General features: G+C 36.8%; 5 protein-coding genes across 10 annotated transcripts in view; 1 reads left to right on the top strand and 4 right to left on the bottom strand.

Annotated features, from left to right (window-relative positions):
* The window catches only part of LOC110463773, a 2,693-nt gene extending 10 nt beyond the window's left edge, over positions 1-2,683 (bottom strand). The window contains exons 1-2 of the mRNA XM_021518625.1: positions 2,582-2,683; positions 1-2,097 (exon numbers count right to left, since the gene is read on the bottom strand). The exon at positions 1-2,097 is cut by the window's left edge and continues 10 nt beyond it. Coding sequence (XP_021374300.1) covers positions 104-1,702 — 1,599 coding nt within the window. The 5' untranslated portion in view covers positions 1,703-2,097; positions 2,582-2,683 and the 3' untranslated portion in view covers positions 1-103. The remainder of the gene's footprint in view (positions 2,098-2,581) is intronic.
* Positions 2,684-13,516: 10,833 nt separating this feature from the next.
* On the bottom strand, positions 13,517-16,101 carry LOC110463775. Of its 2 annotated transcripts, none has more exons than XM_021518629.1 (2): positions 16,020-16,101; positions 13,517-15,493 (listed from the first exon to the last, which is right to left on the bottom strand). In XM_021518629.1, exon 2 carries the CDS (start codon positions 15,211-15,213, stop codon positions 13,615-13,617), a length of 1,599 nt encoding a protein of 532 aa, XP_021374304.1. In that variant the 5' UTR covers positions 15,214-15,493; positions 16,020-16,101; the 3' UTR covers positions 13,517-13,614. The 2 variants fall into 2 exon arrangements, with proteins under 2 accessions (XP_021374304.1, XP_021374303.1); XM_021518628.1 differs by having other exon boundaries at positions 13,517-15,536; positions 16,020-16,097.
* Positions 16,102-23,175: 7,074 nt separating this feature from the next.
* LOC110463766 (ragulator complex protein LAMTOR4-like) lies at positions 23,176-28,045 on the bottom strand. Of its 3 annotated transcripts, none has more exons than XM_021518615.1 (4): positions 27,969-28,045; positions 26,284-26,399; positions 24,613-24,730; positions 23,176-24,040 (listed from the first exon to the last, which is right to left on the bottom strand). In XM_021518615.1, exons 2-4 carry the CDS (start codon positions 26,362-26,364, stop codon positions 23,943-23,945), a joined length of 297 nt encoding a protein of 98 aa, XP_021374290.1. In that variant the 5' UTR covers positions 26,365-26,399; positions 27,969-28,045; the 3' UTR covers positions 23,176-23,942. The 3 variants fall into 3 exon arrangements, with proteins under 3 accessions (XP_021374290.1, XP_021374291.1, XP_021374289.1); XM_021518616.1 differs by having other exon boundaries at positions 27,932-28,004; XM_021518614.1 differs by having other exon boundaries at positions 27,938-28,004.
* Positions 28,046-28,131: 86 nt separating this feature from the next.
* On the top strand, positions 28,132-51,301 carry LOC110463764 (UV radiation resistance associated protein-like). The gene is made up of 16 exons (XM_021518613.1): positions 28,132-28,390; positions 31,040-31,160; positions 32,965-32,999; positions 34,013-34,076; positions 34,551-34,648; positions 36,070-36,162; positions 36,438-36,511; positions 38,528-38,633; positions 39,338-39,464; positions 40,274-40,358; positions 41,566-41,656; positions 42,425-42,497; positions 43,861-44,026; positions 44,631-44,709; positions 46,091-46,182; positions 47,246-51,301. Exons 1-16 carry the CDS (start codon positions 28,334-28,336, stop codon positions 48,339-48,341), a joined length of 2,457 nt encoding a protein of 818 aa, XP_021374288.1. The 5' UTR covers positions 28,132-28,333; the 3' UTR covers positions 48,342-51,301.
* Positions 51,302-60,502: 9,201 nt separating this feature from the next.
* Positions 60,503-72,089, bottom strand: part of LOC110463767 — a 72,641-nt gene continuing 61,054 nt past the window's right edge. For all 3 annotated transcript variants that reach the window (XM_021518618.1, XM_021518619.1, XM_021518617.1), the window contains exons 3-6: positions 67,874-68,085; positions 65,159-65,258; positions 64,232-64,359; positions 60,503-60,732 (exon numbers count right to left, since the gene is read on the bottom strand). In XM_021518618.1, coding sequence (XP_021374293.1) covers positions 64,246-64,359; positions 65,159-65,258; positions 67,874-68,085 — 426 coding nt within the window. In that variant the 3' untranslated portion in view covers positions 60,503-60,732; positions 64,232-64,245. The remainder of the gene's footprint in view (positions 60,733-64,231; positions 64,360-65,158; positions 65,259-67,873; positions 68,086-72,089) is intronic.

Raw genomic sequence — 72,089 nt, 5'->3', positions numbered from 1 at the left:
ATTTTGTTTGAGAACAACTGGAAAACATGAGTTATGTCCGTTGTGTCCAGCAATAATATGCGATACACTTGATTACTTGATGTGTCAAAACACTCTCGTTAGTCTATTTCCTGATGTACTGTATTCGTTTGATGAATTTAGCCCTGAACACCGCCCAGAGAATTCCGCCTCTGTCCACGCCCACGGCCAGCGCCCTGTCAGTGTCTGTATGGAGAACTCGGAGGTATTGTCCAGCGCCACTCAGCAAATGAAGGCAGCAATTGTCAATGTCAGCGACGATAAGGTTACCGAAAGCGTCATATGTGACGTCATAGGGGTCATTTCGACCTTTGAATTCCAATCGGGATAAGTTTTGTAGATTTCTGTCCATCATTAAGACATGGGGTCTACCACTACCGCCCTCTACCGTCAAATCTCTGTCGATCACAACAATATTCGCACTGACCGGGCACTGCGAGATTTTCCGCGGGGAACATACCAATTGTATCCCAGGTGGTGATTTGCTGGTGACCATCGGCTTTCCTGCCTGTGTGAACTCGGTGATTTTATTTTTCATGCCCACTAAAACATTACCATTTTTAGTAACATATATGCATTTTGGCGGAGTGTCCGTCTTGAACCTGGTGATCATTGTTCCCGACACCAGTTCCATGACGCTGTTGTCTTTGTTTGAGCATGCCCAAACGCTGTGTATGGTATGACAGATATCTGTCACCTTTGTATGGCTTTGTATTTCCTGAAGAACCACTCCTTCGCGGGTCATATGCGTGACAGTGTCACTGACAAAGTTGCACGTCCAAGCTCTGTCTATGACGGTCGGACAAATGGACGTGATGCGACACGGCGACTCCCACTCATACAGGACCTTCGTTTCCGGTAGAAATTCACACTTTGATGATACTGGTATACTGGGTGGCGCTTTCACTTTCTGTCTTGGCTCATTCTCGGTAGGCAAAGAATCGGGTCGAGCTGATGATCTGGCAGAAACTACACCATCATCATGTCCCTGCGCATGACCTTGGCGGAAGTGACGTTGTATCTGATCACACGAGATGATGGACCCTGATCCGAAGGCTTGCTTCAAGATCTCTTCGGGATTCTGATTTGGATTGAAACTTGCAGTGCCAAGATCTTGAAGTGTGGGTAATGTGATTTGAGGAGGGATCCTGGTGATGGTATCACACACTTGCAGATCTGTTCCAATCTGAAGAGCTTCCTTACACTTTTTCAGTCGCTCTTGCAGTTCTTTCAGCTTTTCTTCCATTTGTGACTTGTAGTTCTGTAAAACTTTAGAATGTTCTTCTTGTAACTGTTTCAAATGCGAAATAGTTTGATTCATCAAAACATTAATTTCTTCTTTAAGTTTTTCTCCTTGAGCTTTCACTACTTCTGCCAATTTCTCAAAATGAACCAAATTTTTCTGCAATTTGTCTGCTGAAGAAGCAATTTCCTTAGGAATCTGATTGAGTTCATTTTTCTCGGCTTTTTCTATGAAGTTTCTTATCTTTCGTTTGTTGTCGGGTGTAAGTAGACTAAGCTGGATTATGTCATGCCCCTTGTGTGTAGAAGACACGCATGTCGCGCATATGAGATCACTACAAGTTTCACAAAACCAGTCTAGTGTGTTCCCCTTGTGATATACACAAGTTGTCTGCCCTTGTGCGCGGACGACGATCTGGCCTTTACGTAACGATGTTGCCATTTTCAGTAGATAATTCACCACTATACATGTATATTATTTTATATAATTATTCCCTTTTTCTTAGTTTTAGAATAAAGTTAAACACTCCTTCATATTCCTGTTAATGTCGGAGCGAAATCGACCCAATATGAAATTTTGAATATCTGAACTTTAACATAAATTAGCTCCTTACTTCACTGTTTCGTGACGTCACTGTAACCGTGATATCGCTGATCGGAGACTCTTCTTCTATATTACTCCAGCGTCCGGTTGACATGGGAAGCTTGAGAGCAGGAAGTTTTCTCCACTGCGCAACCGAAACCTTGGTAATCCTAGAAGACTCCGCCATCTACCGGCCGAGTGCGAAGACGTCTTCAGCCAACCAGCGAGAGGCTAACTGGATTGATGCTGCAATTCTATTTCAAAAATCAAGAAAAAACAAATAACATAAGCACTTGAATGTACCATATATGTGCCCCTGAAAGTTGTTATGATAAAATCGAAGGCACACGAGAAAGCTATTTGTTTAAGTTTACAGAACCGACCGTCAATCGTTTGGCTGTTCCTTGTCAATTGAAAAACAGGCCAACAGTGGAGCGACACTCGACTTTAAAGCCGGTTAGTTTTACCGTTACACTGCCGCGCGATTTCGTCGTCACCTACATAAAAAATCAAACCGGTCTACTTGCCATATCTTGCCATAGGATGTCGATCACATACATTCGATAATCCTCTTACTAACATGTTTATAATAGTATACAGGAATGTCTACTGTCATTGATATAAACGTATGATAACACATAGCCATGTCGATTCATAAGCGCCATTTTGATTTATATATATATATAAACGCATGAATATTACGTTTTTTGTTTGGAATAAAAGGTTCATAATACATACCTAGAGGTACACTTGACCAATCCTTGTCGTCTACTGGAGATCCAATGAATTTAAATTGATTAAGTTAGTTAGATTGACATACAGACTACCCTCTCGATCACCTTTATATTGCTGAATGCGCATGCGCAAACGTTCGTTCTCCTTTAAGTTGTCGACACGGCTCGATTGCAGATAAACACGTTTCGATCACATTTAAACATACCAATCTCAGTAGTAAAATCATGTGTTTGGTAAATTTGTAATTTGTAAAATTTCATCTTATTAATGGGTTAGCAGGTTAAGTGGCTAGTGAGATTAATCTGATTAGAAGGGTTAAACCCTTTTAAGGGAGGCTTCCCAAGTAGTTACATTACATTGTCACTGAGATACACTGATAAGAACTATTTTAAAAACGCAGTAAATGATACCACTGAAAAAGTATAAGATTAAGAAATATCGCATTTTTTTCTGGTCAAATATTGATTTAAAGCAAACAATCTCTTTTTAGTTCACTGAAGGGTCCCAGTACCTCTGCCAAAAACTGTAACTACTTATTTGAAACGGCTTTCTGTATTACTTCAGCTTTGATAAATTAATTTTGTAAAAAAAAATCATATCTTGAGGAACTTTTTAATGAAATATGGGACAAAGTCCTCAACTGAAAAACAACACGATATCAGTACATTTGACACCTCATCATACTTGCCTATTGATACAATACGCAGGCACATGCATACAAGGGGCATAACTCTTACAAAGTATTATTTACATTGTGTTGCAGTGCCACTAGATAACAGTACCAAATAAAAATGTTTGCATGATTCAATAAAAGCAAGTGTGTAGTAATATTAACAGTACTATATGTACCGTTGCATGACCTCTGACCCCCAACACACACAAACACAAACAAACCAAAAACAAAACAAGATTGTTTATCAACGGTTAAAATACATGTAAATTTATTTTAATAATCCTTTTTTTGATATTATCAACCAGAAATCACCCTGAAATTTAAGTCCGCTTATTCAGCGTATAGTATACGTCATGTGCTAACTCCAGCCACAGACATTTGTAACGAACCCCTGTTCTCCAGCCAATAGGCTATGTCTGACAGCAACGTCGTGGACGTGTCCTTAGAATATAGAATAACTGTGGTTTTGAATCAAGGCATATCATGTATATGGCGGGCCACCGAAGCGTGTCTGCTCTAAGATCCTATAACAGGTCCTTTTCAACAGAACAGAATAATTCACTGTCCTCTAGAATCTACACCAGCGTCCGATGCAAGTGGCGAAGCAGGTGAAATCGGCCAGTCCCCTCATCGACAGTAACACATGCCGAATGTTCAACGATGAGCTAGTCCTGTTGACACAGTCGATCGACACAAGAATTCAGCCAACAGCATCTTTTAAATTGTCTTCCGGTTTCTAAGGAAACTCCACATTTCACGGATGCACTTTCTATCTCGTTGAAAATCGAACCGCTTCGTTGCCTGATGAGCGTAGTCGATGCATCAGCGTTTTTTAAACGGTCAGCTTTCTCCGCGAACTTGGAATAAATTTCTGACTTTTTGCCACTAAAGTATTTCACATGGTATTTTCGTTTTAAATTTAGATCTACTGTCAATTTTTAAGATAATCAATGCTTGTTAAACATGCTGGTAATGTAAATTAAATTATTAAAATATATGCAAAGTGGAACTATTTGTTTATTGCTCAACTGTGTATTTCGTCACCGTTAACAACGCATCATCTTTCCCGCGAAAAAGGCAGTTCAATTAATGTTGTTTTCATGACGGTGTTTTGCTTTTTTCTTAATTTCAAATAATAAAAGTGGAAGTAATAGAATGTAAATATAAGGTTTGAAATGCATCTTTTTAACTTTTACTGCATTAACTTAACCCAAATACATATTATGCTCTTAAATTCATCAAATGTACAGATACAATTTCATCCAAGCTACAGATACGCAATATCAGTATTAAGAGTCCCACAAAAGACGTACAGAACGTCATACAGTAGATATATAGGAATGTACAGACATGTACACAAGAAAAGAAGAACCGACTTTATTGTAGAATTATAATTGGAGAAGGATACGGGTTATTGGGAGTGGTATATCATATTATTACGCTTTGGAAACTTCTTGGGTGTTGAGTATATAGAACGCAACGGTAAATCCATATTCTCCTCTTCACGTATGTCTTTTGATTTCAAGAGAGAAATTAAGACAAATTCAGAGGAAAAAGCCGAACGAGCTTACTTTGGTGGAAAACACGTATTGTATTATTGGTTAAATTTGAAAATTCAAACAAAAGGTTATTATTGTCTAAGCCTATTTGCTGATATCGAATGATGATTCTTTGACAGAAAATGAAGAGACTGCCCTACGGATTTTCCTTCAGCCACGCCTGTTATATAAATGGTTTTCGTGGTAGAAAGAGTGAACATTAATTTAAATGGAGATTTTCCATCGGTCACTGTCGCGCAAAATAAGTTATTGTGGTAAAAAAGAACAACAGAACGTAATTATATCCTCGCCAAACAACAGCTAGACATGATTTAAATGTTGGAGATGTCAATCTTAAGGTGTCAGTAAATTGAGGTATTTATTAGTACCATAACGGTTACTCAATCAAATATAATTACGGGTACCATGATCCATAGATGCTCTAAATTAGTCCTAAAAGAAATTCACATAGAAGTATTTGATTTCATTATTATGCAATAAGTTTGCTTTTTTTTAAATTTATTTTTGAGCGACTGTTGTTGTCAGAGGACATAACGAAACTCATCTCTGGACTGAAAAATCAGGAATACCAGAGTCATATAGACATGTATACAACAGATGTACAGACAAATATAATGCAGACACACAGACAAGAACGCAACAGACGTACAGACGGGCGCAACAGGCGTACAGACAGACGCACCAGACATACAGACGCAATAGAGATACAGAGAGTCATACTGTACAACAGACACACATGCATCAGGCTCGCAACAGACGTACATACAGACACGCAATAGGCGCACAGACATATACAACAGACGTACAGATAGACACGCACAGATAGACACGCAACAGACGTACATACAGACAAGCAATAGGCGCACAGACATATACAACAAACGTACAGATAGACACGCAACATACGTTCAGATAGACACGCAACAGACGTACAGATAGACACGCAACAGACGTACAGATAGACACGCAACAGGCGTACAGATAGACACGCAACAGACGAACATACAGACACGCAATAGGCGCACAGACATATACAACACACGAACAGATAGACACGCAACAGACGTACAAATAGACACGCAACAGACGTACATAGAGACAAGCAATAGGCGCACAGACATATACAACAAACGTACAGATATACACGCAACAGACGTACAGATAGACACGCAACAGTACATATAGACACGCAACAGGCGCACAAAGACATTCAACAGGCGCACAGACACACGTAACATACGTAAAGACAGACACACTGAACAGGCCGCTACAGAGAGACACGCAACCGACATACAGACAGACACGCAACAGACGTACAGATAGACACGCAACAGACGTACATACAGACAAGCAATAGGCGCACAGACATATACAACAGACGTACAGATAGACACGCACAGATAGACACGCAACAGACGTACATACAGACAAGCAATAGGCGCACAGACATATACAACAGACGTACAGATAGACACGCAACAGACTACATACAGACAAGCAATAGGCGCACAGACATATACAACAGAACGCAACAGACGAACAGTCATACGACGGGCGTGTATATAGGTGGAAATTAAATCATCAGAAAGGCTTACGTGATAAAAACATACAATGAATTTTAAAGTATGGAAATAAAAATGTGAAATTGTAAAAAATCTAGTTTCATTGATTATCTGCCCAATATGTGTGTTGAACAGTATGTTATTCCTTTAAAAGTTTAATTTCTAAGAAACGTTATGGAAATCTGTATTTCTCACTGACGCAGTCCACAAGTGTTGCAAATAATAATGTCGATAAAGGTTTACTACAAAGTGATGAGACAGTGTCATCAAAGTTGACATGTTCTAGCCATCCCTGGAATATTTAAAAACGTTTTGTTGACGTAAAAAGGATGGCAAACTATCATCTTGGCGTACACATGTAGTTATCAGCATCCCAGAATATTATCACGTGGTACGCAGATCTGGTTTATATATATTCCCTCGAAAATGTCAGGATTGAAATCGGCACCTAAAACCTTGGAATCGCTTAGCTGATGTTTGAGGAAGTACAGTAGTCTGTAGTCTGTTTATTTGTTTACGTGCAGTTTGTTTGTTTACTTGTTTGTTGAGTGTTAAAAGTCTTTAACTACCAATGATGAATTTTTTTTTAACGTATTTTATTTGCAAAAATACGAAAAGGATTAGACACAAGTTATAAAACTTAAAGTTCGCCTTAAGGTCATATGATGACTCCACGAATGTATAGTTCTACCCAAGGGTCACAATACTGAAAAGTTACAACTAAAACACGGCAGTGTATCGTCCCACACGGTCATATTAGAATAGAAAAAGGCTAACTTGAGGTACGTACACCGAAATAAATATCCGAACTGCGAATATATTGCAATTGATGCCGTCTATCCTTAACTGAAAGGGCCCCAAATCAATCACCTCTTAAGATCATGAAGGTTTGCATTATATATGTTATATATAATCAGTATACTGTAGGTTTCTTTTAATTTGTTTGTTCTTCGCTTTCGCGAATATTTAAGTATTACGCAAAAATATCCATACATATTATTGTACTTCGTCTATATAACAGCATATGTGATTGGATTAAATTGATCACATGACGGATAAATAACACGTAGTGTTTTCCTGAAGCGCACGATGATCCCCAGTCATAATTTTCTCGCACCTCAGACAGAGATACCCCACGTCATACCCCATGCTAGATTTGTCTATCAAGTCCGATCTGTCTTGTACCTTTACGTGACATTTGGCGATGTATTCATCCGCGCGTTTACTGCTTGAATTTGGCAATTTGCGTTATACATGTTCTGTTTTGTCGTTATTGCATAGTTTGGATGTTGTTAGATATTTGATGGTGTAGATAAAATATAATCTTTACTGTGAAATACGTTGTAATCTATGTAAGGACGGACTACGTTTTTACGCGAAAGCATTCAAATGTAGCTTAAGCAGTGAAGAGGTCATCATCATTTGAGGCTCAAGGCGGGATACTTGTAGTTTTTAGCAAAATTGGATAGTTTTTTCCATATAAAAGGTGCGAGAATAAAAACAATTACCTGTAAATGAGCAAGATCAGGTTGTCTCAGTATCGGGCTAACATTCTGTAACATCCAAACCTCGGCTTACGCCTCGGTTGGGATTTTGTTACAGAATCTTAACCCTCGACTGAGATAACCCGATCTATAACAGTTACAGGTTATGGATTGTATTATTCTCTCGTAAGGAGCCTGTCCAGAAAAATAAACAAGAGGTATCATGATCGGGTTAGGAGTGACAGAAGCAGACGAAAACAATCCTAGAAAAAATACAATAAGTCTCAATTGGCTTCTGGTTATAACAAGAAGCCAAATGGGCCTTAATGCTTACGAGATGGAATTTAAAAATGTCTCAGCCGGATACAGGCCACACTGGCCATCTTGGATTTTTGAATCGGTACGAAAAGTAACTTCATAAAGAAGATGTTTACCAAATTTGGAGTCAATGCTTGAGTGTTTGAATCGGTGCAGCTGTTTTGGGGAAGAACTCGAAATATCTCAGTAAATTCGAGGCCAGGGCAGCCATCTTGGAATTTTCGGATATGCACAAAAAGTATGAACACGTGTTGTGGACCTCATACAAAACATTTGTACCAAGTCGGGGGTGATGTAGCCCGCGTTTGCTCTGGCCCTGACACCAGACTTAGACATTGTGACAGATCCCCACACCAGACATCTATGTATCAAAATGTCCAAGTCTGGTGTAAGGGCCAGAGGAAACTCGGGCTAGGGGTGAGGGAGTTCGGTGGTTCTGAAGAGGAAGTTGCTAATGTAAATTGTTACCGAACGACGCACGACAACAGACAACCTGTGAGCTAATACAAACATTAAATGAATTTTTTGTTGAAGTCACGTGTATATATATATATTTATATGATATCTAAGTCCGTGTCCTTATTTATGATTCACTTGCAGATTGGTGTAAAACCATCACTATATATTTTAAAAAAGTGAGTGTTTCTCTTTGTCTCTTTGTTTCAGTGATCAAATAAAAACGTGCCCAATTCATTTCTTTGTATTGGTACTCAACTTCCTAGTTTGTTATCTATCTGGGACTTTTTCTGGCTCTTTAAATTTCTTATTATCGTTATTAATGCCTTCTTATCAGGATAGAATTTACGATAATAAAAATATACTCGACTAGTCTAGTCTGATGTTGACACCCGGATGTTCATATAAAACCTGTGGTGTGACATTTTTTCAATAACAAGTGGATTGTTTGCTTAGTGTCATTATTATCATTCCACGATTTACCTGTAACGGCCAATCACGTATTTGTTTACTAACATATCCTTCTCAACATGTAATACCTGTGGAGGTTTGGGGAATTTCAAGATAATTTTTTTTCTCAGACACAGGAAACATTCTAAATGACGTAATAAAATAACAGCAATGTGTTAGAAGAAGACTACACTATATTGAAGTATTGAAAATTACCACGGAAATCATGTTTTGGTTTTTAAAAATATGGTTTTCCCCATACATGGGCACGTGACTTATCAAAAACACTACAACAGGAACAATAGATATTTTATATATTGGGGTACGTTTGGTTTGGTCTGGTTTGGTTTAGTATTGTCTAACGTCCTATTAGGACGGCCTCCCCTGTGCGTGTGCGTGTGTGTTTTGGGGGGCTGCGATATGTTCGTGTTTGTCTCCTTGTGATAGCGCGGAACGGATAACAATAGCAACAATGAAATGGAATAATGCCTAGTAGTTAAAGCTCTAATGCGAAAAATTGGTTAGTGTTACAAATAAAATGTAAGGGTTTTCACCGCTTATCACTTCGCAACATAAATAACAAATTCGATCCTGGCCGAGGTTTCCACCAGCTCTAGTCCAGTTTCTTTTGGCAGACGATGTTCGTAACAGACAACTAATGAGTAATGGGTCCCAGAACATTCTCTTAGTTCTCCTCTTGGATATCATTGAAGAGACAAAAAGTTACCTAGTGCCCCAAATACAACATTTTGTAACATCATTTCCCCCGTAATACCCTTTTCTGTGTCTTGTGTTTACTTCTTGCCCCACGTATTTTTTACCTTTTTTATTCCGTGTAGCCAATTATGGTCATAAGGTGTCATTTGACCGTCAATCTATTTGTTTTTTTAGGATTTGGCCCCTCGCTACAGCCAAGGTCATATGGGACGAGTGACTAGGGAGACACAACAATCAATGTCATATGGGAACGAGTGCAAAGGGAGACACAACAGCCAAGGACATATAAGAACGGTTGCCCAGGGAGACACCGTCGGATACAGAAAGTAGGGAAGTGAGAAAAGAAAACGATACAGATCCCACGTGTTGCAATGTTTGGGTTCTCTCTATTTCTTTCTACTTCTAACTACCTTTTATTTCCTACCGCCTAGCATTCAATTCTATTCAATTCAACTCTGATTCCTTAAGTTTGACAACTTATTGGATAACTATAATTTACAATAAATTACAAATGATATATACATATATGTATTGCGCAATCACCACACATTATCACTCCCACATCATAATTGTGCATTCAACAACCATTAACGCTCTCACATCCTCCTCCTCCTCCTCCTCATCATCATCATCATCAACAACAATAACAACAACAGGTAAGTTACATAATCCATCATGATACAAACATATTCTAAATGCCAATAATACATACATAGACAAATTATTATATTGATATGCATGTTTTACGTCACGAAGATCGCTAATATTGTCAACACTTAGTAACTGTACAAGTGTATACATGGAAGGATTTCGCCAGTAATATAGTTTTATGTATTTTACTCTCAGAATATGATAATTTCTGCGTATCAAATTAAAATGATATTCGTCTTCTATATCTGAATTGCAGCTCATATAGTGTCTTTGTTCTGTCGTTGTGTTATTGTATCTACCAGTCTCAATAGCTAAATTATGTGCAGAAAGACGAAGTTTAGATAAACAGATCCGGTATTTCATAGGAATATACTTTGTCAAATAGTATTGAAGAATATGGTGATTTGCTAAGTGCTTATATAAAATACATTGAGGTGAGGCCTCTAATAGCCCTCTCAGATATTGTTGACTTTGATAAAATCTTCTTTGCTTTATCATATACAAAATACTTTTATGGTTATAGGAATAGTAATTTGTCCATAAATCTGCGAATCCCAGAGAAAAAAAGACAATATTTGACATAATTAACCCAGTTAAGGCAATTGCCTGAATTGCTACACCTTAAAAAGGAATACGCAGTTTGCAAAATACAATGTTTCGAATCCCTTAGTTTGAACCAATATTTTATCATTCTGAATTTTCTAATATGTTCCAAAGGATATCGACCTAATTCAAAATAAACCATTGCATTGCAAGTCGACTTCTTAACTTTCAAAATCTTCTAACAAAAGTGTAAGTGTATCCTCTCAAAATCAGTACCTTTTGTAGATCCCCAAACTTCACATGCATAATGCAATATACTGCAAACATAGAACAGCTTGAAAAAGAGCATACATGGCCCTTCGTCCTTGGTCAGATAACTGTTTCTGTATATGATTGAATCTATTATTGAAATTATTTTTTACTCCTAGGTAGCTGAAAACATCTACAACTTCCCCCTTCACACCATTATACGTCCATCTTTCTCTATCTCGTATACAACATCCATTTCTAAATACAACTATTTTGCTTTTCTCGGTGTTAACTGTTAATTTCCATTTAGTAGAATACTCATTCAGATTATCTAAAAGACTCTGTAAACCTCCAATAGTTTCGGAAAACATTACTAAGTCATCCGCATACATTAACAGAAACAAACTTAATTCACTTAAATGACAGTCTGTTGCACCATTTTTAATAAATGAGGTTTCAAAATCAATAAAAAAAATGAAAACAATAAAGGAGATAATATTTCCCCTTGCGTTAATCCAACATTGTACTCAATGTAATTAGAACATTTACCGTTAATACACAAGGTTTAACTGATTTGTAAAATGACTTAATGACGGATAACATTTTCCCTCGAATACCAAGCTTAGTCAGCTTACGCCATAAGCTTAATCTATCAACAAAATCAAACGCTTTGCGAAAGTCCACAAAGAAACAGTACAAACGTCTCTTCGAAGATAAAGTTTTCGTTATAATAGAATGTAATGCGAAAATTGCATCAATCGTACTAAGTTCTCGACGAAATCCGCATTGTGCATCAGTAAAAAGGTCATATTTTGTACACACATCTAAAATACGTTTATTTAGTACAGAGGTAAAACGTTTACAAAGACAGCTAATTAAACTAATACCTATAAAATTATTAGGGTCATTTAAAACACCTTTATTATAGACTGGAATAATCATGGCTGACGACCAATTAGAAGGAAAATAACCAGATTCTAGTATATAATTAAACAACGTAGATAAAGTTGGAAGAAGGAATTCCTCGTCAGCTTTTAAACATTCATTTAACAAACCATCAGGTCCATGTGATTTACCACATTTCAATTTCCTTTTTGACCTCTTTTAACGAAATAGGAGCATCCAATTCCTCAAAAACAGTGTCATTATCAGTAAGACTAAGGTCGTCATGATGGACTGGATCACTAGCTTGTTGTACAGAAGACAGGTTTTTGAAATGATTGTACAGTTGATTACCATTACACATTGGTGTTTTAGCTTTCTTCTTACCAAATTTATTATAAAAAGACCCGGGGTTATATGTTTCCTTATATACTCCAACATATCACCTTTTGTGCTCAAATATTGCCTCTTAAACTTACTTTCCAGGATTTTATACTCTTTTTTTCTTACGGATAAGAAAAGCATGTGTCCAGTAACATGTGTTAATGTTGAATTTCTTCAAAGCAACCAAATATTGTTTACGTAGAGCTCTAACACGATCGTTAAACCAGGACTAGAAAAGGTATGGGTGTCAACTTTAACAGGGGGCTGATCAGTGTTATTTTTGGGCGGTTTTCTTAGAAAAAATCGTTAGTCCAAAGTAAAACATCAATAAAATTACTTACGCAGGTATCAATAGAATCTTGATTTAATTCATCATTGATTAAAACTGATTTCTTTAATAAGTCTAAATTAACTTTTACAGATTCGAGAAACTGATGTTGGCACTCCTCCTTCCATTTATACACAGGTCTATCATTAAAGTTATTATCATCATCATCATCATCATCATCATCATCATCATCATTAATTCTTAGATCCGAGGATTAACATAGGTTTAATAATCTAGTACTAAATTCGTTGACTCCTGGATCAGCATGACAAAACCTCACTTTTAGCTTTAATGTTGAACGTGCGCCCAGGTGAGGAAGGCATTGGGTTCTGTCTCAAGGCCGGGACATACCAAAGTCCTTAAACTGATAGTTGTTTTTCCCTGTTTAACGTACAGCATTTGGGGTAAAGGCAAACAACTGATTCACCTGTTGTCAGTATAATGTGACCGGGCGGAATGTTGTGCTTGGGGCCTATGACATGGTATTTCAGTGAGATAGGACTATAACGTCGGGATCACATCCGCGCTATGTCAAGGAGGCAATTGCAAGTACACCAACATATATACCATGTTTCAAGCACACATGTCACATACACTACACACATGGAGGCATGTCCTTAAATGACCTTCGCTGTTAATAGGACGTTAAATAAAACCAAAACCAAACCAAGCGTGCTTCCTTTTTATTTTGCTTGCAAACAACTGGAAAACATGAGTTATGTCCAGCGAAAATATGCGATACACTTGATTACATGATGTGTCAAAACACTCTTGTTTAGTCTATTTCCTGATGTACTGTATTCGCTTGACGAGTTTGGCCCTGAACACCGCCCAGAGAATCCCACCTCTGTCCACGCCCACGGCCAGCGCCCTGTCAGTGTCTGTATGGAGAACCCGGAGGTAGTGTCCAGCGCCACTCAGCAAATGGAGGCAGCAGTTGTCACTGTCAGCGACGATCAGGTAACCAAAAGCGTCGTATGTGACGTCATAGGGGTCATGTTGATCTTTGAATTCTAATCGGGATAAGTTTTGTAGATTTCTGTCCATCATTAAGACATGTGGTCTACCACTACCGCCCTCTACCGTCAAATCTCTGTCGATCACAACAATATTCGCACTGACCGGGCACTGCGAGATTTTCCGCGGGGAACATATCAATTGTTTCCCAGGTGATGATTTGCTGGTGACCATCGGCTTTCCTGCCTGTGTGAACTGTGTGATTTTATTTTTCATGCCCACTAAAACATTACCATTTTTAGTAACATAAATGCATTTTGGCGGATTGTCCGTCTTGAACCTGGTGAGCATTGTTCCCGACACCAGTTCCATGACGCTGCTGTCTTTGTTTGAGCATGCCCAAACGCTGTGTATGGTAAGACAGATATCTTTCACCTTTGTATGGCTTTGTATTTGCTGAAGTACCACTCCCTCGCGGGTCATATGCGTGACAGTGTCACCGACAAAGTCGCACGTCCAAGCTCTGTCTATGACGGTCGGACAAATGGACGTGATGCGACACGGCGAATCCCACTCATACAGGACCTTAGACTCTGGTAGAAATTCACACTTTGGTGATACTGGTATACTGGGTGGCGTTTTCACTTTCTGTCTTGACTCATTCTCGGTAGGCAAAGAAACGGGTCGAGCTGATGGTACAGCAGGAACTACACCATCACCAAGGCCCTGCGCATGACCTTGGCGGAAGTGACGTTGTATCTGATCACACGAGATGATGGACCCTGATCCGAAAGCTTGCTTCAAGATCTCTTCGGGATTCCGATTTGGATTGAAACTTGCAGTACCAAGATCTTGTAGTGTGGGTAATGCGATTTGAGGAGGGATCCTGCTGATGGTATCAAACACTTGCAGATCTGTTCCAATCTGAAGAGCTTCCTTACACTTTTTCAGTTGCTCTTGCAGTTCTTTCAGCTTTTGTTCCATTTGTGACTTGTAGTTCTGTAAAACTTTAGAATGTTCTTCTTGTAGCTGTTTCAAATGCGAAATAGTTTGATTCATCAAAACATTGATTTCTTCTTTAAGTTTTTCTCCTTGAGCTTTCACTTCTTCTGCCAATTTCTCAAATTGAACCAAATGTTTCTGCAATTTGTCTGCTGAAGAAGCAATTTCCTTAGGAATCTGATTGAGTTCATTTTTCTCGGCTTTTTCTATGAAGTTTCTTATCTTTCGTTTGTTGTCGGGTGTAAGTAGACTAAGCTGGATTATGTCATGCCCCTTGTGTGTGGAAGACACGCATGTCGCGCATATGAGATCACTACAAGTTTCACAAAACCAGTCTAGTGTGTTCCCCTTGTGGTATACACAAGTTGTCTGCCCTTGTGCGCGGACGACGATCTGGCCTTTACGTAATGATGTGGCCATTGTCAGTCATGAAATCACCACTGTTTGTTGTTTTATATCATGATTCCTTTTGTTTTAGTCTTAAAATAAAGTTAAACACTCCTTCAGATTCGTGTTTACGTCGCCCTAATATATAAACTAGCCTCTTATTTCACTGTTTCTTGACGTCGCTGTAACCGTGATATCGCTGCTCGGAGACGCTTTAATCACTCCTTCTTCTAGTTGAGATAGGACTCGTGAGGGTAGTTCTCTCCACTGCGCAACCGGAACCTCGGTGATCCGCAGACGCAGACGTCTCCCGCTAACCAAAAGCATAAAATTTTATCTGGATTGATGTTGCAATTCTATTTTAAAATTCAACAAAAAAATGTTATTAGCCCTTGAATGTATCCTATCTGTTCCCCAGGAAATTGTCGTGACAAAATCGATGGCATGCGGGATAGCCATTCGATTGGTTTTAAGTAAAAGAACCGACCGATGGATGTTATGTGTCCTTTGAAGAAATCAGAGGAGCGGCAACCAACTTCAAAGCCGGTCAATTTTACCGTCACGCTGCAGCGCCATTCGTTTGATGTAAATAGAAAATCGAACCAGTTTACTTGTAATATCCATTCAACACAGTCTTCGAATTTGTCATGACATATTCCAGGAATTCCGTCAATAACCCCCTTTCTATCTTGATTATAAATAATATGTTACATTAACATAATGAAAGTTCAACAACGTTAAAGCATGACCAATTAACAGGCGCCATTTTATTTTCTATTTTATGAAAAAACATAAGTATTTACGCTGTTTGTTTGGAATCAAAAGTTCATAATACATACCTTGACCAATCCTCGACGGCTACATGCGATTCAATGTATAACAAGTACATCTCAAATATCGTGCTTCTCCTGTCATTCTTCAGATATAGGGGGTGAGTCAAAGCTCTTTATCACCTTGATATTGCTGAATGCGCATGTGCACTCGTTCGTTCTCCATTATGTTGCCGACACGGTTCGATTGCGCATAAGCACGTTTTAACATACCAATCTCAGTGATAAACTCATGTGATTAGGTATATTTCTAAACTCTTTTTAAACGACTTACATTATATTTCATCTTATTAATGCGTTAGCAGGTTAAGTGACTAGTGAGATTATTCTGATCGGATGGGTTAAACCCTTTAAAGGGAGGCTACCCAATAGTCACTGAGATGAAGGGGTATTTGACAAGATTTATTACTCTGATAAGAACTATAAAATGTATATTTTAACGCAATACATTATACCACTGAAAGAAGTATAGGATTAAGGAGTCCCACATTTGTTTCTGATCAAATATTGATTTAAAGCAAATAATCTCTTATCAGCTAACTTAAGGATCGCCAGTACCACTACCAAAAAACTGTAACTACGTATTGCAAACGGCTCTCCGCATGTCTTCAGCTTCGATAAATTGATTCTTTTGAAAAAAATAAAATCCTGAGGAATTTTAATGATTTTTTTTTTCTATTTCCTTGACAAAGTCCTCAACTGAAAAAGAACATGATAACAGTTACATTAAACATTGCAAGGCTACCTATTGATACATGTACCTATCCATGCAAAATGTATACCAGGGACATAACTCTTACAAAGTAATTCATCGCTTCACCCAAATACATATTATGATCTTAAATTTATCCTAGTAACAGACATACAGCAGTATTCAGAGCCCCACAACAGACATACAGAAAGTCCCACAACAGACATACAGAAAGTCCCATAACAGACGTACAGAAAGTCCCAAAACAGACATACAGAAGGCCCACAACAGACATACAGAAAGTCCCACAACAGACATACAGATAGTCCCACAACAGACATACAGAAAGTCATACAATAGGTATAAGAGAAAGTCATACAACAGACATACAGAAAGTCACACAACAGACATATAGAAAGCCCACAACAAACATACAAAAAGGCTCACAACAGACATACATAAAGTCCCACAACAAACAAACAGAAAGTCCCACAACAGATATACAGAAGGTCCCACAACAGACATACAGAAAGTCCCAAAACAGACATACAGAAGGCCATCAACAGACATACAGAAAGTCCCACAACAGGCATACAGAAAATCCCACAACAGACATACAGAAAGTCCCACAACAGACATACAGATAGTCCCACAACAGACATACAGAAAGTCATACAAAAGGTATAAGAGAAAGTCATACAACAGACATACAGAAAGTCACACAACAGACATACAGAAAGTCCTACAACAGAAAAACAGAAAGTCCCACAACAGACAAACAGAAAGTCATACAATAAACATACAGAAAGTCCCACAACAGACAAACAGAAAGTCATACAATAGGTATACAGAAAGTCCCACAATAGACATACAGAAAGTCCAACAAAAGACATACAGAAAGTCCCACAACAGACAAACAGAAAGTCATACAATAGACATACAGAAAGTCCCACAACAGAAAAACAAAAAGTCATAAAATAGGTATACAGAAAGTCCCACAATAGACATACAGAAAGTCAAACAACAGACATACAGAAGTCCCACAACAGACAAACAGAAAGCCATACAATAGACATACAGAAAGTCCCACAACAGACAAACAGAAAGTCATACAATAGGTATACAGAAAGTCCCACAACAGACGTACAGAAAGTTATACAAAAGGTATACAGAATGTCCCACAACAGACAAACAGAAAGTCCCACAACAGACATACAGAAAGTCATACAATAGGTATACAGAATGTCCAACAACAGACAAACAGAAAGTCCCACAACAGACATACAGAAAGTCCAAAAACAGACAAACAGAAAGTCATGCAATAGGTATACAGAATGTCCCACAACAGACAAACAGAAAGTCCCACAACAGACATATAGAAAGCCCCATAACAGACGTACAGAAAGTCCCAAAACAGACAAACAGAAAGTCATACAATAGGTATACATAAAGTCCCACAACAGACATACAGAAAGTCCCGCAACAGACATACAGAAAGTCATACAATAGGTATACAGAAAGTCATACAACAGACATACAGAAAGTCAAACAACAGACATACAGAAAGTCCAACGGCAGACATACAGAAAGTCCCAAAACAGACAAACAGAAGGCCCACAACAGACATAGAGTAAGTCCCACAACAGACATACAGACAGTCCCACAACAGACATACAGAAAGTCACACAACAGACATACAGAAAGTCCCACAACGGACATACAAGAAAGTCCCACAACAGACATACAAAAAGTCACACAACAGACATACAGAAGGTCCCACAACAGACATACAGAAAGTCCCACAACAGACATACAGAAAGTCACACAACAGACATACAGAAAGTCCCACAACAGACATACAAAAAGTCCCACAACAGACATACAGAAAGTCCCACAACAGACTTACAGAAAGTCCCACAACAGACATACAGAAAGTCCCACAACGGACATACAAGAAAGTCCCACAACAGACATAAGAAAGTCACACAACAGACATACAGAAGGCCCACACCAGACATACAGAAAATCACACAACAGACATACAGAAAGTCACACAACAGACATACAAATAGTCCCACAACAGAAATACAGAAAGTCCCAAAACAGACAAACAGAAAGTCATACAATAGGTATACAGAAAGTCATACAATAGGTATACAGAAAGTCATACAACAGACACACAGAAAGTCATACAACAGACATACAGAAAGTCCCACAACAGACATACAGAAAGTCCCACAACAGACATACAGAAAGTCCACCAACAGACATACAGAAAGTCCCACAACAGACATACAGAAAGTCACACAACAGACATACAGAAATTCACACAACAGACATACAGAAGGCCCACAACAGACATACAGAAAGTCCCACAACAGACATACAGAAAGTCCCACAACAGACAGAAATACAGAAACTCCCACAACAGACATACAGAAAGTCATACAATAGGTATACAGACACAGTCGAAACAGGGCATGTACTCAAGAAAAACCCGACTGCAGTATAAAAAGTATAGAAGGAGAGGGGCTAAGGGGAATGGTATCATAATCCCTTTTAGAAACTTCTTGGGTCTAAGATATACTTTTGAGTGTATATATAGCACAATGGTACATCCACCTTCTCTTCTTCTTTGTCTCCTCATCTCCAGAGAGAGGTTTGGACAAATTCATGCAAGAAACGTACATGCTCGCGACAGACGCATAGACAGACAGACACGCAATAAGCGCGGATACACGCAACATATGTACAGACAGAAACGTAACAGGCGTACAGACTCGAAGCAGACGTACAGACAGACTCGCAACATGTATACAGACTCCCAACAGACGTACAGACAGACACAAAAAGAACCATGCAACAGGCGCATAGAGACGTACAGAATTGCAGGAGACGTACAGACTCGCACGGGCGTACAGACTCGCAAAAGACGTACAAACTCGCAACAGACGTACAGACAGACAAAAAAAGAAACACATGCAACAGGCACACAGACTCGCATCACACGTACGTACACGTTACAGTCACATAACAGAAGTATAGTCATATGACGGACATGTATATAGACAGGTATTAGATATCGTAAATGTAATGCAGATATTCCATAATTAGAATTATATGTTTAATCACTATTAGTTTATGAGACATTTCCCACTAATAGGGTATATACATGTTAAATTGGCTTGCCATATCACACTGTCCTCTTACAAGTTAACCGAAAACCATGTGCATCAGTTTACACTGTAAACCCCAAACGCAATTTTGGTCAATCCTTATAATTTAATTTAAACTTTGAATACGGACAAACAGTCTTAATATGCAAAGTTAAGGCTTTTATTAATTCTATTTACGAACCATTTATATGTATACAAATGCCGTGAGTCCTGGTATATTAAGTCATCAATTTTTAATTCTTTTCATTTAGTTTTTGAATTAGTGTATAATTGCAGAACGTACACGTACGTAGGGTCCGTAGAATGCGTTAGAACACAGTTTACCTGCGTGAGGTGTAATGTAGAACCCCCAAGACGCAACCACCCCCATGCCGGCTCTCAGCGTCATGTTCTTCTTTAGAGTATATCGTTATCTGTTGGCAGAGAAACGGGCGTTGAAGAGTACAAATAGTGTACACGTTCTTTTCAAGTCTTATCTTGTCTCTCTATCTTACTTCCCAAAGACAGAACTTCCAAAATGTCAACTCGTCTTTTCAGAAAGTTTTTCATGTTAGGTTAGTTGTCTTCTTGTCAATTAACATTACATTTCATAACTTATTTTCAAACAAAACGTATCGCTAGCCATTTGCTATAGCCATTCATATACAAAAAAACACCTCTCGTTCGTTCGATGTTGGTATTGCTTTTTTAGATTTGTTTCCCTGCTAGTGTATTTTTTATTGTCTGTGTTCCATTTCTGGATACAGTATTTCGACCCTGGTATGTGTACTTTACAAAATTAAAGTACATCATCTGAAAAACTAACCATTCACTATTCAACACTTCATGATATACTGTGTCGATCTGTCTATGATATGATGTTTATGGATAATGCTGGTGCCTGTTTCTATCACATGCCGCAGATATACTGTATAAATATGGGATATGAAAAAAATACAAGAGTGCAAGCTGTGAATCGGAAATTTGATAGCAGTCATATTTGGATGCTATTATTGCCGATTCTTTTTTTTAGCATCATAAGATTTATTTTTCTTGTATTTCATAACTTTGTAAGTAAACGTTTGCTGGATAGCACAATGATTTGAGCAATCGTGAACGTCGGCACTTTCCGTAAACGAAAAAACGGAGAGTGACGACGATTCCCGAGTGCGATTTCAACAGACGCAACGGCATAAACGTTATAAAGAAATACCGATTGAACGGTATTTTTAAAATTGTTATGCCTGCATGAACTGCCATGACGTATACAGAGTCCACGTTACTTCCTTCACTCCAATATGACGTCATAGATATAAGTCAATCCCGCCTTGCTAGCCAAGAGCAAATGTATATAGCTGTGTATTATGTGCTGAACGAAAATAATAATTATAGTCACGTGCTATAATTATAAAATTATATTAAAAATGCTATTAAATTGACGGGAGACGTCATTCTCTAATTAATGTTAGTCGCCCCTAATGTGCTAATTGTAGCGTTTCCATGTAGAACATTATAGTGTTTAATTAGATAAAAAAAAAATGGTAATGTAGCAGTGCACGATTTTCGCTTCTGGCAAACTTCTTTAATTATCGGTGCCTGTGCCAGGTGTAAATTGAATATGAATTAAGGTGTATGTATACATGTATGTGCAAGAGAATGGAGTATCATATAGAGTAGATGAAGAGTACATTTTTTTACCGTAAAAGCTGGCATTACACAAAACATATGTTACTTAGTAGCAAGTAGTGTACATGTACATAGATGGATCGGAAGATGGCGCGGGGGTTGGGGTAGGGGTGCGGTCTTTTTCTTTACTTAAAAACCAAACTTCACTGCACAGTGGCGGGTTGAATCTAACATAATCTGATGCCATTTCCGTTTTTTGAAATTTTCAAATCCTTTCACATCCATTCAGATACAAATAAAATAAAAAAAAGGGAATTCTTTTTTTTTTAAGGCTGTTCTATATTGTATTGGTATTGAAAAATTGAAAATAATCTGCTAATTCCGTTATACCACTAATCGGCAATCGCTAATTCCGTTGTACCACTAATAGACCATCCCTAATCTGGTTGTCCCACTAATTGACCATCGCTAATTCTGTTGTCCCACTAATCGGCAATTGCTTATATGGTTGTCCCACTAATCGCCCATCTCTAACTCTGTTGTCCAACTAATAGGCCATCACTAATCTGGTTGTTCCACTAATAGGACATCATTAATCCGGTTGTCCCACAAATAAGACATTGCTAATCTGGGTTGTCCCGATAATCGGCCATCGCTAATTCCGTTGTCCCACTAATCGGTCATTGCTAACCCGGTTGTCCCACTATTAGGACATCATTAATTCAGTTGTCCCATGAATAGGACATTGTTAATCTGGTTGTCCCACGAATAGGACATTGTTAATCTGGTTGTCCCAATAATCGGCCATCGCTAATTCTTTTGTCCCACTACTTGGCCATCGCTAATCCGGTTGTCCCACGAATAGGACATCACTAATCCGGTTGTCCAACTAATAGGACATCACTTATCCGGTTGTCCAACTAATAGGACATCACTTATCCGGTTGTCCAACTAATAGGACATCACTTATCCGGTTGGCCCACTAATCTGCCATCGCGAATCCTGTTGTCCGCCTAATGGGACACCAGTTTACTTGTCATGTGCTATATTTCATTTTCTTTATTGGCATAGTTGTACTTACAACTTACAAGCAAGTTGATGGCAAAATAACACATAACAAGGCCTGAGTGAAATATCATAACTGCTACACAACTCGAGAATGTTGCATCGCGCTAAACATCCATACACACTGAACTGTCTTATCACGCCCCTATTCCTCAGTGCAGGTAATTGTCAAATAAAGGCCAGTATTTCATAATACTAGCAAGGAGTTTTTGAGTTTAGAATGTTGGCCAGGTGAGGTGTTTGTTTTGTAATGATGAAGACATGTTTAACTTGCAATAAACACAAAACAAAATCATGGAAGGGGCTATGTTATATAATATTAAAAGATGTGGTAGCCTGCTCCCCATTCCAGCCTCTATTAAAGCTCATTTATCAAAATATCTGATAGTGACTCTAGGTCTCATAGTTCTATAGAACAACATTTTGTCATGTGTAACGGCCTGGTGATCATGACAGTGGGTCAAGGTAATTCATTTTAACAAACTTGATTGCTGAATCAAGGTAAACAAGCACCATCTTCAGATTATAAAGGAGTTATTTACGAATTTTTGCTACAAAACATTTTTACTCAGTTTTTACTTAACGTAAATGTATGCCATGTGAATTCAAACAAAATCAAATTAAAACATTTTCAATTAATCTCATTTTAATATTGAAGAACAACTACAGTTCAACATGTATTTCACTTCTTTCATTCTTCACAAATCCTTTCTTTATAATAAATGTTGCATTCTTTTTTACAAAGCAATCTTCCTTCCTTTCTTAAGGTACAAACTAGTTTCTCATTGCATTTTCTCAACCACACAAAGACACACAGAAATTGTTTTTATTTCATTTTGTTGGTAACGCCTTCATACCTAAGAGAAGAGGCTTCGCAGAAACTTGCCATCATAATTAAAAGTAAAGCATGTCATGAAAACAGGGAATCAAAATTATCATAGGTAATATTCAAAACTCGACTTGCAGATGTAGTTTTGAATCACGGATCACATCATTTTCAGTAATTTTACACGCATGATCTTCTCCAAATCAGACAGAAATGTAGTTAATATCCATTAGTCTTACTTGATGGAAGTTGGTTGTTTTTCTAGAAAGTTCCCTTGTGTGACACTACTTCCAGGCTTGGTGCAGTGACTATAGGTCCATATGGCACTACAAGGATTGTGACTACAAGTTCCTGTGTCTATATTGTCACTAGGTGACTACAAGTTCCTGTGTCTATATTGTCACTAGGCGACTACAGGTTCCTGTGTCTATATTGTCACTGTGACTACAGGTTCCTGTGTCACTTAGTGACGAGTTCCTGTATTAAAATGTGACTATATATATCTTTTAGGTCACTATGTGACTACAGGTTCCTGTGTTACCGTGTGACTATATACAGTTTCTGGGTCACTATGTAACTACAGGTTCTTGTGGTATGTATGGTCTCTTACACACGTAGATCCGGTGGTTGGCCACTGTCACTACGTACATGAAACTGTCCCAAATCACTGAAAATTTCAAAGTTTTTTTTTTCAATATTAAACAAAATAACAGTCAAAGGGAAGTAACTCTTGCGAGAAAATGTAAAAACTCAAAACAGTGTACGTTTACAAAACCATATTTGATTAACCCTCTGTGATCAGCAAAGAGAATCAGAAACAAGAAACTAAATATTTTGCACTCGACCATGAAATCATAAATTTTATAGCAAACATTATTAACACAGGTTAAAAAAAATTCAGATATTTTCTAACAAGCCATTTGGATTGATATGTCTCGCCTATGCCCTGCTTTGACCATCAATTCACATATCACAGAAACTAACTTAAAGGCAAAAACGTCATGTTGATGGATTTACTGACAAAGTCAATGGACAATGAAAGGTAGGCCGCATCCAGCATTTGATGCTTTGGTTGAGATGTACTACCTAAGATGCATCTATGGTCTGAGTTTGGTTGGTCTAGCATTTATTCTTTCAGTGAAACTAACTTAAATGCTTAATGTCGACGACGCCGTCGCAGGTAAAGCAACACCTTAATTTCGCTTCCACTTCGAAGTGGCGAGACAAAAACAAGTTTACCTGAAATTCGTTTGAAGACCTCCCTTTTATCCGATGACACTTGTAGTTTTGCTGCTGTGTATACAAGTTTGGTCATCTTCTCTGCGATAGACTCAGCATTCTGTAATTCTCCTCCAGACTGAAAAAATAAACAAATCTGATATATTATAAGGCTCTTCTTCTGTTTTACTCAATACAAGACAATATTAGGTATAAGTTGGTTTAAAAAACACATTAATTCATCCAACTAAAAAGTTCAATGAAATAATAACTGATTTAGTTGTAATAATTTTTATTTGGAAACATCAATAATTTTTTCTTCTAAACATAGTAATTAAGATATTTGTCTTTAATTATAATTATCACAACCCGAATACAATTATCATTCTACAATGTGTTTTTTTTTTGTAAATGTATTGGATTTTGATAATCTATTGCATTTGGTTGGTCTTGTGTTTCGTTGTTGCTTGTTTTAATCTATGATTAATGAAACTTTTTTTTTTTTTAATATTTAATTTTTAATCTTTCAAGATTTTCAGAACATGTACATTATACAGAACATCACATCAACACACATCCACACATATCAACTATTGAAATTATCATCATCCTCATCCTTATCATCATCCTCATATAACGGATAATAATTTGTGAACCGCTTTGAGACGACCTACGAACTAGGTTGTGATAAAGCGGTATATAAGAACCTCCAATTATTATTATTATTATTAATGAAACTTCTTTGTTGCTGTAAATTTTACAGCTTGCATACTCTTATTTTCAAAATGTATTATTGTTTTAACCATCTTAAATGGTAGAAGTTTTTAGCATAGTCATGCTTTATTTTCTTTAGATACCTTAGGTAAACATTGAAAAGAAAATCAAAACAAGCATTTTTTGCTATTTTGTTTTTTTTATAACAATAAAAGAAATCTCTTATTGTAGATAAAGTCTGGTGAAGCTAACAATGCCTGTTACAACTGGGCCATGTCTACCGATATTGTACCAATATTGTACTAATTATCACAACAGTAAATATGATCATGCTTCTGTACCATTGTTGGTTGTTTGCTTCTGTCACTTGGGACTCTTGCTTATTTTTCTATAAAGAGGATCTGAATAAGGCAAAAATGACCTGAGAAGCAAGAGAAGGAAACATTTAGTTATATTTCCCTGTCATTTGATCAATATAATCCAATTTAGGATTAATGAAGGTCATTTTCCATTGGGAAAAAAATAATGCTTTTTGCAGCCTAGGCTACTGTAACTGCTAAGGAATATGAGAGGGAAATACTACCTTACTGGCAAGCTAGGGTAGCAGTATACGGTAGAGGGTTGTGGCCATGGGTGATATTTTTGTTAAATGGCTAACCCATGTATAATCATTTGTAAAAATAAAATAAAAATAAAACTGTACTAAAATTGGTATAAGCATGATGGGCTATGTGAGCTTCACATTTGTAAAAAAAAAAAGTTTTTGGTTTACATTTCCTCGACATGTGCCTTAATTTTCAGAGTCGGCCCATTTCTACTGTAGACTGCTACCTAGCATTTCCAGCAATGCGGTATAACCAGGGCACCTGCTCACTAGTTCAGCAACATCGAGCGTTGTCAGAAGCTTAATGGTTGACCCCCGCTCGTTACACTTCTAGTGTAGTGAACAGAGAGAAAACCCAGGACCTTCATACTTACACTGAGCACTGCACCATCATCAGTAAGTACAAGGTACCCCAGGGAGTCCTGGATCTTGTCTATACCCAGGGCATTTGTCATGGTGAAGATGTCTGATGTGAATCTATCTGTTTAATCTGGAAAATAAATCAAATAGTATATTTGATACAGTTACAAAATGGAAAGAATATTATATGTTTAGAAAAGTTAACCTATAGTAATCAACACATTTATAGATTTTTATACACATTATTTCTTTGACAAGCATTCTTTTGGGAGCTTTTAGATTTGAAAAATGTTTTTCAACTGGGAATATTTTGCCCAAAATCCTATTGAAAAAAAAAAGCCTCGTAAGTAGGACACTGCAACACTCTCTGATGTGAGGTATAGTCCGAAGTGATTTTGCCAAAAGTGATCATACAGTTTCAACAGTATTTTGACAATGATACAACCTTTCTTTGAAAACACTGGAATATTTAAATCATTTTCCTGTGAGATGCTTTAGAATTTTTGAAATTATGTAATGCTGTCTATTGTGTCTATACTGACTCATATGGGCCACACAGAGACCTATTTTGCAGTTCCACTATTTCATATATAAAATATTGCAGCGGTCCAGCGGAACTGCATGGACTCTGGGTTGATCGTCAGCGACCAGATAGCTCAATCGGTAGAGCGTCCAACTAGAGTTTGGAGGGTCCCGGGTTCGAACACTATTCTGGTCTGGCCGAGCATTTTTACTCTCTTGTTACAGTAGTGACTGTGACCAACCCTTAATTGTTTCAAGAATTTGGTGTATATGCTTGACAAGGGGATACCTGAACCTGGGTTATAAATAGTTGTGTCTTCGGAGGTGAAGAACTTAGAAGGGAGGAATGTAGCGGAACTTGACTGGGTCGATGGTTGGCGACCATATAGCTCAATTGGTCGAGCGTCCATCTAACAGTTCAGAGGGTCCCGGGTTCGAACCCCGGTCTGGCCATGGCTGCATGTGCAGTTTTCCTTTCCTATTGTTACAATATGACTACAAATACAGTCATTATAATCTGGCTCAAAGGTATCAAATAAGATAATCATAAGAGGAGACAGGTCTAAGGGGGGAAAAAGATCCTAGACTTATAGTCGGAAGAGTTTCCAATAATGTTAATAGCCTGGTTAAGTTCTTTCTTTGCCGGTTTCTCATCCACTATCAACAACTGAAAACATCCTGGATGTGTTGTATACAATGTATACTATATGTACTTGTCCGAAATGTAACATTAAAACAACTTGAGGTGACAGTTGTGTTGCTTTCTGCAAGATGAAATTATATATATGCCTACCTAAACATTTAAAATTGTCACCACACAGTATACATTGATCATGAGACTGGGTGAAATGTTTATCGGATGTTGATCTAATCCCATTTTCCCCGAGAAAAAAAATGCTTAGCAATACACCATGCACACACCAGATAAGGTCTCAAAGTACAATGTGTGTCGTAATTCACAGGTCCCTGTGCTTTCTTTCCCCCATCCCAAACTTGCTGATGGTGAATTCCAATATTTTAACTAGGCCTAGTGACAACCTTGAATACCTCCTAAGTTACACGACAATTTTCATTTCAGTTAAATAAAGATGTCAAAACCCCATCCAAATTTGCTTATTTTATCCTGTAACGATTTCATACGCCTACGTAAGGTCTGTTGACGTCTTCAGCATCTCACCTGTCAGTCGCCATTCGGGTCACATGATTTTTTCTCGGGAAGTCTCGATCAACTCTCGGAGGGGTTGTGTTTTTCACTATACATTTGATTAATCTCAAAGAGATTTTATTAATATTAAAGACACAAGTTAATTCCATATTCAATATTGTATCATCGAAATCAAAGGTGTATGTTAAAACGAAGTGGATAAGTAACACACTTATAATAATCAACGAATCATGTGACATGCAGTGAGATCTTTAAAATGGCGACTGTTTAGGGGGTAGTACTTCCTGTTGGGCTTCGAAGCTCTTAAAATCGATTTTTATTCATGCTGATGTATTTTACAAACATTTGACCATGATATATCCATCTTAGAGTCAGCGATGTCGCAAATAAGCACCAAGAAACCCAGATGCTTGTTTGAACTGCAGACATATCAGGTGAGACATACATTCGTTATTTGTGCTGTTGGCTTATTTATTTATTTCACACGTTTGGCATGTTTTTTCTCCAGATTTTTCGAATGCCATATATTGGTTCGGCATCCCTTAACCACATTAGATAACTGCTTTTAATGTTTAAGGTTTAAGAATAGAATCAAGATCGACGCATTCAGTCATTACTTAATGTTTACATTCATAATATATATAATAAACACTAAAATGAACCTAACATCATGCAGATTTATCAGATTGTTGGATAAGTGCAGACCGATCAATATCGAATGAAATATGCATGAATTCCTGAATTCTGCAGAAAATAATGTTTTCGACAAGAAAACAAAAGGTGATTCGGTACTATCACCGGTGACAGCAGTTCGAATTATTCTGACGTTTTATTGACTTTTTTTATATCGGTCTGTCGTCGATTAACAGACCGATATAAAAAAAAGTCGGTAAAACGTCAGAATAATTCGGACTACGGTGACAGCTAGTGACATGCATACAAAACAATAAAAGAACAATGCTTTCAAACATTTTGATATGTATACCCCAAATAAGTAGAAATAATTACATATATGTATGATACACCTATTTTGTTAAATGAAGCGACAGAGATAACACTGCCTAATCGAATGTGAAGTTTACATTGTCTGCTAGTATTTCGTACTTATCCCAAATATCTGCGACAATACACCAGAGCTTGCCGTGGTATGCAACGATATATTAACAATTAAGACAATTAGATTGATACGTATCACAATACTGTGGTCACCATACAGTATGTTATAATCACGATACATTGTAGTGACAGCTTGTAGAAGGAAAGAGAAAAGATATTGTTGCTTTTTTTTTAATGGCAATATAACAACTGAAAATAGACTTGATCTAAAATTAGCATGACTGTAAAGTTTCACACAATTCACATCTTTCCGCATGCATGCCGAACTGGAGCAGCTAGTACGTCACTCCCCAATTAGTTGGAACGGATATGAGAGGGGCCCGGACTTAATTCAGAAACAATTTTACCTGAATGAAATTGATTTTGGACATGACTGATTTAACGCAAAGACGAATGTGTAAAAGTCCAGTCTAGTTATGAAGAGTGTTCTTGTCCAGGAATCTAAATTATTAGGCATCCTCATGCATACATGTATATGTGACAGAAGAAGAAAAATGCACAGCCATATACTGGGAGTCGAACCCGGAAACTACCAAATTCTTCTGTAGATGCGATGCTTTAACCAGTTGACCTACCTGGGCCTGCATGGTCACCAGTGATCATCCGAGTCCAGTTTCGACTATACATTCCTCCCCCCCATCAACAATGTCTTTGCCCCCAAAGACACACAAAACCCGGCCTATATATATTTTGTTGGGCGCCAAATGTAACGAGAGGAAAAATGCACTGCCAGACCGGGATTTTATCCTGGGAGTTGGGGAGACCAGACCAGGATTCGAACCCAGGACCTTCCAAAACAACTCTACACAGACCCTCTAACCAATTTAGCTACCTGTTTGCCAGCGATTGACCCAGCTAGTCCAGTGTCCACTACATTAATATATATTTTAAAATTCTGTTAATAAAATAAAAATAAGGCTTCGTTAAGCAGGAGACAGCTAATACTGCTGTGGAAAGTATATTGACTTTGGATTCAGAAGAGCTGGAACAGTGCAACTCAGTTTGCATGTTACTAAGAATTTTGATAGATACATGTAGTTGTCCAGATTTGAATCAATATCTTTTGTGTGGTTATATTATTATTTTCCTATGCCTTCAGTTCCATGGTTAATCAAAAATATTAATTAATGTGTGTAAAAAATAGGGTTGTCAAAATGGTCAAATTTTGGTAACCGCAGTTACTCGAAAAATTCCGACCCAGTAACCGGTTAATCAGTTAATTTGGTTATCAAACAATAAAACCCAGCAAACACCTTATATGTTTAGTTAATGTTCTATTTAAAACGTATATTTATTGGCATGATAGTTTATTGTGTAAATCAAGCTACCAGGTAAACACATGTACAGGAAATAGTTTCATGTACAGATGTATTCTCAGTAAGTTTATTTCATGGACAACAAATGTATGAATACAGTAAGGTGGGATTCAATTACTATTATCTGTACTCGAGATCACATGTGGAAGTATTGTCCTTTAGAACAAAATTTTATCAACAAACGTTTAAAGACATGCTTCCTCATTCAAGTGTGAACTCTTCAGATTATATTTACATCTTGCATATAAAAGCGAATTCTATACCGCTAAAAGTTGATATTTCATAACTTTGTATTCTAGCTTCCTTTTAAAATGTGTTCATGTTTTTTATGGTGTTGGCGGCATCTCTTTGTCAATATTTACAATAGACAACAAAAACAACACAAATATGTAAGCATGAACACTGTTTTTTTTAATAACAAAACTATCCGGTTTTGGTAGATTCTATAGATAATTTAAAGGTCTAAGCCAGGAAAATATGGGGCTCCCAAAAAGGGTAGGTAAATTTCCAACAATTTGGTTATTGATTTTGGTAACAGGTTTGTTGTCTTCCGACCAAGTAACCGTTGACAACCCTAGTACAATATGTAAAATATGAATTCAGATATTGTCACGCACCATTGCTTACTGGTCTTTTTATGCATTTCCGTAGCGACGGCTGAGACACCTGAGGAGCCTTGCCATCCGAAACCTGGTGTGTTCAAGCTACAATGGTAAAGATGTCCACAAACTCCAGTCCTACTTCACACTACATCGTGAGACGACATCCGAAGGTAAACTAATCAAGTTACGAAACAAAATCATTAAACTCATCAACATGCAGCTACTTATTGGTGTGTGAATTGATGTACAATTCTACTAGCCTGCATGTTGCTCAGGGCTAGTATATTTTATGTTCATGCATATGCTGGCCAGATTTTATGTTCATGTTGGGGGCTAGTATATTTTATGTTCATGTTGGGGGCTAGTATATTTTATGTTCATGCTGGGAGCTAGTAGATTTCATGTTCATGCTGGGGGCTAGTAGATTTTATGTTCATGCTGGGGGCTAGTAGATTTTTTATGTTCATGCTGGACGCTAGTAGATTTGATGTTCATGCTGGGGGCTAGTAGATTTTATGTTCATGCTGGGGGCTAGTAGATTTTTTGTTCATGTTGGGGGCTAGTAGATTTTATGTTCATGCTGTGGGCTAGTATATTTTATGTTCATGCTGGGGGCTAGTAGATTTTATGTTCATGCATATGCTGGCCAGATTTTATGTTCATGTTGGGGGCTAGTAGATTGTATGTTTATGCTGGGGGCTAGTATATTTTATGTTCATGCTGGGGGCTAGTAGATTTGATGTTCATGCTGGGGGCTAGTAGATTTTATGTTCATGCTGGGGGCTAGTAGATTTTATGTTCATGCTGGGGGCTAGTAGATTTTATGTTCATGCTGGGGGCTAGTAGATTTTATGTTCATGCTGGGGGCTAGTAGATTTTATGTTCATGCTGGGGGCTAGTAGATTTTATGTTCATGCTGGGGGCTAGTAGATTTTATGTTCATGCTGGGGGCTAGTAGATTTTATGTTCATGCTGGGGGCTAGTAGATTTTATGTTCATGCTGGGGGCTAGTAGATTTTATGTTCATGCTGGGGGCTAGTAGATTTTATGTTCATGCTGGGGGCTAGTAGATTTTATGTTCATGCTGGGGGCTAGTAGATTTTATGTTCATGCTGGGGGCTAGTAGATTTTATGTTCATGCTGGGGGCTAGTAGATTTTATGTTCATGCTGGGGGCTAGTAGATTTTATGTTCATGCTGGGGGCTAGTAGATTTTATGTTCATGCTGGGGGCTAGTAGATTTTATGTTCATGCTGGGGGCTAGTAGATTTTATGTTCATGCTGGGGGCTAGTAGATTTTATGTTCATGTTGGGGGCTAGTAGATTTTATGTTCATGCTGGGGGCTAGTAGATTTTATGTTCATGTTGGGGGCTAGTAGATTTTATGTTCATGCTGGGGGCTAGTATATTTTATGTTCATGTTGGGGGCTAGTAGATTTTATGTTCATGCTGGGGGCTAGTATATTTTATGTTCATGCTGGGAGCTAGCAGATTTTATGTTCATGCTGGGAGCTAGTAGATTTTATATTCATGCATATGCTGGCCAGATTTTATGTTCATGCTGGGGGCTAGTATATTTTATATTCATGCTGGGAGCTAGTAGATTTTATATTCATGCTGGGGGCTAGTAGATTTTGTATTCATGCTGGGGGCTAGTAGATTTTATATTCATGCTCGGGGCTAGTAGATTTTATGTTCATGCTTATTCAGGCTGGGGGCTAGATTTTATGACGGGGCTTGTGAGAATTTTCAAAATTTACAGTGAAAATATAGGTCATGCTAGTAGAAATTTTCAATGTCAACTAAAAAAAGACCAATTTATCCTTTGAATGACTACAATTCACCTCACAAAGGCTCATCAGGAAAATAATAATACCTAGTGTAATTGTCTCTACCAGACTACAATGTAAATGGGTGTAAAATCTTTAATTTGTTATATATTCATAATACATTTTTACTAAATAATCTGTTTCAGCATTTTATACAAGTGAGCGGATAACAGGATCACTGGTAAGTATCTTGTTAAATTATGAATGTAAAATTGTATGGCCGTATCAAAGTTTTACTTTATACACAAATAATTTAATCTTGCTTGTAACAAGCATTTTCATTGGCTTACAAATTTATGTTATCAGCACTCAGCCAATCAAAAGCGACGTCGCCGTTTGTAACGTCGCTTTTGATTGGCAATAATTTCTAAGAGAAAAGAATCCATCAATAAAAGTGGATTTCCACAGGGATTGTGTAAAGTAGATTAAGTTATAAGGATTAACTTGAATATATTTTTCATGTTATGGAGATATAACACAAAAAACGGAGTGTACTCTAAATAAACCACGAAGCGGTTTATGGTCAATGTAATCATAGCTTGACTTTAGGGACCAGTCGGTCTTGAAAGGTTGCAACACGTTTAATACGTACATTGTTTGTGTATAAAGTAAAACTTTTATATTACATATTTCCAAACTGATGAATCTTGTTGAAGATATTAAAATTCCATAGCATTTCAAAAAAATGAACCTGAAGTACATGTCTGTTTAAGAATTATTAGGCCGAAAAGCATGTTTTATTTACGAGGCCAAACACATTTTACCATACATGTCACATGATGTCAAAAGGTCAGGTATAATCTGGTACATACAGCTACCAATAAATCAAGTGTTTGTAATAATTTTTACCTTGAAGCATGTATTATAATTGTCTGTGTTAAAAGAAACTACTGACCTTGTCTCTAATTTACGTCAGGATAAATGTGTGTAGCTTATGCAGATAAGAGATTACCGTATTTTAATTTGAAACACAAAATTGTCCCATCAAATTTTACACCAAAATTATAAATGATGGCTGAAAAGCGAATGTTATGATAAAATAAATTGCAAAGAAATATGAGTAGATTACATTTTTTTGAATCAATGAAATTATGTCAAAGAATTTAAAAAAACCTGCTTTGCTGCTTGAACCAAATTAAGATGATGAAACTACTTTTTTTTAAAATGTAACCTTTTCTACAATTTCTTTTGCAGAATCCATCTTGGCAAAGTTTTGACATCAGTCGGTATGAGACTGAAATCAACATCAAATCTCAATGTATCCTTACGCCATCAAACAGCATCTGAGAAGACAGTTGACATCAAAAAAGGCCTAATTTTGGAAAAAGAAAGAAAAGAGATTTTTCATCAATAGTTCCAAGTTCGAAAATGTATACGAATAACGATTTATAGAAGTTGACAGCATATCAGAGCAATTTGAGAGAAATCTTCTCCCTTTTCCTTTTATTCAAGAAAAAAATTTGCTTAATTACTATTAAAGTTAAATGCCTTCTTACAGATAGTTAATGAATGGAATTATGACTTCTAAAAAATCCTGATAAGTAACTTTTTCTTGTTAACTTTAAAAAGAAAAAGCTACCTTTTTTTCCAATTTCTGCATCTTCTAGTTAACATTTGAATGTAGATTTCAAAATAAGTTAGAAGTATATGTTTACCAGAAAACCAAAACATGTCGGAGTCTATTCAGGACTTCGACTCTCACTGTATTTTTGAGACCTTGACCACTGTCCAGCCTTGGTTGTGCGAGTATGGCTGGTAATGGACGATGACTGTCGTCTCCTCCTAGACTGGACTGTCCACCTGACTGGCTTGAATTTCTTCGCTGATAAGGTCAGAGTTGAAGTAGATCATATGTTTAGTAAGGATCCCTTTCCCACTGCACTGGTTTTCACATTTATCTCCCCTTAATATTGTTTTGTCTGTAACTGTATACCTAGCATTGTTGGGCCAGGAGACTTCCGTTGACCAGGCAGCTCAGTCGGTCTATAGCACAGTAAAACAATCTGAAGTCCAGGGTTCGAATCCCAGTGTAGCCCCGCTGAAGTTTTACAATCAGAATACTGTTGTTGATTATACTTTGCTTATGGTCATGTCTCGGAACAAAAAGTTTCCAGAGTTTAGTTAATTTTTGGCAGTGGTACAGGGTTTCTTAAACATGACATACTGTAAAAATAGTTGTTTTAGTGGTTATCTTATTTTAAGGATTTGTGTAATGATTGTCTTCATTTATGTATTCAAATCCTCATTATTAAGAATTTACAAGACTTTAATCAATTCGTTCATGTTCAAATACATTTCTTAATCAACTCTTACCTCCAAATTAAAAGAAAATCTATGTTTTATACTGGTATCTTCCTTTCTTGTGGTCCCTGGGCCCGTATTCATGAAACTGTTCTCATACTCAAGTATGAATTCTGGGCTCAAACCAGCTTTCTTGTAAGTGAGTTACAAGAAAATCATGTCAAACAATCAAAAGTCAATTGTAAACACTGAAAACAGTGTTCAGCTTTAAGTCTCTTAATTTGTTTTCCAAATCATTGACAAAATGAGATTTTATTTATAAATTTATAACTGTAACAAGAAATTAGGCTTGAGTACAAAATCCATGCTTGAGTATGAGAACAGTTTCATGAATACGGCCCAGTTCTTTGGAGACAAAGATTGACAGCTTCAGCAGGGTTTCATGAAGTTCAGAAATATTTGAAAATGAAAGTTTTTATTTTTTGTCTTAAAGAAATATTCTTGGAACAGAGATAATGTGGGGTTGTATTAAGGAATGACCAAGATTTTGTTTTTGTATATATGGTATATACCGAAAATAATTTGTGCACGTTGCATAAATCCGCGAAGTGGTTTATGCAAAAAAGTGCACAATTTTGTTTTCGGTATATACCGTATATACCAAAACAAAATCTTAGGCATTCTGTATAATTTAATTTAAAAAAAGTAGACAAACACGTTGTAAATGCACAGTTAAAGATTTATTTAATTTTTACGTAAACTAAACAATTGCGCTAAAAAAAAGCTGCATTGTAATTTTGCATTCTGAAGTATAAAAAGTAGTTCCGTCATCAGTTGTTTTTCGTTTTAGGTATATACGATATATACCAAAACAAATATTATGGGGGAGATAGGCAAAATTAAATTATTTCAGGTTAGCCTTTAAAAAAGTATTCAAGGGAGGTAACTTGCACACAAATGACTGGATTTCTAATTTTGTTTCATGTACAATTTATTTTCTATAATGACAGCTACAGCAAGATACAGTGAAGTACTCTCCCAACACAGTGGTTTTTGGAATGTTTGACAAGTTCTTCATAGCGCCTGACATCAATAAAGGAAAGGTATGCTGTGTACTAGTAAACAATGAGTTACGCAGATATTTCAAATACTTCATATAGTCAAATTATGCTCCGATGTTGATATATTTATATTCTCTTAGATATATTTTGTAACCCCTGTTTATTTCATTTTTTCCATGACCCTTATATATATATCTTTCGATATAATTAATTTTGAGTGTACGATATTTTATTGTTTCTGGAACATCTGAGTTTAGACTTAGATGTACAATCATTTGACTTTATTATCTGACAAATCTTTGGGATCTTTTTCCTAGGTGGAGCCACTTATGACACTGCCAGTAGAGGTGGGGACTGCCAAGAAATCCTACACGTCTGCATCCTTGGAGAGGTATATTAAATTTATGTGATGAAATATATTACGAAGGATGTTTTATTTTAAGTAATAAAGAGAAAATACTTCAATTTTTTTCCTATCATTTACTTTGTGATGTTGAATTTTAGCTTCAATTTTCATTCATTTGGGATGTTGATTAATAGGAAAGTTTTTGTACAGAATTATTCTTGCAAAAAAAGATGCAATGTTTCTCCAACCCTTCACATGTGTGTCTCCCATTTCAGCCGAGAAAGATCAGCTTGTCATCCCCGTGGGGGTGATAGCCTTGTTCCAATTAGCATGTGTTCAATTGTGACGTCATTAAAATGTGTCACCGGTGTAATTATGACGCCATCAAAAGTGAATGACGATATTCATACCCCACAAGTGTTTTTGTTTACAAACAATGGCAGATTATTGTCGGCAGAGCTGTGACTGAAATAATAGGATGGGAGAAAAATAATCATCCCCTACCTTGAGGGTGTAACAGAGAAATCTCACACCCTCGGGTGATTTTTGTTGGTTGTCGGCAGGACCTCGTGCTAGACAACAGAAAATTCACCACTGGGGTAGGAGATTTCTCTGTCACACCTCAAGGCGGGGGGAAGATTCTATTATTCCATGTTGTACTACTGGTATCAATGGTGTCGTGCATCAATGTTCCACAGATACACTAGTAAGGCATACTTTTAAATTGAACTTTTGTATGCTGTCAGTACAAGGACCAAAATTGAAATGCTATATAATTATGGATAATAGAGTTCNGTTGTTGAATATGTTATTTATTTCACTCGAGTTAGTTAATTTTCAACAGTTACAAAAGACACGAGCTTTAGCGAGTGTCTTTTTTAACTTTTGAAATTTAACTAACGAGAGTGAAATAAATACAATATTCAACAACCATGAGTCGTGTGATCTGTTTCTACCACAATCTCATGATCAGTCAGAAATAACCTACACACGTGTATTTGTTGACAAGGCTGGCATAGTGATATGACCCATATGTAAAAAGTCACTCATTAATATTCAAAAACAACTTCTTTTTTACAAATTCAATAATTGTCTAAATTAATGTTTCGGCAACAACTTCATGAAAAAATATATAATAGATGAACGACATTAAATATTGAGAGTAGCCGTATTTTATTGATTTATATAAATTAACCACGGACTATATGCGCGTAAGCATATCGTACGAAGTCTGCCTCCCGCCAAGTGACGAACTTATCGTTGTCAATGTCCAAAACCATAGGCCTACGTTTCTTGTTGACGATTCTATGGTTGACGTTTATAGTGAAAGTTCAGCCATAGTCAGGCCATCCAAATAGAGATAACGGGACTGGGAGAATGAAATATTTTCCGACACTGGCAGATCTTAATTTGTTTTGGTTTCATGACCTGGACACGCGACAGTGTGACGTGGAAACGATACCGATCGTCTGTAGCAATTTTGCCTGAAACTAGCGATCTTCTTTTATTATTGCCTTAATAACCCCCTTTTCCGCATAACCTCACAAAGTCACCAACATTTGTCGGATGTTGATAGCAGACGAAGTAAACAAAACAGCAGGTGGCAAAAAGCAAGTGGAAAAAGTCGTCCCGGTCAAAGTTCATCTTCTCGACCAACCAAAACTCTTGCAGGTCATATACCACGTGTATATAATATTTATCTAACAGTCTGCGTGTTTATACAATGATCTGAGAGTGGAATAACACAGCGTATTGTGGTAGAAAAACTGCTACTGACCGTTACATTTATCAATCATTTACCAATGACTGGGAAATAAGAACTTTTTCCTTTGTTTTGCTTGCACAAAATCAATAATATTTACATAAAATAGACAAGATATATTTACTGACTAGTGAGCTATGTGACACTCTAAACATGATATTCAGAAGTACTGCACTGTAATCCAGAAAAAAAGGAAAGAAAAGAAAATATGCGCTTCAAAGGACAAATGCGCTTATTTATCAGGCCGAGTACAGTAAATCACTCATTTTACCGGATTTTCCCGTTTTCTTTTTCGACAGAATCTACACAGTATTACGTGCCATCAAACAGACCCAGGTGTCGGTCAGTCGAGTCCACAGGTCCATAGAAGATCGACTGTTGTCCTCCCAGGAAAAGACCCAGAAGGTACAATACCTGAGCTGGAACTTACAGTCTATGAAATCCCTTTAATATCTTGCATATCAGTTTTCTTGTTTTTATTTTCAAATTAGGTACCCAGGTAATTGTGTTTTTAATCTTAGAACTACTAAGGCATTCTCAAAGAAGGGGAATGTTTTCATTTGTTATAAATAATGCAACTCAACACAATTTCAATATACAGTCTTTAGTTATGATCCTTTTTGATATACCAGAAAAAGAAACCGTGTTTGTTTTATAAGGTTAGAACAAGCAGGTAAAGGATGATGGAGCGTCCTCAGATTCTAATGACAATTGGCCTTGCCAACCGAAACATGTGAAGTGATTAAACTAACATTTACGGAATCCTTTGTGTTGACGATCAATTACTTACCTACTTTTAATTACCTCCCTTTGGTGGACCTTTACTAGAATACTTCGGTATCCACCTCAGATTCCTCATCGGTACATTGACCTACCACTACCCACCGGACGTTGGATCTCCTCACCCAATAATTGTATTTGCATACCAATATCTTTATTAATTTCTACATTGGTAGGTTCAAAAGGAAGTATGAGGAGATTTTAGGGGAAATAAAGCTTAAATTCTGTAGGGGAAAACGACCTTTGTAACAGAAAATATTTGCCTGTAGGCATGGATGATAGGCCCTGAAATGTCACTGATGTATACGTATTGTGTATTTATTTAACAGCTGTGTGAGAGAGAAGCCACGCTACTCAAGGTGAGACAACTCCGTAGTGAGCTGACCTGGCAGGCGACAAATCTACAGGCGGACCATGAGGAGTGTGATAAACACAAACAGAGATACCAGACAGCCAGTATGTAAAGATTCTACCAATGTCGTACAAGTACATGTATCGATTGATAAGGAGGCTGTTTAAATTATTGATCACCCCATGAAGTATTCACTGAGAATGTCATTCTCGATACTCCAGGGATTACGCTCACTTACGCTCTCTGCACCCCTGGAATATGTCTCACTGAGAATGTCATTCTTGATACCCCAGGGGCTACGCTCACTTACGCTCTCTGCACCCCTGGAATATGTCTCACTGAGAATGTCATTCTCGATACTCCAGGGATTACGCTCACTTACGCTCTCTGCACCCCTGGAATATGTCTCACTGAGAATGTCATTCTCGATACTCCAGGGATTACGCTAACTTACGCTCTCTGCACCCCTGGAATATGTCATAGCAAAATTGAAGTCATCGGCTAGCTATTTGATTGGTCTCGGGTAAAAAAAACCTTGAACGATCGCTACGGTTGATACCTGGCCTTTGAAGATTACAGAGGAGTGACGCCAAACTACAAGCCGGTCATTTTGACCATTGCAGGACTTTGAGATTCTTTTGATGAACATCAGAGGATCAAACTAGTCTTCTTGTCTCATCCACTTGGTGCAAAGACTGAGCCTTCATTTTTGTCTTGACATATTCCAGGGGTGCGGAGAACATTGGAGTATCGAGGATGTTGGGTGAATTATACTTTAAAATGAAATTCTGAAGGTCAGGAATGATATGAAAATATAACAAAACATTGTTAAACTCACTGGTAACAGACATTTTTTTAAATTATGTATATTTTAAGACATTTGACATGCATTAATGTTTCTCTCTCTTTTTAGAAAATCAACTGGATGAAAGGTTTGCCTTATTAGAGCAGGAACGAGCACATCTTATTGACAGGAAAAAACTCAATAACCAGTCCAGGTAAAATGATAGAGGACAGTCATCAGACACACTGCAGCATTTTTCTGTTGTTAATTTGGGAAGGAAATTTTAACCATTTCACCCCTAGGTAACTTCAGTAGACTCTACCATGCTTGCATTTATGGGAATGGGTCCATTATGGTCTACGGTGGTGAAAGGGTAAAGGAGTAAAATTGCAAATTTTGGGAATCAGACATAAGTATGAAATAATTTCCATTGGGAATGGGGCCCATTAACAGCCCCCAAAAGCCCCCCAGAAAAAAACACTGCACTGCCATGCAGTATATAAATAGAGCAGTCAATAGAGACTGTGTGATATATGTAGGTCCGTTAAATAAATTTCTATTCCAAATTAGAATGTGAAGCTAGTTCTAAAGTTGATATTTTAGGTCGGGTCTCATGTGAGGTCTTTGAAACGAGTTAAGGAGTGAGTTTTCATCTGAGCTTAAAGAAAACATGGGGATGAGTTTCGCAAAATCTTGCATGAAATGGAAATGAATTTAAAATCCATCATCAAAAAGAATTTTTAAATTACCCTTTAAATTTTGTGTTGATTGTCTTAAGTGCTACATCACCATGCTATGATGTTGGTGATGTTACTCAGGTAATGTGTGAATTAAAAGGCATAGGCATACTGTTGTATAATGGTATAGTTGTTGGATAAGTTTATTTTTCCTCAGGAAAGACTGCTCACACATGTTTTTATTCAAAAATTAAAACATCACCATTTTTGATTTTTGGTTTTTGGTCATCAGCATCCTCGCTTTATGACTTTTTATTATTTCACAGTAGAATTGTGTCCTCAATGTTGGAAGATGTGTAAAAATTGCAGTGCTATGTTTATGGCAGTTAGTTTTCATTGTAGGTGACAGCTAACCATTAACCCTTTCACCACTGGAGATCATAATGGACTCATCAAGATCAATGCATGGGAGAGTCTACTAAAGTTTCATAGGGGTAAAAGGGTTAATGAGTTGGATGATGTTGACCGAGAAAATTCAACCCTCCTGATAAGATATTAATTGTCTAAACATCGACAAATCTTGTTTAAATATCTAAAAAATCTCGGGTTGAGATTTTCCTGTCTGCATCACATGGTTATGATAGATTTTATTGAACTTTTCGAAAATCTGTCGAACTTGCTGCTGTCCAAATAATGCAATGCCTAAAAAAACATGTTAGATGATGATTTTGTTTGTGTCTTCAGGGAGAGTTTGATCAAAGAGAATGCTCAGCTGTGGATACGAAGAAAACAGCTGACTGGAGAGTTAGCTACAAATGTCTACCCGATCACTGAGGTATGTCACCACATCTAGGTCTGGGATACGTTTTACCAACACATGTCGAAGAATGATAGTATGCTTTCACCTGGTTGGTGGCTGAAAATTTGATCAAGAAAAAATTATAATAGTCATAAACTTAAGATTTGTTGAAGTGAATGAAACAATATATGATTTTTCATGCCCCTGTCATTTTATTTGGGGGGTGGGGGGAGGGGGGGTTGGTGGAAGGGGCATATCATTTTACCCATGTCTATCCCATCCAATCAGTATGGGAATACCTTGAATGTTTGTATATCAGGGTTCCGAGGTCAAGGTTTCTACTATTCCTTTTTATAAAAAAAAATATATGAAAAAATGACATTAATATGCATGAGAGTGAGACATTCATGTCATTTTAATGTAAAATGGGAAACTTTTGTCCTGGTTTCTTTGTTTTTTCTCTCGTGAATATGCAGGCCGTTTTAATTGGAAAACAAACATCAGATATTTACAGTAAAGAAAATCTCGAATCTTAGGAGTGGGATTCTACCCATGTGAATATAATTTGAAAGATTCTAGGACAAAAATTTAGCAGGGTAAACATTTTACTGGAATAGTAATAACTAGTATAGCAAGGTTAAGATGTTCTTCTGTCAAATGTATTTGTTCGTTGTTGTACAGACTTATTTCTGACGTTTCGATTTTCATATTGTTGAGCAACACATATTTGCTGGAGTTACTTCCCTTTGGACACTGTGAGATATGTTTTGTAATGTTTACGATATCTGATCACTTCCTTTTCAGAGCAAGAAATCTGACCAAAAGTCTGACCTGTTTGTTTGTGGTGTCAAACTACCAAACTCTGAGGAGTTTCAAAGTAAGTGTTTGAGTAATAAGTTGTCAGATGTACAAGCATTGTAAAGTTGTGAGAGACAAACATCCCTGTCGAAATATACTGTAGCATTAACTCATTCAACCCCTGAAGACACATTTGAACTCTTCCAATTCAAAGGTTGGTATAGTTCATTACGAAATTTCAGGGGTTAATGAGTTTAATATTGACTCTTTAACATAAGTTTGAAAACGTTCTAAAATTTCTTCTTTTATGATATTGTGCTGGTCCTCAGACTTGTTTGAAGCTAGAATAAATCCTTTTATTATTACTACGGGGTTGTACAAACTTGTCAAGGCCATCCTTAAAACATATTTTGTTTGCAGTTTCCCAACTCAAATATTTTTTTACTTCGCAGGTGGGTAGGAATTTTTGTTTATTGTCTCGCTGCCAGGAAGTGGTAGCGAGACTTACGTGTTGCTTTTCCGGCGACGGCGTCAAAATTAAGTTTTGCGTTTAAGCTAAATTCTCTGAAAGTTAAGTGCTACACCAACCAAACTTGGAACATAGATGCATCTTGGGTAGTACATCTCAACCAACCCATGTATTAAATGCTGGATGCGGCCTACCTTTCATGGTCCATTGACGTATAAGTAAGTTTCTCTGATTTGTGCATTGATGGTCAAAGCGGGGCATAGGCAAGACATATCAATCCGAATGGCTTGTTTTTAGAGAGTAGAAATCTCATTTTGCTATATAAAAAGCCTTAGTTTCACAGATTTATCAGCTAGAAAAAAACATTTAACAAAAGTTTCCAAAAAATGGTTGAGTACCTGGTAGATGCCATCTTTAGTGAGGAAGTTGGAAAACTGCAAGCAAACCATTTTTTTAAGGAAGGCACTTCATCAATACCTCGACAATACAATGTACGTCAGCCCTTATTGTGGTGTTAGTTATGTTGACGAGTCAATTTTGGGGTTTGAAAGCTGATATTACCCTCCCATAGTTATAAGAAATATATGTACATCCTGGACTTGATGGATTTCATTCCAGAACTTACATTTCATTACAGCCAAACCTGTTCATGAGACCACCTGTGTTACCCATTGTAGTGATTTCTTTTTTTCTCCCATTTGAATGAAGGGAGACCTATTGTTTCAGTATACTGGTTATGAATTGAACCTAATTATTTATATACCATCTCGTAAACCCTTTCACCACTATAGACCATAATGGACTTATCCAGATCAATGCGTGTTAAAGTCTATTAAAGTTACATAGGGATGAAAGGGTTCAAGGACATTTTTTACTTTCTGAAGGTGTCCCTTAATACACGTTTGACTGAACATGCTTGATGATTTTCTTAGTTCAATTTTATCGTAATCACCCTTTCTCTCTCTGTATAAAGGTCAGACAGACATGATGGTGTCCGTATCCCTAGGTTACGTGTGTCACATGGTCATGATGATGTCGGACATTCTTGACATTCCACTGAGGTATCCCATGATTCACCATGGGTCAAGGTCACTCATCCGTGACCACATTCACACCAAGTTGTTGGACAAGGATCGGGAGTATGTATTTAAGGCAGTATACTATGTTTTTGTGACAGAAGAGTTTCACTCACGTAAACCTTGTTTTATCAATATCTTTCCAGGTTGACTCCGACGTCTCGAGTGTTAGCCAGTTTTAATTCTGTATAACAAAGTATTAGATAGTATGACATAATTTTTTTATAAGAGATTACTACAAAATTTAAAAGGTAGTTTACATTTGTATTTCCTCAAGTCTCATGTCAGAGTATTGCTTGGAGATAAAATATATATCTAAAAGATATAGATATAATAAAGATATAGATACATTCTAAAATTTATTTTGATCGATAAACAATTTAAAAAAATTGTCCTCTAACCCGTTCACCACTGTAGACCATAATGGACTCTTCCAGATCAATGCATGGTTGAGTCTACTAAAGTTATAAAGTGGCTAATACAAAATCTTTGTATTTTTATGACATGTGGATTTTTATGGCGATGTAAATTTACTGAGGCATTAAGGAAAACATTGAATGAACATGAGAGGAATGATTCTAAAAAAGCATTTCATACAAATAGGACTAAAATGACCTATTAAGAGAATTTGTGACCTTGTTACAGTGAAACTGTTTTATTATTTCAGATTTCCTTTATTTGCAAAAGGAAAAGAAAAGTTCCAGTTTAACTATGGAGTTTTTCTTCTGAATAAAAACATAAGCCAGGTAAGTTTCAATATTGCAATTTAATAAAAGTGATGTCACCGATATACCTTTGTTTACCTGCTCGTTCGTGATGTACCCCTTGTATCCCCTCTTAAAGCAGTCTTTAAGATTTTGGAGACTGAAGTGTAACAAAGCGGTTGGTCAGTTGAATTTTGTATAAGGTAGTGACCCAATCCCATAACAGTAGGCATTTACAATTCTGATTTATAGGCCCCCAAAACGTAGTGAGGGGAGCAAAAATTGCATGCTTTTTCCATCAGTCTGTCCAAATATGTATGTAGGTGCATTTTATGGGGTACTAGAACTATATATTCTGCTATAAAATTTCTGCTTTGCTGACTTTGGTTCATCTTCGATACTCCAGGGGTTACGCTCAGTTTCGCCCTCTGCACCCCTGGAATTGTCATAGCAAAATTGCCGGCACATGACTAGCTATTCGATTGGTCTCGGGTAAAAAAAACCTGACCAATTACTAGGTGGATACCTGTCCTTTGAAGATTACAGAGCTCAAGGAGCAATACCCAACTTTAAAGCCAGCCAATTATACTGTTATGCGACCGACACATTACTTTGATGTTCATCAAAGGTTCAAACAAGTCTTCTTGTCTCATCCACAAGGTGGTGCACAGTGAACCTTCAATTTTGCTATGACATATTCCAGGGAAGCAAAGAGCAAAATTGAGCGTGACCCCTGGATTATCGAGGATGACTTTAGTTGGAATTTGCATATAACACAAATTTTAACGTAACAGAATTTGGGGTCATTTTCAAGTTTACTTTATTTTAAAGTTACCATCAATTGGTTTCACTTACATAGTCCAGCATAATCTGGGTGATAGCTAAAGAAAATCATTTACTGCAGAAATTATGAACAAAACAAACATGAATACCTTGAAATGTAAGCCCCTGTGTGTTAAAATTGGATCACAACTACCTTCAGGACCTCCCTTAATACCTATGGCAGATTTTAATTGTAGATAGGATTACGGTCACCTTTTAGCTTCGTGCTAGAGGGAATTTCCCTTTAGCTTAGTGGTGATCGTGGGTTTGATCCACGGCGAAAGCACACTACTTTCTTTCCTCTTACAAGTGATGTCCGTGGCCCTCCCTGTAGTGACAGGGAGTTAGATTAGAACCTGCAATTTAAAATGGGGGGAGTAGTGTGGCAGATTTTAATTGTACATGGGATTATGGTCACCTTCTAGCTTCGCGATAGAGGGAATTTTCCTTTAGCTCAGTGGTAGAGTATCTGACTAGGAAGTCTGGGATCACGGGTTCGATCCCCGGTGGAAGCACACTACTCTCTTTCCTGTTACGTACCATTATGTATCTGCAACATTAGATAGAGGCACTCACCAGTTTTGTCTGTTGTGTTTTTCAGTTACGATATTACTGCGGCCTCGGGACAACAGACCTGCGACAAACTCTCAACAACATCAAATCCCTCCTAGAACTTCGATTAGATGTTAGAATGTAAGTATAGAATATTTTTCTTATTTTTGTTTAACGCCCTATTAACAGCTAAGGTCATTTAAGGACTTACATGTTGTGTAAGCGTCGAGTGTGTATGTATGTGTGCCGGAGACAGGGTATGTTGTGTACTTTCCTCCTTTGCGACTTTATAGTGCTATCTCACTGAAACACCATGCTGAAGACACCCAGCACAGCATTCCGCCCGGTCACATTATACTGACAACGGGTGAACCAGATGTTGCCATTACTGTTTGTATAAATGTTGTTGTTTGGTCCAGTGAAAGTTCACAGCAAAGATAGAAAATGTCTTCTCTATCAGGTACAAACAGATATGTGAGAAAATTCACCCTAAATATGGAGGTTTAAAAAGGCGACAATTAAACTGCAATGAAAATTTCCCAGTTTACAGTATTTCCAGGTAATTTTTTATAAAGTGTGTTATATAAAAGAGCCATTCTGCATTGAAAATTTCCTTGTTAGGTACACTTACCAACAACTTTGAGTCTGAACTTTCACTTATCCATACAACAAGAAGTATGATACCTTACGGTGACATGTCTTTGTAACACATTTTCTGGACACAATTTTATCACTTTTGCCTCCACTGAGTACCTCAATGATTAAGAAAACTATGCAATTAATTTTTCCTATAGCTTGATATGTTTAACATACTTACTTTTTCTATATGAAACATGATATAACTTTAATTTTCCATGTCACAGTAATGTAGCATACACCCTTAAGTCTCCATGTCAGGGTAAAGTAGCATAAAGCTTTAAGTTTCCATGTCACAGTAAGGTAGCATACATGTACATCATTAAGTCTCCATGTCACAGTAATGTAGCATACAGCCTTAAGTCTCCATGTCACAGTAAGGTAGCATACATCATTAAGTCTCCATGTCACAGTAATGTAGCATACAGCCTTGGGTCTCCATGTCACAGTAAGGTAGCATACTGCCTTAAGTCTCCATGTCATAGTAAGATTGCAAACACTGAAATATATCTATTATATTAAAAATCATTGGTTTTCATTCTTATATTGTTTGTGTTCTAATATGTAGGGATACACCTGGAATTCGTAGAATTGGACCTGGAGACGAGGGCAGAGACCGGAGCGTGTACGATTTTGATCGCACAGACACACAGAGCTCTCTAGCCTCAGGAGGGAGATTTAGCCTACCCGATAGTACTGACATGACTACTCTTGATGTGACATCTAAAGAGAATAAAAATAATCACTCACCGGGGGAATGTCAGAACAGTTCACAGATAGGTGGTCAGGAAACCAATGGTACGCGGCCTGAGAAACGTCCAGATGAAGAGTTAGAAGAGATATTCCGACCGTCAGAGGACCGTTTCTTTAAGATATCAAATCCGGTTTCTGAACAGCTTGACATGTTTAATGACATGAATGTGATTCAGGAAGATTTCGGACGTTTTGAAATTATCGATGAAAATAGTGTGATATCGCGTGATCATGTGACTGACGATGGGTGCGATCAAAGAGATGTAAGAAGTGCAATAATGGGAAAATCAAATGCTAGTCAATTAATGGGGGATAACTCTGTTTATAGTGTTGTGGATAAAGAGGATTTGTCCTTCAACAATCAGGGACCAAAAAAGGGAAAACAAGTGCTGCATGTGGACAGTGCCAATTTGAGAGTCGGAGTGGGAGGGGACATAACTCTGCATAATACAGGAAACTTTGACCAACTTGACGACGAACCTGCACGCTCTGCAGGGAATGATTGTGATAAAACGGACATGGAAAAGGGAGTTAGTTCATTAGACAGGGGAGATAACTCCACTGGCAGTAATGAACCAGAAATAACTACTAAACACCAAACAAATGTTGAACCCAGTTCCAGTGAATACTCTAAAGACAACTGTGATACAGAACATCAGAACCAGTCCAATTCACTCAGTATATCAGGTTTCCCGGAAAGTGGTGATCAAAAGCCATCTGTATTACCCAGAGATAGTTCTACTGACTCAGATTCCTCCGATAACTTCAGGTCATTTAAGACCTCTGCTTTCAAACATTCCAATGACCTTGTTGTTAATCAAGTAGACAGTGATACTAAGTCTTATGAAAGCTTGAATAGTGGGAGTAGCCCACAGGAAGCTCTTTCAGAAAGGGAGACCACTTACTCTTGATGTTGAAAATATTCTGTTTAGATATATATATATATATACTATAGATGGATAGGAAAGATATCTAAGGAGTGCCATATTGTGGAAGTCATGAAATGAAAACTTTATTGCCTAAAATAGTTAAAATGAAGCATGTCTGCTAGGGCTTCAATGATATGTTAACATGACCATACAAATGGTTTAAATGAAGAATGTCTGTAAGGGCTGCAACCTTACATTAGAATGACGATACGATACGTATCACGATACTGTGGTCACGATATAATATGTATCACGGTACTGTGGTCACGATACAATACAAATCAGGATACTGTGGTCACGATACTGTGGTCACGATACATACAGTAACAGTAGAAGCGCAAAGAGAAAAGTTATGTTGCAAATCTTTAGTGGCAATATTACAAGTGGAAATAGACTTGGTCCAAAATGGGCATGACTTTAAAGTTTCTCACAATTCAGGTCCTTCGACATGCATGCCAAGCTTGAGATATCACTCGCTATATTGGAACGGATATGAATAGATATTCAGAAACGATAAAATATCCCAGGTGTATCATGACCTCCCAAAAATATTATGCATTAATATACCGTTTACAAATATCGCGATATATTGTCGCACGATATATCATTGAAGCCCTAATGTTTGCAAAATCATTTGTTTTGTGGTGTATTTGAATGACAATCAGGATGAAAAGCTTTATTTATTTGACTGTTATTACTCAAGAACAGTTGTACAAATCAATCTGTTTTATGCTGTATAAAAGGAAGGTTTTAAACTTTACTTACACGAAAACACTTTGACTCTTTTGATTAATTTACTTTGTTAATGAAATAGATATATTGTAATCTTAGAAAATAAAAGCTTAAGACAAAATGTAGGAGTGATAGGAAAAGGGCAACGTAAATATTATCTTGGGTGTTTCACAAATTTATATTTCTGAGAAATGTATATGTTTCATTTACAATATCGCTCACAGAAGACAAGTTCTCAGACTGTTACCGTGAATTGTGTTTTACTAGATTTTTTTACTTGAAGAGAAATATAACTATAAGAAGGATTTAAATAATCCATGGACATAATTTTTTAGAGGCACACAGTAAACCATGAAATATAAGATAATATGTTATTTATTACTTCTAGAGTTTGGTCTTTTTGCAATCAAATACTGTTGATAATTTCCTTTAGGAATCTATTACCGTACTTGTGATATCAACGGACTTCCGTAGTCTTACCAACAATGGGACATAACCATGATCAGTACTGTTGATTTTTAAAAAAAGTTTGAATGTGTGTTTCATCAGAAAGTTCACTGGAAAAAAAATATCTTGCCCGCTCAAGTACCATAAATATTCATAATTCTTTTTAAAATTTATGAACTTGTAATGCTAAAATATTTTCTCAGTATATTATCCCTAAAATGTTTCAGAATCATGCAACTTTGTCAAGTTGAATGTAATATTACTAAAAAATTGAATATAAAAAAAAAAAAATGCTTTGAATTTCAACATACCATATTTATCCAGCAATAAGCCCATGCCTGCTAACAGGCCCACCTACAGTACATCTATTGTAGTTAAGTTAAATTGCCAGCAAATGCTATTTTATTGTACCATCACAACTACCCTTGACTTTAAGTCAGAGATGATGTGGGGCTATACATATATAATTATAGGACAGATATAAGTATGCGATATATGTACGGGCCGCGGTGGCCAAGTGGTTAAGGCGTCTGACATTCTGCTACCACTAGCCCTCTACTACGTACTGGGTTGCGGCTTCGAGACCTTCGTGTAGCAGTCACTAGGTATTGGTGGCAGGTTGGCGTTTTTTCTCTGGAACTCTGGCTTTCCTCTACCACCAAAACCTGGTGCGTCCTTAAATGATCATAGCTGTTGATAGGACATAAAACACAAACAAAGCTATATATGTACATCATTGAGAAGACTTATAAAGGGGTAATAGACTATTTCACACATTCATCTGTAAAGTATGAAATTAAATTGAAGAATATAATATTGACATTCATGATATTGCTCTATGATATGTGGTCTAGCTCTCTCATCACTGTTCTCTACATGTCAATTTTTCTCTGGAAAGTATATCTTTTATAGGCATTACTGAGTCATTGTTGTGAAGTTATGTTTATATGGGTATGTGGTCAGCAGAAGTTTAAAATGACCAGGGAACTTTTTGTCTGATACAGCAATGTGTCATCCTGTTGTATACACAGGGACATGAAAATCTATTATAGTTTGTGTGTATGGACCTATGTCGGTGTTAAGGGAGTATGAGGGTGTTGGATGTTTTAGATACTGATAACCATATTCTGATTCATCCCCAAAAAAATGTAGCCTCTACAAAATCTGTGTCAGACCTTTTGTTTTTTTAGAAAACATGAATTTGAAGAGATTCTTTCTCTAAAGTAAAGGCAGTCAGATTTTTGTATTTCCTCCATTTTTCAGGGTTGCCTCCCTTTTATACCCACCTTTGGCCTTTAAGATCAGCACTCTAAGCTTGACCTTGCTTTGTATACTGTTACTACATGTATATACTGTCATTAGGGGAGTGTTGGTCCTACCCCCTCCCACCTAAATCTGTCTAGTAATACTCCCTACCGACTATGCATGGCCCTACTCATGAAACCCATTCTCGTGCTGAAGCATGGATTCTGTGCTTAAAGTTTCTTATAATTCTCTTAAATCATGCGAAATGGTAAAAAACGTCAAGGGTAAACATTGAAAATGGTATTCGATTTTAAGTCTTTCCGAAATTCTTCCAAATCCTAGACCAATCTAATTGTAATTAGACTTGTAATTCTGCTCCTCTACGATACACTCCAATACAATGTATTGGAGTGTATCATAGACTTACTGTGATTTTTTATTGATTTATCAACATAACAAGGAAGTATTCCGTGTTTGCTGTTTGCGTATTGCAGAGTTATCTTCTCTTTGGAGCAGGTATTGATTGTTACGTCACTTGTTTGTGAGAGTAACATCATCAATTTTTGAGAAAACGACGTAATTTTCTCACACAAACCAATGACGTAACAATCAATCCCTGCTCCCAAGAGACGATAACTCTGCAATACGCAAAGATGGAATACTTGAGCAAAGAATTTTATTTTGACCATGAGAACGGCTTAACAACATCCAAACAAAATAATGATTCCCATGTCCCTGTGCACAGAAAACAGTCATATAGTGCATCTTTGTGTCTTACGATCCCACATACTGTTGTATGTGTCTGAACATATAACAAACAGGTATAGAAGCACTGCATATAGATTGACTTCATACAGGTATATATCAGAGTTATAAGGGCATTAATGAATCGTTGTTAACACAGTAAAATAATTTTAAACTTACATTGTGATAGGTACTTTGTTTTAAACATTTTTAGCATGTGAGTGTAGAGATTGGTCTGGAATCGGTGATTGTATGAGTGAGTTTATTGTATGCATGTTTTTGTTTTGTACAAATTCTATTGCTTACTTCATTCTGTGTGGGATAAAATTGGTCTTGTACATCTTTGTAGACTCATACACCCCTGAAGACACATTTGAACTCTTCCAATTCAAATGTTGGAATAGTTCATTAATGAAATTTCAGGGGTGAATGTGTTAATGGAAGTATGATGCTCTCATCATTGTATATCAGTGAGGAACATCATAATGACAAATCGATCGAAATATAGAGCGTTTGTGCTGAAATCGATCGGTCCCTCAGACTTGAGCAAGTCTAGGTCATGCAGAGCTAACGATATTGTCATGTCAGCAGTCCGAGAGTTTCCGTATATGATATATTATAATGATGTACACTACCTGGTGTGGTGCCATATTGTTTATAACATTGTATTAACAACGTTGATGTTGTGCCGGTTGCAAAATTGCTTTCAAAACCAACGTAGATCTCGTTCCTTAAATCATAGCATTTCCACACAATTCAAAAATGTCTCATCCATATTTTCTACTTGTTTTGTAAATTGATATTCAAGATGTTCGCTTTCTGGGCAAATGCAAATGTTTTGCATGATTTCAAAAATATATAATCAATTCGTCGTCCAAACTAATCCAGTGTCGTAAGCTTTAACACATTCCAAGATTTATAGTGAGTTGAACCTGATAGGGTTTTTCATCCCATCAATAAATAGGAAGGTCGTTAGTCGATGACGTCATATATTCTAAACGTCAATAAATAGGATGGTCGTTAGTTGGTGACGTCATATGTTCTAAACGTCAATAAATAGGATGGTCGTTAGTTGGGGACGTCATATGTTCTAAACGTCATTAAACAGAATGGTCTGTAAATGACGTTGTGTCTTTTTAGTCCAGATAAGATGGCTGCGAGTTGATGACGTCATGCATGTATGCTCTTTACGTCAATAAGCGTGAAAGTCGTGAGCTAGTGACGTCATATATTCTTCACGTCAATAAATATGATTATAATGAATGCTCGTGTTCTTTTTTGTTCATATTGCCTATGAATGCCAATTGAAAGCAGTTCAATTACACTTGTTATTATTCAGCATTTTGTTCAAATACTATATGTATCGTGTATGCTTGTTCAATGAATAGAACAGCCATCGCCCGGGGAGGGTCAGTGGTATGTAACGTAACAATTACGACGTCATAATAATGATTACGTCAACAATCGGCCAATGGCATTCAGTGCCTGTGCTATTGGTCTTTCAGATGATGAGCAAGCACATTGAAATTAGAGAGACTATGATGAAAGTATACTTAGTTCGCTTCTGAAGTTGAACTTAAAAAGTTAGTTATTAGTTAGTAAGTTACTCAGAAAGACCCAAAGTTGAAGAATCAAGGAACTGTTTTAAACCAAAATACTTTGGGGTTTTTTTACATTCAAGATACTAAATAACTTGAAATTAGCAGAAATGCTGTTAAAATTTGGGATACAAATCTGAAACCGACAAACTACGTCGTGTGTCGAAAATATAAAAAAAGTAAGCCGACAGCTTAACATGTATACAACGATGAAATCATAATATAATTTCCCGTTTATCCTTGAAAACGTCGATAAATTGCTCTCGTTTATCACTAGATATTAATAAACCTCGATTTAATGCCATTGTTTTCCACTTTATAATAAACCTCGATATAATACCAATCGAGGGCCCGCGGTGGCCAAGCGGTTAAGGCGTCTGACATTCTTCTACCACAAGCCGGAGACCACTGGGTCGCGGATTCGAGACCTACGTGGGGCAGTCGCGAGGTGCTGGCCGTAGGTCGGTGGTTTTTCTCCGGGAACTCCGGCTTTCCTCTACCACCAAAACCTGGCACATCCTTATAAATGACCATAGCTGTTAATAGGACGTAAAACACAAACAAACCAAACCAAACCAATCGTTTCATTTGTCACCGTACATACATGCACCGTTAATACATTTTAACGAATCACTCATCTAAGTCCGTGATATACACAAACCCCTTTGTTTAGTCAATATTTTGTTGAACAAATCCTGGCAGCATAACGAGGTTTTACTGTATGTACTTGATGTATATGTATTATTCCGCCGACTGGTTTACTACACCGAATACAGCAACAATTTAAGTGATAATTTCAGTCTTACTTGTGTTTCCCTTGTAGTATGACGCTAGCAGGAAAATAAGCCTACTTAGTGTAAATAAAAATCGAATTTGTTAGATATTGTATTTTGCCGGAATTGGTGTAACGAATACAACACACCATTTTAGCGTCAGCTAATTGATACAACTATATTCGCAGGCCTCATGCAAATCCATGAAGAACCTACAAGAGAAAAGAGCCTACTTGACCTAGTATTCATAACAAACCCTAGCCTAATCAAAACATCGAATAATATATCAGGCATTTCGGACCACGACATTGTAGTTACTGACATGGACACCAAACCATACTACCAGAAAACACCAAAAAGAGTGCAGAAGAGAAAATTGGGTGGAAACAAAAAAGGAAAGTGACAGTCTTAGCCAAACCATTAATAACAGAAGAATGCTGGCAGAAGTTCAAAAATAACCTACTAGACTCACTTAATTCAAATATACCAACTAGAACTGTAAAATCCAACAATAATCTTCCATGGTTCAACAAAAGGATACGGAAAATGCTGAAGAAAAACCAAAACCAAGCCAAAAAGACGGGAAATTGGAATAACTACCGTCACTATCAAAAAGACTGCAAACGTGAAATAAGGTAAGCGGAAAACGCTTATGTAACCAATGTTATATAAGAGGGACTCGATCAGAACAACACTAAACCATTCTGGAAATATGTAAAATCAAGGAAACAGGATAACATAGGGGTGGCAGTACTAAAATCACAGGGCACCCTTGTCATCGACAGCAAAGATCTGTCTTCACCCGTAATAACAACAAAATCTCGCCAAAACACGTATAAACTTAAATCATTCGATTCCTAATCTAAATATTAATCAAGAGGGAGTAGCAAAGCTCCTACGAAACCTGAATCCTTCCAAAGCGTCGGGTCCAGATAACATTCCAAATCGTGTTCTAAAAGATGTGCAGACCACATAGCACCCATTCTGACACAAATCTTCAAGACCACAATACCTACCGGTGAGCTACCAGTAGACTTGCTAAGTGCAAACATTTCCTGCATCTTCAAAAAGGGAGACAAACACTTGGCAGAAAATTATCGTCCGGTATCACTAACATCAGTACCATGTAAAATTCTAGAACACATAATATGCAAACATATATTAGATCATCTGGACAGACATAAGGTACTTACATCTCTGAACCATGGCTTCCGATCAAGATACTCCTGTGAAACACAACTCATTACCACCATTGACGACCTACTGAAATCTTTTGACCGTGGCAAACAAATGGACATGGCAATACTTGACTTCTCCAAGGCCTTTGACACAGTTCCTCATGACAGATGACTCCATAAGCTGGATTCATATGGGATCAGAGGACCTCTGCACCAATGGCTAAAATCCTTCCTAACTCCCAGGAAGATGGGGGTTGCCATAGAGGGAGAACTCTCTGAAGAGGCAACGGTTGAGTCAGGAGTACCACAAGGAACAGTACTAGGACCTTACTCTTCCTTTGCCATATAAATGACTTGCCAGACTCTACGAAATCAACAGTTAGACTTTTCGCAGATGACTGTCTACTCTATCGAGACGACCTTAAACAGCTCGAAACTTGGGCTGCAAACTGGGGGATGAAATATAATGCCAAAAAAAAGGTCACACTCTTTATATTAAGAAGAAAAAGCAAAACACATACCAACTTAATGGATACAACTTAGATCACGCACAGACAAGCCCATACCTAGGATTAGAACTATCAGGGGATATGAAATGGAAAGAACATAAAGCAAGTACCACAAAAAGGCCAGTTCTACCGTAGGCTTCCTACGACGCAACCTACTACACTGCCCCAGAGAATGTAGAAAGACAGCTTACATTGCTCTTGTCAGATCCATCTTAGAATATGGAGCAATAATCTGGGACCCGTACATAAAGGCGAACATTAACAAATTGGAAAACATCCAACGGAGAGGGGCGCGTTTTATCCAGAAGGATTACAGAACAAGGGAAGAGGGTTTCATTACCAAACTACTCAAAGAGCTACAACTTCCACCACTAGCATCAAGACGAAAACAACAGAGACTAACATTCTATTATGAAATAGTAGAGGAGCAAATTCCATCAATGCCTAGCAAAGACTTTATAAATGTCCAACGTGAAAAAAGGAAAACACGACAGCGTATATTCCGGGACTGCTAGACATCAAGACCAATTCCAAATTCAATCCGGAACAATAACAGAGCAGTCATAATACCCAACAGCAACACGGAACAATACAGAAACTCATTCTTTGTGCGAACAGCCACAGATTGGAACCACCTGGACGACATCACAGTCGGGGTGCAAGGAATAGAGGCATTTAAAGCATCAATCCCTACCAACTGGGATTAAACGAAGCTAAGTATCGCATGCGTACTCAACCCCCTCCGCATTAAAGCCATTTTGGTCTCTGTGGAGTATAACATATAGATAGTTAAATAGATAGATAGATTTTGTAATTTCGTATAAGATTTCCTACGGTAAAGCAGTCACGCCACCTCAGTGACCCTGTGTACCACAGGATAAAATAACAAGATTTAAAAACCAAGATGACATTCCGGAAATAGCAACTTCATTGGAAAATTTTATTGAAAAGAAGAAACCTAATTATTTGTAAAAAAGTAAAACCTTTTTTTTTCAAACGACGGTGTAAAAAACATTTATTTTTACGACCTTACAGGGTATCATAATAATTAAATGACTGTTTTTTACTAAGAAATTTAAATGCTACAGGCGTGTTGATGGTGGTGAAGTTGATTAAGTGTGATATCGTATTAAGAGAAGTCGCAAGTTATGGCCTGTAGCTCCAGTAGACGTGACAGAGCAATTACGCGGTGCTCCAATCGATGTAACTTCTATCAAAATAATTTCATTTTAACATGTTTGCATGATCTGCTCCCTAAGACAATAATGAGGGGCCATAAGGGGAACTATGGGCTGTTTATTTCTCGTAGGAGTTCAAAGACGCAGTCAGATACCAATCGGGAACCGTCGGCACTTTTCGTAAACGAGAACCCCATATTTGGACCTTTTCCAAAGTGAAAAGAGTAAGTAATATTTGACCTGTTAAGGTTTTTGATCAACAATTGGTAAAATGCAACCCACAATGATGGTATACATATATATTTGTCAAAGTGTTGATCAAAACCCTAAATTAGCAGTGTGGGGAATCACGTGACTTAAGTTGGTGAATCCTGGTTTAAATCACGAAATTTAGAGATGGCGGCCTTCGGTAGTTTTGAAGCGGCAAGAAGAGGAAAAAACGGTAAGATTAAAGAGCCATGTGGAGTCATATCCCATGTCACACCGGAAACAATTCGTCATGTGTTCATATTTTAACGACCTGTCATTTCATCGTGTTTTTTTGTCCAAGCACACCTTTTCTAACAAATTCTCAGGTGCCGACATTGGTAGCGCATCTAAGAGAAAACTTTTGAACGGTTCAAAAATGCATTTTAGTCCTCATATATGCGTTTCAAACAACACAGAAAATTGCATTTATACGTATGGTTTCTTTCGGTCCATATTTTGCATAACAATCAAACTCGTTCACCAAATGGCGGAACAGACATGTTCGCAATCGGGAACCGTCGGCGGTTTCCGTAAAATTATTTTCTCGTGCCGACGGTTCCCGATAGACATGTTCTGTCATGAAGTATTAAACGGAAAAAAACCTTCCGGAATTTCCGTAACATTTTGAACCTACGTCATACAATTAGTAGTCTCCGATAATGTGAACAATATTCGAAAGTTTCCGATGCTATCGGCAATGTTCATAATTGGTTGTGTTGACGGTATACCACGGTGTTATGAAGCGAGAATAACTTCTCTTTGATTCAATATCTTAATTTCTTAGGAGAAAAAAAGTACCATGATTCGTTCGATCAAGACGAATCAATCCGATAAGATATATATATAAATATTCAAGGAATTATTCCATTAAAGATCTCTTGTCGTCACTGGTGTTCGACAAACTTCTTTTTTTAATCTTTTACCTTGTTATTTGTTCCCAGCTGCGGTCATGTTGAGACTGATGACGTCAATCGAAAACTATTCGGGAATTTCCGTAATTTTCCGTGTATTTTACCATTGCATAGATGACTGTCAAAGATTTTGTGAAATTCTAATTTTGTCAGAATAAAAACTATGTATCTATGTTTGTCATGGTGTGTCCTTGTCACATAAAATTTGAAAACTTATAATATCTTCACTGTAATGAAGGTATCAAAAATCTTCGACAGCGATTATGACGTTAAATCAAATGTCATGTTTCAACGTACACTTTACAGGGTCCGTTCTATGTCATAAATCAATCGGGAACCGTCGGCACTTTATGTGAACGAGAAAATATTTAAGTGCCGACGGTTCCCGATTGTGTCATAAATGTCACTATTTCTTATAAAATCATATAAAAAGTATGTCACAAATGCCTCTTATTTATGTGGTATTTTAACAGAAAACCATCGAATATCCTTTATGTATCGAGAGACTTAACGTTGAAGGAAAAATGATAAAAATGATCATGCTGCTAAAATACTTCCGGTTGTCATGTCATCATACATCATGATGTATCTAGTGATTTCCGGTTGTGTACACGGTGTTTCCATTGACCTTCGATTGTTTTAGTATAACTTTACATCATGCTGTATACATGTAGGTTGTTTTAACAGTGTATAACAGGTGGCTTATAATCTGATTGTGTATAAGTTGACTTCCTGTTATAGAAATTATAATAAACAGGTGCCTGATAACATCGGGTTACATCAAGTCACTTCCGGTTGTTAACAGGTGACTGATAGCATCATTGTTCAGCTTGTGACTTCCGGTTATAGAAAATATTAAGCATCTGATCACTGACTTCTGGTTGTTTACATGTAACTGATAACATCATGGTGCATCTAGTGACTTCCGGTGCTAGAAAATGTTCTACAGGTATCTGATATGACAATCTTGTGTCTTGTGACTCCATTCGTAGAAATGTTTAAAATTTGACTAATAACATCATGGTCGATCTTTTGACTTCCGATTGTAGAATATGTTAAACCATTGTCTGCAAAATCATTGCATATGTGATGACTTCTGTTTAAAAAAAGAAAGTTTAGCATGTGACTTATACTTTCATGGTATAGCAAGTGACTTCCGGTTGTTTTTAATGTTTGACAGGTTTTTGATAAAATCAGGGTTTATCAATTGCAAGTGACTTCCGTTTGATGACATCCGGTTGTTGTCACGTGTCTTATAACATCATGGTCTATACACTTGACTTCCTGTTATAGTGTATCTGAGTGTATAGCACCTGGTCGATAACACCACAGTATATCTTGGCCCCTAATATCACCGATGAGCCCTTGAAGGATGAAACAGCTGTTTGATGCAGTGTACTTCATTTTTGGCTTACCGTGTCTATTACATATGTGTTTAAACGTTCATCTTATAAGGAAACGTAAAAAAGTATTTTACCGGTCGTTGGAGACAGAAGTCATTACTTTTTATTCAATTGAAATATCACTTAAAAGTCGCGAATTAACAGATTCATCTTAAAACCTAAGTTTGATGTGATCCCAGACTGAAATTCGTAATATTGAATACTCATTTGTATTTTTGTATCTTAGAAATATTTTGCAAAATTTAAATTTAATTTAATGTTGTTTTTTTCTTTTTTTTTCTTTTTTCTTTAAATAATCATTAAAGCAGATAGGATTTTGTTCTTATTTGTGAATTTAGAATTTAAACTAAAATTCTACATTTTCAGCTGTGATATCATTCATTCACCAGATGATGCTTTCAAACTAAAATATGACCTGATTTTTTAGATGTTATTTTTAATATCGACTTAAAGTATATATATTGTTTTTTGTGTTCATCATATTTCTATCAGAATCAGTGCTTCGGAGGAATATCAAACCTCGATATAATGCCATTCATTATATCAATATACAGTCAAATCTCGATATTATGAATGCCATTGATTATCACTATGCAGTTAAGCCTCGATATAATGCCATTCATTTATCACTTTACAGCTAAACTTCAATATAAAGCCATTCATTTATTACTTTACAGCTGAACCTCGATATAATGCCATTCATTATCACTAAACAGTTAAACTTCGATAAAATGAATGCCATTGATTATCACTATGCAGTTAAACTTCGATATAATGCCATTCATTTATCTTTTTATAGTAAAACCTCGATATAATGTCATTCATTTATCATTAACAGTAAAACTCGATATAATGTAATTCATTTATCATTTTACAGTTAAACCTCGATATAATGACATTCATTTATCACTACACAATACAACCTTGATATAATGCGTATTGCTCCATTTGCCACATAACTTATCCTCAACGGTTTTCAGTGTTTCCCTTGTTCATTTTTTAATAATTAATTTATCCATCTCCCTCGCTATATTGCCAAACCAGTTTCTTTGTGAAACAGATAATGGTGGCAGTATAACGAAGTTTTACTGGTATAACAAAGTCCCTAATCAGGCAGTCATTATTGTATTGTTCTGTATATTGGTGTGGAGTAAAATAATGTAAAAAACCCGAAAGTAATAGTTTGTTCAATTCATTTTAATTCGTAACAATATTTTATTTACAGAGAAATACACGATATGGTACAAAGATGGTATAAATCACACATTCCTACACGTCCAGTTAAAATAGAGTCAGCACGTCACGAACTTGAAGTTTATCTGATTGTTAAACATTGGTCTAATCCTACACCCATCACTGAGCAGGTCAACCATCTTTACTGGACAGACACTCGTTGAATATGTAACCTGCAAATAAAAAACAGTATCAAAGAATTTAATATGGAAAACTACCAAATTTAAGCGCATTTTACTCTCGTAAAACCTCGTTATAATGTCCCGCGTTCCCCTTACTGTCAAGTTTTTCTATTATGTTTTTCTAAAATTTTATTTTTTACGAAATTCCTTAATACGTCTCCCTCAATGTATCGCCAAACCTCTATATAATGTCAAAAGTTTGTTGGAAAAATAGTGGCAGTGAATCGAGATTTGACTTTACGATATTTATTATCGTAAAGCAATGCCACTATATAACCCTACCACATTCAGATGGCATTCATATAGCCATGAATGAGTAACTTTGGAAACCACCGACCGTCTGATCACTGGAGAAGTTGTCGGTTTTTATTCATTGAAAACACATAACAAATATATAGTGAATCATTTTATTTTTTTGTGAGATTAACGAATTCCAAAACAGCTCGATATAGGTATTGAACTGCTTTCAGTTGGCATTCAAAAGAGACACAAAATGTTCAATAGCACATGCATGACAAGCGATTTTAATTAGGATAATTTGAAGTTTTGTTGGGAGCGTAGTATTATGTTAATCAAAATATCCCGGGATTATTATTCAAATTTTTTGAATTAGAGAGATCCACCAATAGCTCTTTCATAGGCCATTTCAAGAAGTCAAATCTTTGCTAAAGCGCCGTCGGAATGTACTTCGCGAAAAGAAGAGTTCGCAAAAACGTGCTTTAAATGATCCTATCGTTGACATGTATAGCGTTAATTCAATCCCAATATGCAAATTTGACACTCCGAATAGAAATGTTTCAACACAATCAAAAACTAACATAAAGTTTTATGTGATTTTCACTCTAGTCACAAAGGAAAGCGTCGCAAACGTAAAAGATTAGAAATTAGATACTATCGGTCGGATTTCCACAATAGTTAAGATCATGATGTACAGTAGTCAATATCACGCTAAGCTGTAGCAATGGTTATTACATAGATCTAGAGTAGACACGGTCACATTACAGGGTCAATTAAGGTCACGCTACCAGGTTGTCATGGTCACGGTACATAGTAATCAAGGTAACGCCAAGCTGCAGCCAAAGTCATTATATATTGCAGACAAGGTCAATCTACACGGCCATTAAGGTCACGCTATCAGGTACTTATGGTCAGGGTACATAGAAGTCAAGGTAACGCCAAGCTGCAGCCAAGTCATTATATATTGCATACAAGGTCACACTACCCGGTCATTAAGGTCACACTATCCGGTAGTCATGGTCACGCCAAAATGTAACCAAGGTCACGGTACATAGTAGTCAAAGTAACGCAATTAAATTTACCAGACAAGGTCACACCACACGGCTATTAAGGTCACGTTACCCGGTAGTCATGGTCACGCAACTCTTTCATCAATGTCACGCTGTATGGTTTTCAAGGTCACGATACACGAGAATCAAGATCACGCTATACGCGAGTCAAGGTCTTCCTACCCGGTAGTCATGGTCATTCTACATAGAAGTCAAGGTCACGTCAAACTGTTGCCATGGTCACACAACACTCTAATCAATTTCACGCTGTATGGTATTCAAGGTCACGATATACAGTCATCAAGGTCACACTACACGGTAGTCAATTTCACGTGGCACACTAGTCAAACTATCCTTAAAAGGTAGTCAAGGTCACGCGATACGAAAGTCAAGGTCATGCTATTCTGTAATCAAGAACACATTTTAAGGTTAATTCTGTCCATACTACGAAAAAAATCTTTCCATTTTATTTAGAATTGCCGCCAAAAAAATATTTTCCAATCTAAATGAACAGAAAATTTGCAGGGCCAACCGTGTTATCCTGGAAATGTTTTTGTTTCTGTTTCTGGGTCATTTTTTAAAAATGCATTTATTAAAATGGTTGGAGCGAAATTAATTTGTTTTTCAATGATAGATTTAATATGCGTTCGAAATTTAATTTAAAGTTTTGGATTTAAAAAAAAAAATTAAACCCGGATGTATTTGCACACGTCAAAATTGTGAATTTACACAAAAGAGGGATTGTAAACGTGACAAAAAATGCAAACAAGGTACCTTACACGAACTACAAAAAAGATTTTCCGATAATTTAAAACAGAAAATTAATCACAGAACCCCGAATGTTACGCTCCCCTTTTCTGCTTTATGACTGATTATAATTCATGGGTGACATTTCTTGCTGTGTCTGGTTGAATGGATAACGAAAAAACCGTATTAATTTTACATGTCGAGATCAAGCGGAAACGATAAGAGTTATTCCAAACGTCAAACGGGAACCGGTTGATTAAAAATCCGCACGATAGCGCGTTTTAATAATAGGCATCTCGGCCTAATCGGGAATGACAGCACGGGCTGTTGCTGGGCTTATGTTGGACTTCATAGCGAGGTTACACGCGGAATTTTCCGGAGATTTTATCCGTTTGAAACATTTTTAGATACAGTTAGGTTATTCATGAATGAATACTGCAGAATAATTCCAATAAATTCAACATTTGTCTTCAGAAATTAACCAGTTTCATAATGGCGGGTATCAGAATTTCTGTGGAAAAGGCCTTCTTTCAACTTGAATGGCGTGCAATTCTCACGCAATAAAAACACATTTATAAATTTTATTATGCAACCATTTAATATGACGTCATAACGGAAAAAATGCACATGGACAAGTCATTTGACGTCATAGCAAATGATTAAACGCAAAAGTACTCATTAGCAAAGTATATTACATCATATAGAAAAAATAAACGTCAGTAAAATACCTGATGTTATAGAAGATAATCAATCGCGAAAATGCACGCCAACAAGTCATATGACGTCATAGAGAATGATTAAACACGAAAACGACGACCACAATGCAGATGACGTCATAGAAAAGAAACAGTGCGACAACAAATTCCCCACTTCTCTCAAGTTAATTTGTTTTCTGATATGATACGTCATGAAATACAAACAATTAAACAATATTTATTGCAAAGTACGAATCATAAGAAGAAGAAAAACGAGACTAGGTTTCCGAATCTAAATGCGTATTCTACATCGAGTTTGGCACAAATCTATAGGTCTCCAGGAAAATGCAGGTTATTATGTCAAATTGTATAAAGACACGAGGTTAACCGAGTGTCTTTAAAAATTTAAAATTAACTTACGAGAGTTAGATAAACATGATAACCTACCATCACTCGTTAGGTGTCCTTTTCCGCCCATAATGTTTATATTTTATCTGGAAAGCCTATGTTTCACTTGCAATTTACACTATGTAGGCTTCCGATGGAAGGGAAACAATTGCCGTGAAACATGACGTCACAATGGAAGATGACGTCGCAAGGCATTGTTATGTGACGTCATAAGTAAAAAAGAATGACCAATGAAATCATGTCCAGAGTATGCTTACCAACTCCTAGCAGATTTATCAAATAAATCGTGAGTGAGGAAACCTATAGTGGTTGTGGGAGATATCTGTCCGCTTTGTATTAATGTCCGAGTCTTACCTCAGTCAGTGTTTTCATGGACGCTGATTGCATGTGTATCTGGTTTTGAAGAATCTGTCCGCCACGGTAGCCTTCATCCGATTTTCCATTTCAAATGGCAGGGTGTGGAACGGGCAGCGGCAGTACACCTAATACAAAGAACACAGGCATAGACAGAGATAACGACATGGACTTTCGTTTTCCATATGGATCGTACTAGACTTTCGTACATTTCGCTTGAAATATTCCTGACAATAATATATACATTTTGACTGGCGTTAGATAAACCTTCTTTAAGATACTTACGTGTCATTATATAAAGACATATGATATACTTTAGTAGCCATGAGAAATATTGATAACAATGACGAAAAGTATGACTTCAGTAGGCATGAGAAATATTGATAACAATGACGAAAAGATTGACTTGTTTGTGTCGATTACTAAGTACCATCTTCGGTCCCAGATGAAAATCGCACTTAAGCGACCGATGTTCACCTGGGATCGAGGATAACAAATTAAAAATAAATGCGAACATAAACCATTGTCAACTCGCCCTTAACACTAACAAGAATAATCATGTATGGCTTGCTATACTTGTTATGCCATGCTGTTATTTTCCAATAGCAACCAAAGTTCATGAGGGGATACTGGCAGCGATTCGGCATATTTACGAAACTCGCTCATATAATAAAGCAACGTTGGGTAACTCTCGGAAGGCTTTTCTGCTGGTTGAATAAACGGCGTTTGTTGCTATTCAATGACAAAAGTTTTGGTAATAATTTAATTTAAAAATGTACACGTGCAATATCCGTTGATGCAATTAGACCTACTACATTACTCAACCTACAGCTTATACACTGTCGAACTGCTCATAATTAAATTATCGATGGAAACAATTTCTGATAGTTCCTTTGAAGTATTGCCAGCTTTAGCAACTAAACTTACAGCAAAATAAGCTCGCCCACTGAAGTCTGACATCTTTTCCCTGGCAAGCTGGCCCTCTTCACACATCGGCAAATCCCTTACGCTACCGCAAAACACCTCTCTGGAAAGGAAATTATTTAACAATCCATCTTCAGCTGTTGTTCATATCAATTGTCTTTGTATTATACTATGTCTTTCAAACAATCAAAGGGATTGGGCACAAGGTCTGACAACTTACCAGGCCCTCTGCCGACAATACAACACATAGTACCTAAAGTTATAACACGTGATGACAAAAAGTGCAGTATACTACTACTTGACATAAAAACAGAAAGGAGAAAGGGAATGAGTGAGGGAAAGTGTGAAAGGAGAGGAAATGGTCTGGTTCCAATAGATGTCAACTAGTTGGATTATAAAAAGTTCTTTTTACACAAGCAATAAGATTTTCTATGTGACGGGATCAAAAAAACCCAAAGCGAAGCTGACTCGAGTCATTTCGGTACATATATAACAACTATTGTACATACGTTTACAGTGTTGCCGAATCGGCATAGATTTTGTGGACAACTCGTACACATTTTACACCTTTGTGTGCATACGCTTCACAGGTCATTTGTCTGATGAAGGTGAAAGTGTGTACAACCGTACCAGTCATCGAAACGTCACTTAGAAACTCTTATTGGTTGTGTGAAAAGGACTTTTCATAATCCATACTTACCAACCTGAAGAAAATGTTAAAAAATGTCAACTAGTTGGTTTCAGACCATTATATCGATAGTTTAATGTTCACGTGTTTTGTCAAGAAGCTTAATATTTCAGAGATGATAAAGCTTCTAGCTCCTAGTTCACTGGTCTCGTGAACACAACTACACTTAAAATATTTAACTATCTTCTATTGTGAGCAGGTATTGATTGTTACGTCATTGGTTTGTGTGAGAAAACTACGTCGTTTTCTCGAAAATTGATGACGTTACTCTCACTAACAAATGACGTAACAATCAAAACCTACTCACAAGAGAAGATAACTCTGCAATACGCAAAAATGGAATAAAAAAGGGAAAATTAAAATGATATTACTGAATTCAGTTTCCAGAGTTTTCCACGAACAAGAATAGTGAAAAAAGGCACTGCTTTTGTATATTCATGAAGTGGCAGTCAAAAGCGAGTGCACTTAATGACTTAAACTTTTCAAAAGCTACGATTTGAACAGAGCTCAGATATGATGTCTTTGTCGCACACTTTCAAATTATTTTACCAATTTTCAATGATTTACACCTAAAAAGACTTTTTTTTTTAACATTTGGGTTTCATCATACAAAATATCGGTTTTAGTTTGGATTTAACGCTACAAAGAGAAAAAACCAACGAGTTTTTACTTCCACTTATTTTTATGATTGAATTACGTTTATAGTTATGTTATTTTGATAATATTTTTGGATAAATATTATCATTTAATAAACCATTAATGTCACAAATAAGAAATACCACGAAGTTGAGAGTAAGGAGAATGATATGTGCCGTTTCGTTGTTTCGTTTTTATCCACGAAAAGACGAAATGGCGACAAATCATGTGCTAAAAAAGCACGCATATTATATCGACCTTTAAGGTTTTTTTCTTTTTTTTTCGAAGTAGAAAATAAAACCTCATCTTTTCGGTATTTCTTCGTTTCGCCTCAAAATGTACAAACTTCAACTCCCGTTTTCTCGTGTTTTCGTCCCGGGATTAAAAAACGAAACAACGAAAAGACGAGGTTTCTACCCAGAAAAACAAAAAAAAGCTCGCTGATAAGCGCCTTTTCGGGATGACAACGAGAATCAAGAGGTACTAATTCTCGTCTTTTCAGGGCGAAAAAACGAAATTGCACAAAAACAACCACCATACCCTCAACACCGTATCAGAGTGTAGAATGACATATACGATAAAGGAATGAAACGAATCTTCGTATGGTGACTTACATAAATATTCTGTTGATTTCATGAGACTTACAGTAAAAGGCCAAACGTAAGTGTTCAGAATCGATTTCTTAGACGATTCTATGTAGCTCAGAGGATTCTATTTAAATTAATAGTTCCTATCTGAATTACTGGACAGGAAGTGTACTGGGTCGATCGCCGGCGACCAGGTAGCTCAATTTGTTAGAGCGTAGAGTTTTTGAGGTCCCGGTTTCGAATCTCGATTTGGCCGCACATTTTCCCTCTCTTGTTACATATTTTATAACTGTTTTCTGTCTATCCTGTCTATCTATAAACAATGTACAATATAAGGCACTAGTTTTTTTTCTTTAACTCGTATATTTTTACAGTGAAACCTCGATAGAATGCCCTTCGGTCCATTTACCACCTCGCTTACCGCCAACATTTTTCAATGCCTCTTTTTTCTCATTTCTAAAAGAGTCTTATTCGTTTCCCTTAATTTATCTACAAACTTCTTTTAAAACGCAAAAAATTCTCTGGAAAATGGTGAATACATAACGAGGTTTTATGATATATGAATTACTGGTTTTATGTTCCTCATTGGTTTTAGGACACTCTCTTGTTTATATATGATGAACAGTTTTTTCTATACTTACTTTTTTAACATATAATACATATCAATTTCCCGTTTTTTTTGTTTTTTTGTTAGTTTTCCTCCATTTATCGCCAATCTTCTTTACGACGCCAACATTTCTCTGGACAAATGGTGGCAGTATAACGAGGTTTAAAATACATGTATATGCTTCTCTTTTCTACACTTACTGGTTTCTTTGTGACTGGAACACGGAATTATTGTCGTTTGGTGTCAGGTAAGGACACCCTCCCGCCACTAAGTCTTCACTTCCGGGCATGCCATCATCCACGTGACATCGGCAGTTAAGGATGCTGCGCACCTGGTACCCACGTGTTAATGAATTCGTCCTGAACACATTGGCACACACGGCGTTCTCCTGACATTCCGGTATGTCGTTTCTCTGAACAAGAGATGCAAGAACTATAAATAATATGCAGCCAATTATTATTATTAGAGCAAGCATTACACTTCACACTCAGGTCAAAAATGACACGTGAAAAATAATGATAAAAATAAATAAATCAATAATAAATTAAGAATAAATAAATCAATAAATAAAAACAATAAAAAATGTGTTTTATGTCAAGTTACCCCTGACATAAATAGTAAAAATCTAGCGAAATTTTGAATTTCTCAAGAATGCATGGTGTTCAAGATTCCAAATTTGATCGTGGAAAGAATTCTGAAAATAAATATGCGAATAATAAAATAATAATTTTCCGATTGCATTTTATATATGAAATATAATTATATATTAATGAAAATAATCATAAAGATTTTTTTTTATGAAAGAACATGTTTTAAGTGTTTGCCGATCATACAAATGTACCTTATATGGCTTGGGTACTGTCATCCTCGATATCCAGGGGCTACGCTCCCTTACGCTGTAGAGAGAGCGTAAGGGAGCGTAACCCCTGGATATTCAGTTTTGTGTTAAAGAAGAAAATCTTTGACATAAAGGATCAGAAAGTGAAATAACGTAAAGATCTTCACTTCTAGTATATTACGTGTATTTTTTTACCCAATGTGACGTCATAAGGAAAATACGATGACGTCACAATGTATGCCATTGACTAAATTGCTGGTGTATGTCTTTGATTTCTCTCTAGTCCAAATATTTTTGGAAAAAAGTTAAATTGAGTCGGCTTTGGACGCAATTCAATAAACATAGTAGTCCATATTTTCTATGAAACGTTATCGGCATCAATCTGCAAGCTTCAACCGGTGTCCGGATTAACAAAGAAAAATGATACAAAATAACAAAAATTATAAACATTTTTAGGAAGCAAATTTTAACGGAACGAAATTAGTAATGATGATTGGTGTCTCGAGGTTCCCTGATTTGTCTGCCTGTATGCGTATCTGTTTGGGACTTAACGTCTTAGCATCCTATGAAATATCACAGAAAGTCATGTTCTTTTTCCTTTTGTTGATTTGTTTATTCATTTGTTGTTTTAGGATACATTGGTTTAAATAGCTTACATTTGCGTTACAGATGTAGTGAATCGGACTCACTAAGCTTCGCCTAAGATATTGTCACTATGTAGAAACCAACAGCACGCGAAATGCATGCCAAGTAGTTTTAGTCTTAATTAACTGTAATCATATGTCACTCATTCAACATTATGGTTGTTTAATTTTACATCCATCATATTTTTGTAATCTCATTGTTCAGATAATTGCAGCCATTTCTATCATTTTGATAGAGTATTTGTTAATATTTTAGAAATGTAGAGGGACAGATTAACAAAATCACGAAAAAACGTCTAGCTGAAACGCAAAATAAACATGTTTATTTAATAGTAATGATCTTAGACTATCGTTTGAATTAATATTTTAAATGAATAAAGCTCTTTTGAAAGAAAACAAGAGATCGAATATCGATCAATCTTCAAAATCATAATTGAAGCTCAAAGACGGCGTAACTAGGAAAATGTGAAGAAAAATTACACAAAGACCCTTCAATAAGTACAAGGATAACAAGACCAGGTGTTCCGAAGAGTAAGCGTCTTCTACTTCACTGACCACATCGTCATGTTTATGAAGTCAAATACAAATAATGTCACGTTCTCAAACTTATAATCGTGGTAGTGACAAGACAACCATGACAATTTCACATAAGTATAATGAAACGTCGACATTCATATCCATGGATACCATGATGGCGACTGTATTAAAACATAGTATTCGTCACTTTGCATTATTGGAAACCGCGTTTTGTAGACTTGTTCGTCAGCATTTGATATTAATCACATGGAATCGTGAGATTTGGAGTAAAGTCTTGAATATCGTATTGAATTGTGGCGTATTTAACATAGAAGGTGGGGAAGTAGGAATGCTTCTATCAAGGAAGGGACGTTTAACGATCGGAATATCGAAATCGTCACGCTTATCTTACAGTTTAGTAGAAAGCTGTCCATGTTGGGTAAGTTTTTGGTAAAGATCAATACAAGAGGCTATTGTAGAAGAGTGAAATACTTTTTGTTATTTAAAGACAGTACATCGATATATGAAAATGTGAAATTAATTGACTTGGCAAGGTCTTTGTTACCAGTCCCTACACGCTTTTTGGTAAAGTCAGTCACATATTAATAATAATAAAAAAAACTCGACGAAGAGAACGGACACAATTTGTCCCCAGTATGACAACGCTATGCCTGAAAATACTGCCATCGAACTCAATAAAGCTATTGTCAATTAGGAACTCAATTTTTTTCCAAGTATATCTTATCTGTCTATTTTTTTCTCATTTACATATGAAGCCCGGTTGGCGTTTGCTATTGACGTCAGTAACCCCGACTGACCCTGACACGCTATGAATTTAATTATTAATGACGTCATAAACAGAAATATCTCTCAGGTAGGAAAACCATATTTCGAAGATTAAAGATGGTGGGATCTGCTGGTGGACTGTAAGTCCCCAAGGTAAGCCGTAACCTTTTACCTTGAATTTATTTTAACACGGTTTACATGAAATACTAGTTTAAGTTAAAAATTATCTGTTACAGCCAAAATTGTAAATTATTAACGTTTAAAGACCTTTAGGAAAAATTCCCTGTTGCTATTTTCTGCACATATATCGGGATACTCTCATTCTTTTAACTTTTAGTTACACTGATTTGTCTTGAATAATAACAATAATAATAATTCGAGGTTACTATATATGCTTTATCACAATCTAGTTCGTAGATAGTCTCAAAGCGATTTACAAATTATTATCCGTAATTATAGGGCCTATGCAACCAACCAATATCTTTCTCGACTCCCTGGGGAGCATACACAGCCAGTGCTGCCATTTCGGCGCTCACAGCTAGCATTCAACAATTCTAGCACTGCCCAACCACGTACTAATTTACAGCTGAGGAGACTGGAACAAGCGGAGTAAAGTTTCTTGCTCAAAGATACAACACAGTGCCGTGACGTGATTCGAACAGTCGAACAGTCAATGTATATACAGTACAGTACAAATGCTCACTTTGTTAGGCATCAATTAACTGAATTTTTAAAACAGGTACTTCTTCACTTCGCAATTAAGTAATATTATTCGTGTGGGGTTTATAAAAAAAATCAATATAGTGCTTTAATTCAAATTTTTAAGAATGGAATTTATTTTAATAATTATATGAAGTAATACTATTCCATTGAAACGGAAGGGTGTCTGAAGAATTAAACAAATGAAAGATAATTGAGTTTTACATTTTGATATAAATGCAGCAGATGCACGACCGCGATAACGACAACTCACGAAATCGACACAGAAGGAAGAAAGGAAAGGGAAGACAATACTGTTAAAAAATACATGTTTTAGTGGTAGACTTATTTTCGCGATTTTGGCTCTTTAATTATAACGCCAAATAATGAATCGTTCAATTGATGTTCTTGTATTTTGTTCTCTATTGTATATCTGTATGTGCGCCAATTCATATACGCGCCAATCTATTAAAATTCGAAAAAGCGATACAATTTGAGTGCGTTAAAATAAGTACGTTTGCAGAAATAAATTCATCGGATAACGGCACAGCAACTAGAGCGAAGAAAAAACACCAAAGACATCATGAATGGAGAAAGGAAGAAAGAAGAAGGGGAAAACTCAATAATAGGCGAAACCAGTCTTGCGTTTTCGTATCAAATCGCGGGATTTATAGGGAAGTAAGTCGATTTAAATGTGATAGATGCAGCTGCTAAGGATAATGAAGGCTAGGCAATTTCATTCAACGGCGCTAGTTTATTTCCATCAAAAAAAATGACACACTACGTCTCATGTTCTGCCTTAGGCAAAGATAGTTTTGATGTTGATTACCCGCAACTCATGACCTTTCGAATCCAAACACATCGAAACTGTCACATTGTCGCATTGTCGCAGCTTACAAAACATCCATAACTGTCCAATAGATTCATTTCCAT

This window comes from Mizuhopecten yessoensis, unplaced genomic scaffold (genome assembly GCF_002113885.1).
Source record: "Mizuhopecten yessoensis strain PY_sf001 unplaced genomic scaffold, ASM211388v2 scaffold10925, whole genome shotgun sequence".
In the NCBI taxonomy this organism is placed as follows: domain Eukaryota; kingdom Metazoa; phylum Mollusca; class Bivalvia; order Pectinida; family Pectinidae; genus Mizuhopecten; species Mizuhopecten yessoensis.
Note: the sequence above shows the minus strand (reverse complement) of the source record. Positions and strands in the feature narration are given on the sequence as shown.

Excerpts from the sequence above, each read along its gene's own strand:
- LOC110463775 (XM_021518629.1), bottom strand. The coding sequence starts at position 15,213 with ATGGCCACATCATTACGTAAAGGCCAGATCGTCGTCCGCGCACAAGGG.
- LOC110463766 (XM_021518615.1), bottom strand. The coding sequence starts at position 26,364 with ATGACAAATGCCCTGGGTATAGACAAGATCCAGGACTCCCTGGGGTAC. Across the intron at positions 24,731-26,283 it reads ATGATGGTGCAGTGCTCAGT|TCTGGAGGAGAATTACAGAA; the intron begins GTAAGTATGAAG and ends TTATTTTTTCAG. Across the intron at positions 24,041-24,612 it reads GGTCTTCAAACGAATTTCAG|TGATTTGGGACAGTTTCATG; the intron begins GTAAACTTGTTT and ends TGAAATTTTCAG.
- LOC110463764 (XM_021518613.1), top strand. The coding sequence starts at position 28,334 with ATGTCGCAAATAAGCACCAAGAAACCCAGATGCTTGTTTGAACTGCAG. Across the intron at positions 41,657-42,424 it reads ATGTCTACCCGATCACTGAG|AGCAAGAAATCTGACCAAAA; the intron begins GTATGTCACCAC and ends CTTCCTTTTCAG. Across the intron at positions 46,183-47,245 it reads CTTCGATTAGATGTTAGAAT|GGATACACCTGGAATTCGTA; the intron begins GTAAGTATAGAA and ends TCTAATATGTAG.